Genomic DNA, 54,967 nt, shown 5'->3' with positions numbered 1-54,967 from the left:
CAGTCCAGTCCGTTGTGTTATTTCACTGTAAATAAACCCTTTGTCTTCAACTGAGGAAGTCCTGCGTTTGGGTCCTGCTTTTGCCTACCTGACACTACTATGAGACGACTTGGCTTGAGTTACAGCTACATTTACCAGAGGATCACAGTACCCATGCAATATACACAAGAGAGAATGGTTTGTTTTCAGAGATTTATTAGTTAATGCCATACTATTTTGATATAATTTTAAAATGAAATATTTGTCAGTTAAATGTAGATGCCCATGTAATGACTGTATTAACCTCATGAAACCTGAGGTCGGGTTTAGGATATATTTGTTGCTTCTCCAAGATTTTTCAGATTGGTAATACCTGATAAGTAGAAAAAGTAAGAATTATCTTTGACCATGTTTTTTGTATTTATTTATTTATAAATGCTTGGACTGGCCAAGATGAAAAGGATTAGAAATGAGTACATCAGAGGGACAGACCAGGTTTGAAAGTTAGAGAGGTGAGGCTAAAACAGTTTGTACATGTGCATAGAGGGATGGTAGATATATTGGACAGAGGAGGATGAAGATGGAGCTACCATCACCACCGTGTCTCCATATGAGGACAGTGGGTCTTAAGAGGTTAAGAAAAACAAATGTTGAACGACTTCCTATCTTTCCCCCTTTTTTTGGTGGGTCAGCTGTGCAACTGTAGAGTTGCTTTTTGTGTATATGAAACCAGTGCTTGTACTATCTGAAACTATCGGCTTTGGCCTGCTACACCGGACAATTCTCTTACAGCCTTTTTAGTAGCTCTCCTTGAGCTGTTTCACCATCTCTCGTTAGAGTGCCAGGTCTCTGGTTTTGCAGCTCTTTACGGTGGAAACACTGTCTGACTTTTCTGTCATTTAAAACTGTTTTTTAAAATCAACAATTTCCGACCAGATATCTTAACAATATAAGAAATTAGTATTTCTGTTTTGCAGCTATATCACGGATTGATATAAATGAGTGTTTCTGTTAGAATATCCAAAAGATCATAGTTGTCTTCATTCATTTACAACAATTTTTCTGTTGTAAAGCTTCAAAAGAGCAGGTTAATATCTCAGGAGTTCATCAAGCAATTGAGGACACGAGTGTCATTCCAAAGTGCAACATGATGCAAATCATATAATTTAACAGCTTCTGACACATTTCTGTATATAAACGTTTCAGGCTGAACAGCCCTTATGTGCAATTATTAGCAAGCAGAATGTTGACACTGGATCATATTTTCAATTCAATTCAAATCAATGTTATTTACACAGCGCCAAATCACAACAACAGTCTCCTCAAGGAGCTTTATATTGTAAGGTAGATCCTACAATAATACATACAGAGAAAAACCCAACAATCATATGACCCCCTATGAGCAAGCACTTTGGCGACAGTAGGAAGGAAAAACTCCCTTTTAACAGGAAGAAACCTCCGGCAGAACCAGGCTCAGGGAGGGGCGGGGCCATCTGCTGTGATTGGTTGAGGTGAAAAAAATGGAAGACAGGATAAAGACATGCTGTGGAAGAGAGACAGAGATTAATAACAGATATGATTCGATGCAGAGAGGTCTATTAACACATAGTGAGTGAAGAAGAAACACCCAGTGCATCATGGGAATCCCCCAGCAGCCTACACCTATTGCAGCATAACTAAGGGAGGATTCAGGGTCACCTGGTCCAGCCCTAACTATATGCTTTAGCAAAAAGGAAAGTTTGAAGCCTAAAAGTAGAGATAGTGTCTGTCTCCTGAATCCAAACTATTTTGATTACAAAGATTTCAGGGGAACATTTAATTTTCTTAATCACTTCTTGAATTCTGTTACTTTCACATTTGTGATCAATAAACTCCTCTTGTGCACTGAAGTGCACATGTAAAATTTATATATAAGATTAGATAAAAACAAAATACACAATACTAAATAATTCAAATCAAACAACAAAAGTCTCTTAACGAAAAACATACCCACTCACACCAGAGTGAGTTAATCATCTCTGGAAATCATTGGAATTGTTTCTGGCAAAATACATTTATATTTAACAATTGGTTCAGGATTTAATGAATTGACATTACATTATTCAAACTAAAATTGATTTGAATTGGGAAATCGACTTTTTAAACCCAACCCTACTCCTAAATAACTGAGAATGACATACTACACAAACAAAGCTGCTCCAAGCTGGTCAAGAAGATAAGATAAGATAAGATAAGATAAGATAACCTTAATTAGTCCCACACGTGGGAAATTTGTTTTGTCACAGCAGGAAGTGGACAGTGCAAAAGTTATGAAGCAAAAATTAGAATAAAATAAAATAAGAATAAATACAGTACACAACTGTACAGAATAGAATAAAATAAAATACTATATACAGTAGAATAAAATAGAATAAAATATACAATAAGATAAAAATAGAATACAAATGCTATATACAACTGAGTAAAAAATACAACGATGCCAGAAAAGATTATTGCACATTAGTGTTATTGCACATGTGTGTGTTTGATCAGTTAAAGTCTTTGTTGTGGAGTCTGACAGCAGTGGGGAGGAAAGACCTGCGAAATCTCTCCGTCCCACACCGTGGGTGCCGCAGTCTCCCACTGAAGGAGCTGCTCAGTGCTGTCACAGTCTCATGCATGGGGTGGGAGATGTTGTCCAACAGGGATGACAGCTTAGCCACCATTCTCCTGTCACTCACCACCTCCACTGGGTCCAGAGGGCATCCTAGAACAGAGCTGGCCCTTCGGATCAGCCTGTTCAGTCTCTTCCTGTCCCCAGCAGAGATGCTGCCGCCCAGCAGACCACACCGTAAAAGATGGCTGAGGCCACCACAGAGTCATAGAAGGTCTTCAGGGTGGGCCCTCCACTCCAAACGACCTGAGTCTCCGCAGCAGGTACAGCCTGCTCTGCCCTTTCCTGTAGAGGGCGTCTGAGTTATGAGTCCAGTCCAGTTTGCTGTTCAGATGACCACCAAGGTACCTGTAGCTGTCCACAGCCTCGATGTCCATACCTTGGATGTTCAGTGGTTGCAGTGGAGGATGTTTGTGCCTGCGGAAGTCTACCACCAGCTCCTTGGTTTTACTGGCATTGATCTGGAGGTAGTTCAGCTGGCACCAGTCCACAAAGTCCTGAGTCAGTCCTCTGTACTCCTTGTCGTCCCCATCAGTGATGAGGCCGACTATTGCAGAGTCATCAGAGAACTTCTGCAGGAAGCACTGGGTGGAGTTGTGGGAGAAGTCTGCAGTGTAGATGGTGAAGAGGAACGGAGCCAGAACCGTTCCCCTGTGGGGCCCCTGTACTGCAGGCGACCCTGTCCGACACACAGCCCTGAGTCCTCACATACTGTGGTTGGTCGGTGAGGTAGTCCAGAATCCAGGTAGTGAGGTGATGGTCCACTCCAGAGTTCTCCAGCTTGTCCTTCAGAACCGAGGGAAGAATAGTGTTGAAGGCACTGGAGAAATCAAAGAACATGATTCTCACAGTGCTCCCAGCGGTCTCCAGGTGAGCAAGGGAATGATGTAGGAGGTGAATGATGGCATCATCCGCTCCAATGCCAGGCTGGTAGGCAAACTGAAGTGGGTCCAGTGATGAGCTCACAAGGCGCGAAGCTGAGCCAGGACCAGCCGCCCAGGGTCTTCATCAGGTGGGATGTCAGAGCCACCGGCCTGTAGCTGTTGAGGTCCTTGGGGCGTGAAGTCTTTGGCACTGGAACAACACAGGAGGTTTTCCAGAGCTGTGGGACTCTTCCCAGCCTCAGGCTCAGGTTGAAGAGGTGCTCCATCACCCCACACAGTTGGTCCGCGCAGGACCTGACGACCCTCGAGCTGATGCCATCTGGACCCGCTGCCTTCTTGGCTTTAATCCTCCTCTGTTCCCTCCTAGCCTGGGTGGTTGAGAGAGACAGGCTGGAGCCTTGTGTTGAGTGTGTATTGGATGCTGTTGTTGGGGTGGGAGGGTGAGCAGGGTGAATAGAGGAGGTGTGAAGTGTCAGAGGGTGGAACAGCAGCCGTGGGGTGGGTGAGTCTGCAGCCGATGTTGGAGATTGCCTCATGGCTGAATCAAATCTGTTGAAGAAATGATTCAGTTCATTTGCCCACCTCACATCCCTCCCAGGCAGAGAGTTCTGATGTTTGTGGCCTGAGATGGTTCTGAGGCCTCTCCAGACTTCACCAACGTTGTTTTGCTGAAGCTGGTTCTCCATCTTTTGCCTGTAGCTGTCCTTCCCATTCCTTATCAGTCCCCTCAGCTCTCTCTGCACCCTTTTCAACTCCTCTTTGTCTTTGGATTTGAAGGCCCTCCTCTTCTGCTTGAGGACAGCTTTAATTTCTGGGGTAATCCAGGGTTTGTTGTTGGAGAAACACCGTACAGTCCTGGTAGGTACGGTGTTATCCACACAGAAATTAATATAGTCAGTAATGCATGTAGTAAGGCTGTCGATGTCCTCTCCGTGGTCGTCACAGATCACCTCCCACACAGTGGACTCAAAACAATCCTTAAGAGCCTCCTCGCTCTCCTCCGACCATCTCTGCACTGTGCGGGTGGCTGGTGGCTCCCTGCGCACTAAGGGCTCATACACAGGGACAAGGTGCACCAGGTTATGATCAGATCTGCCCAGGGAGGAGAGGTGATGAACTGTATGCCTCTTCTGCATTGGCATACAGTAAGTCCAGTGTTTTATTGTCTCTGGTTGGGCAGGTCACATACTGGGTGAAGGTGGGCAGTGTGGAGTCCAGTGAGGCATGATTAAAGTCCCCTGATATTATGAGAAGGGCTCTCGATATTATGAGAAGGGCTCTCTCGAAGAAGGCTCACCAGCGCCTCTTTTTCTTGAGGACTCTGACGAAAGACTCTGACGAAGAACCACCTGTCCTCAGACATCCTGGTGAACTTCTATTGCTGCACCATCGAGACCATCCTGGCCAATGGTATAACAGTCTGGTACGGGAGCTGCTCTGCCAGAAGGTGTCGCAGAGGGTCATGGAAACTGCCCAATGCATCGCCGGAACACCACTTCCTGCCATACAAAACATCTACAGGAAGAGGTGTCTGAAAAGGGCTGGGAAAATCATCAAAGACCCCAGTCACCCAGCACACGGACTCTTCACCCTCCTGCCCTCTGGGAGGCGCTACAGGAGCCTCCGGACTAAGACCACCAGGTACCGGAACAGCTTCTTCCCCACAGCTGTCAGACTCCTGAACTCTGCCTCCTGACACCTCACCCACATTAAACTCATGGACTGAACACACACACCCACAACCACCTACACACACACACACACATAATGGACAACTGTACCCTCAAACACACAATAATAACATGGACTGAACCACCACTCACAACCACTAGCACTTTATATAGCCTCTGTAGGAATTATCCACATATCTCACTTATCTTAACTGCACTACTGTAAATGCTGTATAGACAATCATTCTGTACAGTACAATAATTATAGTTTTATAACTGTTTATTAATACTCGCAATTGTATATCTACAATCTGTATAGTTTTCAGATTTTTTAACCATATGTATAACCTGTTCATAGCCTGTACACTCACTACAGCCTGTACATATTTATAGTTATAGTATATTCATAACATACCTTCATACCGTGTACATTGTAACATATCTATAATAGATCCATATTCTGTAATATATCTATATTATTGCCAAAGCACTTTCTGGATGGATGCAAACTGCATTTCGTTGCCTTGTCCTTGTGACGTGTGCAATGACAATAAAGTTGAATTCTATTCTATTCTATTCTAAAAGTTGTTTCTGTGGAGAAGTGATGTGAAATTCACATTATGCCCCCACTCAAAAAACGATTATATACTATATTAGATTATAAATTTAGGTTTACTTAATACTCCTATGTCAACAGTTTCCACCAAACTCAGTTATGTTAGATATACTTTACTTCAAATGAAAAAACTGACTGAATGTGCAACCAACATAACTGTATTAATTCAAACTATATCTAGTCATCTTAGCTTCAACTAAGAAGTCATTGTTCAGCTACCTTTTGGAGGGCCAGGAGTAACAAAATGAATTAATTCAATACGCCATTAAATTATTAATTAAATGGTTCATTAATTAATTAAAATGTGAATTAATTCAATACATATTTAATTTCTTTTATATTGAAAAACATAAACACTCACATTGCCGGTAGGTTAATGCAATGCCAGCTGTTTAATTCACAGCAGCTTCTGCAGTAACCATGGTAACCGCAGACACTAAGCAGCTGGATCGATGGGAAGTATCTGGGAAGTATCTCTCATGTGTCTTTGAAAGTAAAAATCAGTCGTTCATCAGCGTGCAGCTAGTTTTACAGCTTGGTCCTGCTGAAAAACTGCCAAATACATGGCTGCAAACCATCTGACACATTTAATGGTGAATCAGGACACAGGAACTGTAATTGCTGACCTCATATTGAATGTGTACAGAGACTGAGCCCATGTGTGACGTTTGTTTTTATATCTAATCTAATCTAATCTAATCTAATCTAATTATATCTAATCTTTCACATGTGACACCGTTGCTATCTCAGTTACACTGGCTTCTTATTGAATTCAGAGTCCATTTTAAGATCCTGGTTTTGACTTTTAGAGCTTTGCATTGACAAGCACCAGCTTACATCTCTGATCTTCTACAGCCCCATGTCCCAGCAGGTCCCTGAGATCATGTGATCAGGGCCTACTTACTACACAACACACTAAGATGAGAACTAAGGGAGACAGAGCTTTTGCCACTGTGCCCCCCAGACTGTGGAACAGTCAAAACTCACCTTTTTAAAATTGCTTTGGGTTCATTTTTGCCTGTTTTATGTTGTCTGTTTTATCTTTATATATCTTTTATTGTTATCCTATGTTCAGCACTTTGTGATTGTGTCTAGAAAGATGCTATATAAATAAAATTTTACTTACTAATCTTTGTTCTCAAACTTTTAAACAGCAGCGAGTCTGTAGCTGAGAGAATACAAACTCAAACAGTCGGAGCAGGTTTGATCGTTTCTTTTCAAAATCAGCTGGAAGCACCAAGTTTTCGCTCAGTGAAAACGTGGTTTATTTACAGCATGTTTTAAGTGTTTAAAATGGGGGAATGATGGGGAATGTGTTTTAAATGAGCTAAAATCACAGAGCATCGCATTGTCATGGGAACGTGCGTGTATTAATTTGGTGATTTATTAAATGTATAAATGTTATTATAATTTATTCTTATCTGCTGCTGAGTCTCTTACGCTGATGGAAATGCAGATAACACAGAACACAGATCACAAACACCTGTTCAACCAATCACATTCATTCCACTCTGATCTGACAAACTGAAGCATTCATCTCTTTTACAGCAGTGTTGTGTTTGACTGCTGTATTTTTATGTTCTTCATACTGCAGATTTCACATCTCTGGAATAGTTGGCACTAATAAGGATGGTTTCTGTAACAGAACATGGATATGACCTGTGAATTAGATTCATAGATGACTGTTAGATTAGTTTGATGCTGCCAACACTTTTATGTGACCGCACTGGGAAATCCTGGGTGAACTTAGAGAGCTGATAACCGGCTTCATGTGATCGTTTATCCTGGTCCCAGTGGTCAATGAATCCAGATAACAGAAAGATATCCTGGATATGCTGACCTCACTTCGTGGTGTACAGGGCTCTCAGACAGCAGCTGGCCTGCCTGTTTAATCTCATGATTATTATTCACAATAAAAATATTAATCGAACATCCAGAAGTCTGTATGTGTTTCATCGTGTCTAACAAGCCTGGCACAGTTAAACCTAACAATTACTACATGATGGAAACACCAAGCACGAGTGCTTATGAGGTGAGCGGATCAATTACACGCTTTGCCGTGAGACTGGGCTGAACAGACATCTCAGAAATCATCGAAGCACTTTTGCAAAGAGGCTCCATCTTGACAAACTGAACAGATATCTGAAGATTAAATCACGACATTCTTGGCTAAAAAAATATTAAAAGTGTAGTTGGTGACACACAAACAGGGTATTTCAAAGTAAGGTTCAGTTAGTTTCCACATGTCCTTGTTGGCTCTGAGAAACACCCACTAAAACAATGGCCACCAAGTCAAAGCAATGGCTTTAACTCGATCAGCATTAACTCCGCCCACCTTCTGTACATTGGGGTTCCTCCCAGTGGATGAGAAGGCCCGTTTCCTGCACCCATGGGTTGGGTAACAGCACCTAACCGTTGTCTGCACCCATACGGTGAACAATGGTTCAGAGTACCCGTCCCTTTGGAGTTCTTTGGTGGGCGTGCCCGAGTGCCATCCACCTGGGAAACCTGTCGTCCCACTGTGAGACCCCAACGCCCATGTGGGCAATGACAGTGAGACCTGGAGGGTGTGACTGGAAGGAACGGCCCGCCAAATCCTAACCCGATTTGTGGTGCCCTGTCACTGGATCCCTTGCAAACCACAGCCTGCTCTTAACAAACACCATCACTGAAACATAAGGGTGTCATAAGTGCATGTAGCACCAGGACATAGGCCGCAAACCGGCGACTGACCTTGTAATCATATCATCAGATCTTTGGCGATTGGTTCTGGACACTCAGGTGATGAGACAGGCTGAGCTAGTAGGATTTTAAAAGTGAAGCCAATACAGGAGAAATCTATATAACACCGAAATCTATATTTTTTCTTTTTGCTTCTTAATGCATTAGCATGCAAGGGTCTAAACCGTCTGATCCAGAGATATCGTCGCTGACCTTCTGGGTCTTGCCAAATCTGCCGTGTTAGAATGAGAGCTGCTTCTGGTGGCTAATTCTTCTGTGTGGACATGGTATTTGTTTTAATTTTATGTGAGTGCCTCAGGGCTGTGTTTTAAGCCCCCTGCTGTACTCATTGTACACTTATGACTGTGTAGCCACATCAGATTCCACCTCCATTGTCAAGTTTGCTGACGACACTGTTGTTGTGGGCCTGATCTCCGACAAGATCGAGAAGGCCTACCTGGAGGAGATTAGGAACCTGGAGAACTGGTGTCAGGAGAATAATCTCCTCCTAAACGTCAGCAAAACTAAGGAGCTGATTGTGCACTTCAGTACAAAGCAGGCGAGGAATTACGAGCCTCTGATCATCTGTGGCAGTGGAGAGAGTGGACAGCTTCCGGTACCTGGGTGTCCACATCAATCAGGACCTGTCATGGTCCTGCCACATTAACACCCTGGTCAAGAAAGCCCGTCAGCATCTCTTCTTCCTCAGAAGACTTAGAGACTTCCATCTGCGGCTGAGGGTGCTTAAGAACTTTTACTCCTGCACTTGAGAGCATCCTGACGGGAAACATCTGCAACACAATACCGAGCAGGACAGACGAGATCTGTGAATAGTTTTGCATTCGGCTGAATGCATCAGTCGATCAGAGCCTCCTGACCTGCTGTCCGTCTACACTCAGTGGTGCAAGACCAAAGCCAGAAAGATCATGATGGACCTCTCCCATCCTATTGTTGGGATGAGAGAGGTCCATCTTCTCGCTGTTGAGGTCTGGGAAGCGCTTCCGCTCCCTTAAGGCCAAAACAGAGAGAATGAGAAGGAGCTTCTTCCCCCAGGCTATTCGGGCCTTGAACCAGGTGTAGGACTGGACTCTCCCACACACATCACATTATCTCATGCACTGTTTATTTGCACACTTCTTATAATTTATATTTTTTTTTTTCATAATTTCTTTCGTAAATTGTTATTTGCACATTCTTTTTACTGCAGATTCTTTTTAAAATGTGTAAATTTTGTAGTAACCTGTAAATCTGTAAATCGTACTGTCATTTAATGGTCGGGCATTGCACAGCAATTTCACCACATGTCGTACTGTGTATGGTTGTGTGTGAGACAAATAAAATTTTAATTTAATATTGAGAGGACTCTGACATGTGACATATGACAAATTAACTTAAAACTATTTACATCCCCCAAAGCATGTATTGACCTATCCAATTCCCACATGGGCTCTTCTAGGATCACCCCTTGTCACCACTTGTCTGAGGGTCTAAATCCCCTTTCCCTCAATCCCAACAGTTATGCAATCGTTCTTTTTTCTCAGTTTGTTTTAACTTTCCAAAAAAAAAAAAAACCAACAAAATATCCTCAGCTTCATGATGAAAACACAGTTCTGCATTTCTCCTGCTGGGAGAAGGATATACAACATTTGGAGAACTGTTATACTGAACTTTGGATTTGTGTAGGTTCCCATAGCTACTGACTGCAAAAACTACATCATCCTGTCAGCATGTTTTTAGTGGCTGAGGCTATGTGCTGGTAATATTACTGCTGACACACTTCCAACAGAGCAGCTACAATAATAATAAAGAAAAAATAGTTTTTAACAGAAAAGCAGAAAAGCACCATCACGTCATCTTCATCATCCTGGTAGATGGGAGCATATTTTCATCAAGAATGTCCCTGTAAATGTTTCCATTCATCCTTCCTTCAGTTATGTGAGGCATACCAATACTGTATGCTGAAAAACAGCCCACATCATGATGTTCACCACCTCCAAACATCGCTGTTATAATGGTGTTTAGCAGTGATATGCTTTTGACCTTCAAAAGTGTATCACAGCTTCCAAAAGTTCAACTTTGTTGAGATGGAAGGAATTCATCCGACCAGAAAATATTCTCCTTTATTTTAAAGGGTTGTCAAAATGTTGTTCAGCAAACTTTAAGCATGCTTCCACGTGGTTTTTTTCTTGCATGGTAGGCATGCATACCAGTTATGGCGGTTGATTGCATTGAAACAACTGTACCTGCTGATCCCAGGTCTTTCTGTAGCTCTCCACAAGTGGTCCTTGGCTCTTGTACAACTATTCTGATAATTCTTTTCACTGTTCTGCTTGAAATCTTGCGGGGAACACCTGGTTGTGACCCGATTTATGGTAAAATAATGTTCTTTGCACTTCTAGATTATTAGTTTAGAAATTCTTCTATAACCAGTGTCATCGGTACTTTTCGCAGCAATACGGCCACAAGCGTGTTGCAGAAGCTCTTTGGTTTTACCCATGAGATGTTTGTGTGACACCTTGGTAATGAGACATCATTTTACAGGCTTTATCAGTTGGGACTGAACCAGCTGATATGAATTTGCACTATGTGACAGCATTGCTTTCTAGTGACTTATGGATCTGCTTTACCTGCTGTTTAGTGTTTAACAGCAGGTAAAGTAAGTAAACACACACACACACACACACACACACACACTCTTCTATATACTTTAGGTGTAACAACTGAATATTGGAATTAGGCTGTTGCCTTCCTATGAGCTCAACAGTCACCTTTTGAACCATGTTTTAAAGGCACGGAAGTGCTCTAAGCATGTAGCATGTGGCTAATTAGATGCTGTATGCATAACAGTAAGCACACTTACTCCAAGTCCCATGATGCATCTGGGCAGAAAACAGGCGTGGCTCGTTGGTTACGTTCCGTGACACACCCCGCATATCCGTGTTGGTTCTGTTTGATGTGACATCCTGCTTCTTCTGCCGCAGGCTATACAAACTGCTGAGACACAATATTGAACGGCTTCTGTTGGAGACGCGGTGTTGTCCTACCAAACAAAAGAGCACGGTACGTTTCCTTTCTCTGGGAACTCTACAGATACTCTTTATTAGTTTTCGTTATCAGTTTGATAACGTTAGCCTATGTGGAGAGCAAAGGTTGTGATTCAGACTGATACGGTGTGTGCCAACAAGGCTAGAGAACGGGTTCACTGTCAAACAGCCTGAACGGGACTCTCGGTGTTTGGTAAGTTAATGAAAGTTCATTTCAGCTGAAAGCATCAGAGTGAATCAGCATTAAAGTGTTTCATGATATGCTTGCCTTTTGCAAACGGCTGCAACACGGCAGCGTGTTCAAGCTAGTATTAAACTGCCAGTGATGTTTCACAACAAGATAAACTTTTCAGTTTTGATTAAGTTTTTGTCTAAATTCCTAGAACTGGTTACTTTTAGTGAGTCATGCAAAAGTTAATCACCAGAAAATTACTTACCCGGATGTTTGACAGTCAACAACTCAAGTTTTAATTGTCCAAGAAAAGCCTGCAGTCGTTTGAAAAAGCAAAAGGAGTCCTGATTACCTTTGACACCAAACCTGCTTTCTAACCTTTGTCCAACCGGGACAACAGTTTTCAGAGATTTGACATTTTGACCATTCAAAGAGGAAACGGTTGTTGTCTTGCGATTTGGCGCTGTCTGCAAATTCTGTCTCACGTGTAAGGAGGTTTTTGCGGAGGGTGATTTCCGTCCTGTGGCATATTAAAAAAAAAAAAAAAAAGTACACACATATATAGAAAAAGTACACACTTTGAGTTCTCAGGTTTTTCTCATTTAGTCATTATAGAAATATAATGGGGTCCCTGCCAGCTTCTGACGGTATTCTAATACAACCTCTGATGAGCAGCACATGTTGTATTATACAGTGTCATTATTTAACGCTGTCGTTGATTCGATAGCTGTTAGCTATCTTTAGCAGCAACACACTGAAGTAATGATCTTCTGAATGGCTGTCAGTCTGGCATCATTGTGGAGGAATCTCCGTTTTTAAACAGCGTTGCTTTACTTTGAGGTTTGCAGCCAGTTGTTCATGTACAGCTCTTGCTCTGGTCCACTACGACATGACATTTCAGTCGAGGTCTGGACTTTGACTGGGCCATTGCAGCCCATTGACTCCTTTCTTTTTCAACCCTTCTTGTTGCAGGAGTGTTTGGCTCTTTATCGTGTTGCATGGCCCATTTTCAGCCAACCTCTAGCTTTTGAACAGAGCCTTACATTTGACTGTAGGAAAATAAGATAGGAAATGCATTACAATTTTGTATTTGTTTTGTTAAACGTTCCTGTCTGGCAGCTTTAGTAAGCGGGGAATGTTAATGTTCATATTTTAAAAGCTGGTAGTGAGAGCTGCTAGGAGGTGGTGGATAAAAGAGTTGGAGTATAGAGCTGCCAGGCAAGAGGAGGCCACAGAAGATTTGTGGATGCAGTGAAGAACCAATGTTGGACAAGTTACTTTTTTAACTGGTTACTTTTTTTGAAGTAGTAATGGGGTTACAATATTATAAAATAACTAATTACCAGGAAAAGTAACTATTGCATTACTTTAGAAAATGTTTAAATATGTAAAAGAGCTCCTCTTAATGAAACCTACTAAAATATAAATTACTAAACATACTTGAACATACTAAAATATATCTTCTACTCTTTGTTATAAAACTGAGTATATTATTAAAGTGGGTACTTAACAGAAGGAACTAACAGGAAACACTGTATACTAATCCAAAGTATTCAGATGTTACTCTGTGATCATATGAAATAAAACAGCAATCAGATAAAATGTTATAATTGTGGATAGTTATTTTTCTATTTGGAATAAATAATACAGTAAAACACAATAGATGTTTTAGAACTAGCCTTTTATCTCTTCTAAGAGAAAAATCATTTCTGCACTTCCACTTCAGCCGTGAGCAACCTTTGAATTATCTCGACTCTCCATGACTTTGTCTCGTCGCTCTGCATATCTGTTTGTACGTGAACTCCAGCCCATGTCTGCCTCTGGTTGATTTACCATGACTACTTTACTCTTCCTCAGCCAATCAGCAGCACTTGTGCAATGGTTTCACCCTCCCTAGCTCACGGTACGATGAAGACGGCTTCAAGCATCTGTGTGTTGAAAAATAGTAACGCATCAACTGCATTTTCTTGTTAGTAACGGTTATGGCGTTGTAATGATAGAAAAAGTAATTGGTTAGATTACCAGTCGCTGAAAAAAGTTATTTTAATGCCCTTATTCTCATCACTGTGAAGAACATGCAGAGGTTTGGTGTGACAAGGGAATGCTAGAGAGCGCGAGATGGAGGCAGATGGTTTGCTCTGGAAACTCCTGAAGGTAGCATCTGAAAACATACTTTTGTAAAGAGGATGTTGGGGATCTTGGGATGCAGGCAGGGTGCGATGGCTGCCGGTTTGTGGTACCCCAGATACTCCACCTCCCTCCATCACTTGGTTTGGCCGTGAGTCTGGCCTGCCTCAGAGACTCCAGGATCGTGGCCACCTGCTCCACATTCTTGGCACGGATGTCGTTGTGGATGATGTTATCCGGGGAGGTGCAGGAAAGTGTCTGGGACTCCAAACAAGCCAAATGCATTAGTCTGTGTGTGGACAGGGAAGGCCAGTAAACCAAAGAGTACAAAGTACGATGGTGAATCTTCATGATAAAGCAGTGTCCAACATCTGTAAACGAGCTCACGGGAGTGTTCATATAAATTATCTCACCATAATCAATTTGAGAACGTGGCAGTTAAACTGCAAAAAGTGTCGGTCCTAATACAGATCCTTGAGGTGCACCTTTTGTGACACTTGGATAACAAGAACAATCGTGGACTACATCATGGACATTATGATCAGAAAGATAATTTGAAAACCAGTCAGTAGCTTGGTCTGGAGAGCCAATATCAAAAAGTCTGTGACATAACAGGTTATGATGTATAAAGCAGCAAACTATTTCTCCAGGCTAAATGATGATCCTCTAAATTTGTGACACGCCATTTCCTCTCCAGCTTACGAGTTATCTGCTTTGGGCTACGTGTTTGAGAATTATACCACGGAGTCAGGTACTTCTGATTTGAGGCCTTAGTTTTCACAGGAGCTACAGTATCCAGAGTCGTACGTAGTGAGGAGGAAAAATTATCAACAAGATGATCGACCTCTGTTGGAGTAGCGTTCAGATAGCTGCTCTGCTCTATGTTGGTACAGGGCATTGAAGATGATAACAGTGGGTGGATTATATTCTTAAACTTAGTTACAGCACTTTCAGAAAGACATCTACTGTGATAAAGTCTACTCTCCACTGCTGTGTAATCAATTATTGTAAATGTAAATGTTATCAGGAAATGATCAGACAGCAGAGGGTTTTCAGGAAACACTGTTAAATGTTCAGTTTCTATGCCATATGTTAAAACAAGATCTAGAGTGTGGTTAAAGTGGTGGGTGGGTTCTTTTACATTTTGAGAGAAGCCAATTGAGTCTAATAACAGATTAAATGCCATGTTGAGGCTGTCATTTTTAGCATCTACATGGATGTTAAAATCAGCCACAATAACTGAGCATTAAATCAGATTGAAAAGAAAGAATTCTGATAAAGTCTGAGTAAGGCCCAGTTGGATGACGGGTTGCAACAAAAAAACAGGTATCATTACTTATTACATCATTATTACATCATTATTTATGGCTGTGCTGATAATATGGTATGGTATTACTTTTTATGTGATTGAAGTGTCGTATCACAGTGTCATTGTTATAGCAATGCTATGCGTTCACATTTCCAGCACAGACACATAGGCATGTCTGAGAGGGAGAGCTGTTCAATCTTCAACAAAGTAGAATAGTGTGTAAAATAAACTTGTTTCACCATTTAAGGCAAAAAAACTTTTGTCTTACTATATATACACTATAATGCAGCTCCTGGCACTTCATTTCAGATTTGCACTGCAAATGGAGTAGTGTATCATAAATGAAAGGATCTTGCTGATTGTACTCATTATTTATTTACACTTATAAATGGTCCTGCCTGCAAGTTGCTAGTATCAATACTGATATACAGTGCATTCAGAAAACATTAACATCACATCCCTTGTTCCACGTTTTGTCACGGTACAGCCTTTTTCCTAAATTATTATTAAAATGATTATTCCTAAGTTTATTTTTCACCTCAAAATTCTATAATGTCCAAAAACGACTTGCTTTGCAATTCTTGTAAATTCATTAAAGACAAAAATAAAAAGAGTCATAGGAATAACACAAAGGTTTCTGTAATCTGACTGCACCTACTTGTAGTAAAAATCGGAGGAAAATCATTTCATCAAGATTTCCAATCTTATTCATAATACTAGGAAACATTTGTTTTGTTTTTAATTGATGTCTCTCTTCTTTCTTCAGATCCATTATGAATTTCTTCTTGGAAACCATCAAAGTACTCCTTTTGTCCATCTGGTACAATGTGGAGTCTTTCATCTACCTCTTTGTGCCAATGAAAAAGAAGAACATCGCTGGTGAGGTGGTGCTCATTACAGGAGCCGGTAGTGGAATCGGCCGTCTCATGGCTCAGGAATTTGCAGCTCATAGCACCGTGCTGGTGTTGTGGGATATCAACCAGGAAGGGATGAAGGAAACGGCCAGACTGGCTAAAAGTAATGGAGCCAGTCGAGTCCACTACTATATCTGTGACTGCAGTGACAAGAATGAAGTTTACAGAGTGGCTGACCAGGTAAAGTTTAACATTAGACTGGCGTGCCTGTAGTGCAACTGGCACTTAACATTAACATCGATGTGTACGTGCAACAGGTTAACCACCTCAATTTATTACAACTTCCAAACTTTCAGTGGCTTGAAAGTAAAAATACATTATATTAGTCTAAGTAGTTTTATACCTTTTAACTTTTGTATTCAAATGATTTTAAGTCTTCAGTTCTGGACAAATCTGTGGTTTCCCTCATTATCTAATTCAGGGTCATCGGGGGGGTGGAGCCTATTCCAGGGGGTGAAAGATGGTGTGCACCTTAGACAGGTTTCCACTTTGTTGCAGGGCTAACAGAGATAAATGACCATTAAGAGTCATAGTAACAATTTAGAATCAGCAGTTAATCTAACCATATATTTGTGATGGATGAAGCTGGAGTACCTGGACTGCTACACTGAAAAGTCTCAGGAAGGTGGTGCATTTAACTGTAGGACTCGCTTGCTGTGCAGCAACAGTGCTAACCATTGGATCAACATGCTACTTACTTACTTTGAGATCAGCAACTCGTAACATTAGCATGAAGCGAAGCAATAAGCTATGTGATGCCTTCTACACCAACAGCATTCAGGTCGAGGGCTGTGACGATGATGCTTTGGTTGCACAATCATAAGAAACCATATGAAAAATTTATAACATACAAGTTGTTCATAATTTCTGCAGGAGCTAGCAGAGCTGCTTAAATGTTTGCTCATTAAGATCACGTTAAATGCTAATGATGTGTTAATTCTCTCCTACTTAACAGCACATTGAGTTTTTGCACTTATGAGTAACTCACTCTCTCACACTCAGCCACACACACATAGTGATACACTAAAATTAAAATTAGCTGCAGACAGCTTGAGTAATGCCGTCCTTTGCATTGTTGACTTTTCATTTATTTGAAATGCTGGTGCAAAGTGGCAATGACAGCAGTAGTGTTAATCACAGTGGCTCTCCTACAGAGGCTTTTTCCTCATCATTAGAATGAAGCTCTGCATATTTTGGGTATAATTCTTTAGAGCAAAAAAACCCAAAACAATAATAATAATCTATGTTGCAGAATCAGAGTGCTGTCTGAGTTGCCTACCTGTATTGCATCTAAAATGTGCCTTTCTCTGACTCTGCAATTAATTAGTTCACGTTTTATATTTAGACTTCTCTTTTTGTACACATCTGTAAAAATTAGCAGTACGGTTAAATAATTGATTTGTCCTTTCATGTTCAGAAACATCAGTCAGCAATAACCATCGAGTACAAGCATCACTTTCTGCTTTCTGTCTTGCTTGTTTTTTTGGGTCTAGATCAGCGTTTCACAGAAACACTAAGAAAATGTAAACAGTATGAATATACAGTGTAGCAGGCTGTAAATGAATGGACATTCACACTACTCCCTCAGTAGTGTTTCTTAGCGGCATTACTACTCGTGGTGTCGTTGTCCACGTCACAGGCGTAGGATCGCTTTACCTTAGCCACGGCCGCTCCGGCTGAGGAGCCACCACGGGCCATCATAAGTGTAACTGTAACTACTGTAACCATCCAAACATGCTTTCTCTCTTTGCATACTCTCTCTTGATTCAGTATGTTTCTCAGAGGTTTTCTCTAAGATGGAACCTGACAGGATGTTTGTTTTATCAATTTATTGGGAAGCTTTTATATTGTGCACCATAATGAAATGTTTTCTAGTCAGTGTACTGTAATGTAGTGTGTGTTTGATCACCAACTGAATTGGTGCTATATAAATAAAATGTAATTGAAAAGTGAATCAAAATTTGATGCAGACTAAACCTGCAGCGGTGTGAAAAAGTGTGTGCTCCGTCCTTTTTTGTATGTTTGTCACACTAACATGTTTGAGCTCATCAAAGAAAACCCAAACCTACATGGCCCCTTGTGAAAAACTGATATACCCTGATCTGATTTATCTGATTTAAACTGATATACTGGTATACACCCCCCCGTCGTTATAACAAATTAATTGAGGTGTATCACATCATTGGAACGATGAGTTCAATTTCACACAGTGAGAGCCATTATCCACAAATGGCAAAAACATGAAACTGTAGTGAGCCTTCGCTGTGCTCTTAGGGTAATTTTGGTCGGCCGGCTTTCACACCACTGTATGTTTGAGTTAAATATTTGTTGCTCTCAGACTCGTATGCATCACTGAGGCAGCTGAAAGAACAACAACAGTTCTTCGTCTAAATCACAGATCAATTTCAAGACAACACAGATCGTTTGGGAAATCATAGAATCTGTCTTTTCCTCATGCATATCCTACAGCTGTTGTACGTTGTACTTTGGAGGATCTTTTTTACAAAATGATATTTATTCATACGTGATGGTTATTCTTCATTCCTTCATGTAGGTGAAGCGAGAGGTGGGTGATGTCAGCATTCTAGTGAACAACGCCGGCATTGTGACAGGAAAGAAGTTCATGGATGCTCCTGATTCACTGATTGAGAAGACCATGGATGTCAACATCATGGCTCACTTTTGGGTCAGTCAGTAAAGGACATGGACAAGTCTCCACATGATTTTACAAGCAGATTACATGACAATGTGATATTTAATTTGGCATTAAAGTCTTTAATGCCTTTAGTAGAATTTCAGAATCAATTTCTGTAAGAATAAAAACTTTTCTGTTACAGCAGGTGAATTGGTCTTTCCCCCCCTTTTCTTTCTCCCCTCAGACCTACAAGGCCTTCCTTCCTGCTATGATTGCCAACAATCACGGGCACCTTGTCAGCATTGCCAGCTCTGCTGGACTCATAGGAGTCAATGGATTGGCAGGTGTGTGTTTTCTTCCCTAAACATATGGTGCATGTCAGTAATTCTAAAGTTGAATGTGTTGGATGAATCCCCTCTTTGACACCTGCAGCTCAAGAACATGATGTAATCCTTTGCCCATATGACCAGCAGTCATTACCACCACACTACCACTGGTTTAACCAAACCTGTCAGTGTGACATTGTTTTCATGTCATTCTTTAATCTATTTATTGTTTTTATTAAGGACTGAATTATTTATTAAACCATCAGTGTAAAAGTGCATACTCCCATTTCTGCATGATCATTTTAACTAAACAAATATATTTTTTAGTAATGGTGACGTAACCTTATTTAAGGAACACCTCTTTGTGATGCTTTGTCTTATACCTTCATTCTGCAGACTACTGTGCCAGTAAATTTGCTGCAGTAGGGTTTGCAGAGTCTGTGGGTCTTGAGCTGCTAGCAACTGGGAAAGATGGTGTCAAAACTACAATTGTATGCCCGTACTTCATCAACACCGGGATGTTCGATGGATGTCAAACTAAGTAAGTCATGCTACATGGTTTCCATTTTTTATGGTTTCAAATGTCACAGGTATATTCATGGAGCCAACTGTTTGTTTGCTGTTTTCAGCAAGCCGTAAGTTTTGGATTTACCTTCAGCTTCACCCGTAGGCCATGCTGCACACTTCTCAGCTCTTGTTTTCCACAGACCTGAAGACTATCTTGAGGGAATGGAATTTCAAGAGTCCAAAGCTGAGCTGTGAGCTACTATTGGAGAAAGTTGGAACCAGGGAACTAGTAAAAAGGAGTCTAGAGGAGCCTTCAGACCAAGCTTATTTCTGCTGCTTGTATCTGCACTCTGGTTCTTTCTATAGGTGAGGGTAGAGATCGACCGGTGAATCGAGAGCTTCACTTTTACATTTGGTGCTTTTTACCACGACTGACTGGTCCAGCGCCGCATCACTGCAGCCACAGAACAAATCCGTCTGTTGATCTCGCACTCCCCTCACTCATGAACAAGACCCTGAGATACTTAAACTCCTCAGTAACTGGTCCCTGACCCGGAGTGGACCCTGCAACCTTCTGTAGCTGAGGACGATGGCCTCAGACTTGGAGGTGCTAATTCTCATTCCCTTCGCTTCATACTTGGCTGCTAACCACTCCGAGCTGGAGTTCACCACCTGATACCAACAGAAGCACATCATCTACAAAAAAGCAGAGATAAAAGTCGAAATTTTGAGATTTAAGTCAAATGTATTTTGAGAAAAGTCAAAATGTGGAGATTACAGTTGTTTCAAGACAAACTAAGAAAGTTGCTGTACCCTGTAAGTTAATAAAGTCATAGTTCAGAATCGGATTTAGTAACAAGGAACAAACTTATTTCTCTTTTAGGTCAAGTATAAGGACATTGAAAAGATGGTGCAGAAAGTTGTGTATGGCTACACAAACTTGGAAGAATGGATTTATACAACATGAACTGGTTGTTCATGGACAGATTCATGGCTACCAACAGTTGCATCACAAGTATGCTGATCAATTAGTTTCACTAACTCATCTACACAAGGCATTTTGTAGCTGTGGTAGTTTGTCTCGAAATAACCATAATCTGAATATTTCAACTTTTTTTTCGTTTGGGATTTTTTTTCTTAATAATATTTTGACTTTTTTTCTCGAAATAGTATTACAATATTTTTTTCTTAATGTCACACCAATACTCCTCCATGCCACAAAAGGAGATAAATGCCACTGTTGTCAAGGTGCATACTGCTCATAAAGCTGGAGGTCTCCACCTGAAATCCAGCACGCTGTGACTCTATGAGCAACAGGAGGGGGAGGATTAGGATTAGTGAGTGTCAGAGCCATCATCAGAGATGCATCAGCCCACCCACCACCACCACCTCACCAGATGTAGATGGCCTCAGCCAGCTGCTCAAGAATGCCTTAAGCAGCTGAAGATGCATAAAAATGTCAGATTACCAAGACCTTGCATGAGATATAGCATCGAGGGAGGAAGTGCTGACATCAAGAAGTGCTACCAGTGGCTAGAAAAGGCCAATGTAGACAGGCTCTGATTATTCTACGTTAAGAACAGGCCAAAGCACCAGGTCCATAGAGACAGGAACCTATCCCAGCTGACATGACCTAAGTTGCAGATTCTGCAAAGGCGTCCCAAGACACCATCTAGCACATAGTAGCCAACCACCTTTCTGGGGTAGTGACGCATATGAGGACTAGAAGTCCTGTTAGACTTCCAGTTTCACACCAAAACAGCAGCTGCTGACCAGCTAACCAAACATATTGGTTATTAACAAGGAACAGAAGACCACAGGTTATGTGCGCATCTCATGTAATGGAAGTGGACTGGCACCACTGAAAGTGCTAAGCCACATGTATTTTAACAGACACGACTGAAGATGAGGGTCAGTGTTTTTTTGGACACACACTTACAGCCACTTTATTAGGTACACTGTTCAATTGCTTCTCAACACAAACATGTGCTCAGCCTACCATACAGTGCATTTGGGCATGTAGACTTGGTCAGTACGACTGCCTGAAGTTTAAACTGAGCATCTGAATGGCAACGAACTGAGACTTCAGTGACTTTGAATGTAGCATGTAGCATGGTGTCAGATCATGCTTCTGAATGTTTCAGAAACTGCTGATGTGCTGGGGTTTATCCCACCCAGGCATCTCTAGGATGGCAGAGACTGGTCCAAAAACGAATAACCAATGAGTGGCAGTTGTCTGGGTGACGAGTTGATAGGCAACATTAACAAGGTTACTGTAACTTACAGTAAAATTTCCCCCCTTACTGTAATGTTTGGATGGCAATGTCAGAATGTCAGTTCATTCTTGTGGAGATGTGGGATAATTTTTGTGTTTAGGTAGGCTGTCCTGTTTAAATAGTGTTCAGTTGGTACTGAGTATTGTTGCCACAGTGTCAATCCCTGTATCACCACTGTGCATTGAGCCAGATAAGGCATCATGTCACAAAGCTCAATCAGCTCAATATTATTTCTTCAACATGGCAATGAGTTCACTGTAGTGGCCTTCAGCTGCCACATCTCAATTCAATAAAGCACCTTTGGGATGTGGTAGGTTCACATTAGAGCAGGGCGATATGACCAAAAATATTTATCACGATATACATTTGAAAATTTGCGATAACGATATAACTGACGATATAATTGACACTAGACAAAATACTTTACAGCTCCACAACTTTATTAGTGCAAAAAAACACCATCGATGTATTTTCACTTAAACAAGCAGCTGTTTTTTATGTGCATTAAAGTTATATAAAAATGTAACAGTGCAAATTCCTCACTGACAGTTTAACCAAAAGGCATTTCCAGTGGAAACTGGCCGACATATCCTCAGCATAACCATGTATAATATCCACAAAACTTAAAAAGAGCTTATACACACACAATACGGTAATATTATGTTGAAGCACAGTACGTATCACTCCGCGAGGCGCCCGCCTACGATAGCCGTAATGCTCCGACAATCCATCAAGCGGTGCGGCTTCGTAGTTTAGCAAAGTCGAACTAAAACGTTTGACAGATTTTCGTGTACCACATAAAATCGTTTCGAGGTCAGTAAACACAACCAGAATTCATACATAAGGCACACGGGATTATAAGGGACACTGTCGATTTTCAGAAAAATCAAAGGATTGATTTTAAGTGTGCCGTATTTTCCAAACAACACGGTAATAACGACGGCCCGCTAGCATGCTCTACCAAAAATAGTGCTTTGTTGTGTATCTGACGGACTAAAAGCTAAACCAGTTCCACACCACTGAAGTTGCAGCATTTTACAAACCAGTTCTGGTTCATCCGTTTCATTTAACGATCCACTTTCGCTCTTCTCATTCTGCGTCGCCGCCATGTGCGTATGTAAACAAAGGCACTGCGCATGCGCGTTTTACCCATATTCTATCGCAATATTTCATTTTCCTATCGTTGCCCAAAATTACACCAGTATTACCGTGAACGGTATGATATGGCCCAGCCCTAGTTCACATGCACATGCAGCTGACAGTTAGGCAGCAGCTGAGGCCATGATGTCAATGTGCACCAAAATGTGAGGATTGTTTTCAGCACCTTGTTTAATCTATGTATAAACATTAAGGCATTACTGAAGGCAAAACAGGGGCAAGCCTGGTGCTAGTAAGGTGTAACTATTAATAGAGTTGCCATTTGTAGCATTATTGATGGTAAAATCCTTTTAGGGGGCCTGTTTGTGCAGATTACAATAGTCTGTGTTTAAATTTAGAATTACATGTTGTATATTTGGTGTGATGAATGTTATAAATTCCACATCATGTAAGCAGATACATAACACATGTAGTACATTAATTAGATGAATTGTATAAAGTGTAATAATTTTCCAAATCATTTAAAATTCTACCCTCAGGAACCTTCAACCCCATATCTGTTTGATTACCCACCCAGATTGTCGCAGGAGAACTTCAAATGGAGAACCTGACAGATGCTAAGTTCAGTGCTTTTTTGTCTCTTTTGTGTTCATCAGGTGGCCAAGACTGCTACCAATCCTGAATCCAGATTATGTGGCCAAGAAGATCATCCATGCTGTGCTCACAGACCAGGTCTACTTGCTTTTGCCTCGGACCATGTACCTCATAACTGCTCTGAAGAAGTTAGTGACTACCTTTCTTTGTTTCTTTCACTTGCACACAGTTCTGATCTAAAGTAATTAAAACTGCTGTTGTTTTAAACTCTTTAAGCCACACTCACTAATGTAGGGATATCTGAAAATTTATCCACGTCCCTTGTCCCATATTTTGTCATGCCTTATCACAAAATGGATGAAATAAATTTTCACCTTAAAATTCACATAATTTATTTATCCCCATGGGGAAATTGAGAGTGCAGTGGTATAGTTAAATAGAACAAGTGCTGGGCTGGAATAGACCGACTGACCTACCTCAAGACACAGAAGGCCTTGATTCGTCCTTCCATAGATCAAGGCACCTATCTGGGAAAGGGTAGAGAATATCTACAGCATTGAAGATCACAATGAACACAGTGGCCTCCATGTGTAAATGGAAGAAGCTTGGAACCACCCCCTTTTTGGAGCTAGCTGCCTGGATGATCTGAGGGATCAGGTAGAAGGGCCTTAGTTAGTAATTGTAAACAGATGGTTGCACTCAAAAAAAGTTGAGCATTGCTCTGTGGAGAGAGAACGGTCCAGAAGGAATGGCAGTTTTGCAGCACCAATCATTTATACAGCAGAGAGACCAGACAGAAGTCACTTCTTAGTACAAGGCACATGGTGGCCTGCCTGAAGTTTGCCAAAAGGAACCTGAGGGGACTCTCAGATCACGGAAATAAAATTCTCCAGTCTGATGAAACAAACATTAAACTCCTTTGCCTGAATGGCAAGCGTCATGTCTGGAGGAAACCAGGTACTGCTTATCACCTGACCAAAATGGTCCCTACAGTGAAGCAGGGTGGTGGCAGCATCATGCTGTGGGGATGTTTTTCAGCAACAACAAGTTTGGCTGCACTCCACTTTCTGGTGAAACAACCGATGCAGAATGCAGCAATGTACAGAAATTATGAATGACTAACTTTTTATTAATATTGTAGGCTATTTCTGGGTGCACGGGGGCACCAGTCACCATTCTGTGTATTTCTGGTTGTACTCTGGTGATTCAGGTGGCCTTGATGGGAGTGGGAGTGGCCTAACAACACTGCCTGTTGTTCTCTGGCCTTTGCTTGACTTGGTTAACTTCTAGTTTTCATTGTGATGCACTTTACCATCTTTGAAGGTCGATTTTTGCTGGAGGAGGGATTGTGAGGAGGATCATGCACACATGTTCACATGGTGGGGGGGGAAAGGCTATCACAAGAATACAAGCAGATGGATGTCTCTACCTGTAGCTGGTGACGTTTCACCTACAGGAATGAGACAACATGTCAATATTTACCTGAAGTCCAACCTCAAAAAAAAAGGCCTGGCCCAAAAAAACGTGACTTTAGATCCTTTCACAGTGAATGCGGTGGGTTTAAAAAATCGTTTTTAATTTAAATAATGCAATGCCGATTCAATAAATCCTGTATCCATTTTTGCATATAAATATATTTTGCCAGACACGCAAAAATCTCCGCTTAAAGCTCATAAAACTATTTCAACAACCTCCAAACAGTTAAAAGAGCAAACGATTAAAACGGAGTCCACATAAAGTCGTGATGTTCTTAAATGAGAAAAGGAAGAAATCCAGATTCTAGGTTGCATCCATTTCTCAGCAGGGAGAATTTCATGGTTTGATCCAGCAGTTGAAGCTGTGTCACGGCTTAAATACATGTCAAACGATGTCAGTGGGCCAGTTTGAACTGTTGTTATCAGAGTTGGAAACAGATCTGAGGAGGTGGAGAAATCATTTCAGAGAGCCCAGTGAGCCAGACCAGTGTTTATCTGTGTGTCTGTGGTAAAAATGGTTACATTTTACTCTTTCTGTATCATTGTATATGGAGCTATGAGCGCGCTTGTTGCCAAATACAGTGATTTGATTGGTCAGATCAGTTTATTCGGATCCAAAACATCTGAAAAATCGAGCTTGGTTTGAAAAAAATTAATTCAGCAAATTCGTCCAGTAAAAATACGCGATTGGTGTGAACGGCTGCATTAGGCATAGTGTCCAAAAAATATTTTTAACGCACAAAATGTTCACACGGATTTCATATGTCTGGTGCAAAAAGGCACCAAACACAAACTGATTCTGAGAATTTCTTTTTAAATTATTTCTTGTTGCCGTCTTACTACCCTTTCTACAATGACTCAGGACCTAAATAATGTCTTTGGCACACACTGAACTCAAGAAGAATTAACATGCACACTAACTAACACTCTAAAATATTAAACAGCTCACTAACCACTGAAACCCACAGGGTAATTTTCTTGTTTTTAAAAAAGCTCTGCCTCAACCTCCAAAGCTGGAAAACATGGTATCTCAACTTTAAAGTAGATTACAATGTACACTACTTACTTACACACATACATTCATTTGTATTTACAATATAATCCCCAGAATACACAGAAATGAAATGCCATGACAACTAATTAAAAAAAAAAAAAAAAAAAGTTCCTTAAATTCATCTTACTCTGGTCTAAGGAGTTTAACAAATTATATCCAATTTTCCTAGAGCATCCTTAGGTTTAGACAGGCCGTCACGTCTATGGTAGGTACTTTTTTTTTTTTTTTTTTTTTTTTTTTTTATCCGTCATTGTGTAAAAACCTTTAAACTTGCTGCTATCAAAATGCCCCCAATATTTGATGATGCCACTTGTTTGTGGTAGAGTTTACAATGGCCAATACATGTGTTTTATTAATTCCCCATGTTTGTGTTTTGTTTTGATTCATTACTACTTATATTTCAAAGTCTTAACTTGGCGTACAGAGTAGACAAAATGCTTACAGGTGAGTCGGTTATTCCAAAGAGTTTACACAATTCACAGCTTTCATAGTTTTGTCACAATCAGAAAAAAAAAACATGTCAGTGTTGATGAACTTAAAGCCATAAATAATCCAGTTGGATGATTTTTGTGTCAGTTCTCAGTCCTATGCATGTTGTTTATGTAATGGTCAGTAAGTGTTTTTGGTACAGTAGTTGTTTCAAGCCTGTCCTCGTCTTTGGAATCTTTTTGTGTGTGGATGTTTGTTTGTTTTTTGATGGATACATTCCAGCAATAACATGAGGTTAAACTTGACTTTGACAGCCATCACTGGCAGATTATTCGATTGGCATAATGGTTACAGATGTTATGTATTTAATTAAAATGACCTTGGTGCTGATGGGGTTACACTTTTGTTGTTGCCTTGTCCTCATCTTGTTCTTTTTTTTTTTTTTTTTTTTTTTCCCCCATTATCATCAGTGTTTTACAGTGGAAACTGCGCTACCTCCTTGGCCGTTACATGGAACTGGCCGTTGAAATGGACTGTCACAAAAACCTTAGTGTACACTGAAATGTACATTAACAGACATTCAGTGTTACATGTGTTTGGATGTTGTGCTCAGCTGTAACCTCTAACCATGTACAGGGCACATGTTCCATTTTGATTATTGTAGCTAGGACTGTTGTAATGTGTAACGAAACATTCTGCAACCTCAGTTTGTTTAAAATCGTCTGTGCTAAATGTTGAAGTTTACTAGCAGGGATGAAATGCTTTATTGACCATGAAACCAAGCACATTGCATTTTTACATGTGATGGTGTATTTACATGTAATGAAGCCATCATAATGAATGCTTTGTAATATCTAATTAAAGACGTTTCCCCTGACAACATTCAAACCCTCTTGTTTCAGATACTCTGTCTTGCTCTCCTACCACTTATTTAACTTTCATTAAATTGGTGTTTCCCTAATGTTATACTCGCCAATGTCAATATAGTGAAACAAGATGTGGGGTCAAATTTTCCTAGACCTGGCTTGTGCCACAAAGCTGGATTGCTTTCATCCAGGTAACTAACCCAGTGGTTTAAGTAATACAAAGGTGGATCATTTCTTATCGGGAAAAATTACCATGGCAACTAATGCCTAACTGGTTTCAGAGCATGTTAAAATCCAGAATAGAGATCAGCAGGTATCGGATCAGAAGCCTACTGACCAAGATCCCTAAGATCTCGGATCTTTCAGATCCTTAGGATTCCTGGGACCTCTTTCCATGGATAGGATTGTTTTTGGTTTTTTAAGAGCATCTAATGTCTCTGTGTTTCCTCAAACACAAAGTGAAATACTTCAATTCATCTAATCCCCAATTTAATGATAGCATTGTCATATTGATAAATCTGGTAACTTACTGAATTTTATTAATGTGAACTATGGCAGACACGAGTCACTGATCAGTCTGGTCTGTTGAACAGACAGCTGCATTCAGTTCAGTTAAATTTCATTTATATAGTGCCAGAGTTACAAAGAGTTTGTTCTGAGCTGCTAATAAAGCTGTGATGTCATCACTGTCTCTGTCCTTTGATGTTGACGAGTCAATGACTGTAAACGAGCTTGTGTTAAGTCCAAAAGAGCTGCCAGTGGCACCCCTCAGCCTCCGAGTAGATGCATGTTTGGTATCAATTTGAAAATCTTAAGCGACTTCCTACCTGATTTATTGCATTCACAAGATTTCCAGAAAACTTGACCCGTGACCTTGACCTTAAATCCAAGGTCACTGAGATTCTAACTCGTGTAACATTCGTATGAATTTTAAAATGCTACATCACCTTGTTCTTGAGTTATCGCATTCACAAACTTGGGAACCCACGCTACCTGTTATGATACAAATCTATAAAGACACAATGTACACTGCAAAAGCAAACAAAAGTTTCTAAAGGCAAAGAATTTTGATTTTGTATCGACTAGTCTGTCACTTTGTGCTCTGTTGGGGGAAAAAGACAAAACTGGATTTACAAATAATCAATGGCTAAAGGACGCTACAGTACAGGGCTGGCAGATCCTCTCAACGAAAGAAATGTTTAACTTGTGTTAAACCTCTTGAATTACAGCCTACTGTATCCACTTCAATCACATCTTGTTTGTTTTAAACCCGTCTGTAGTGGTGCAAAAAAATGTAAAATAAAAATGATTTTCAGCAACCTGCTGGGTCTGCTCATAGGATACAAAGTACACTTCACGCACCTAGTAAACACACTTGAGATTAAGAACTTTAAGTAAAAAGGCAAGGTAGGGCCAAAGTCACACAATTAGCAAGTTTTTCCTTCATCATGTATTCCTACAGAGAATACAAAGGTCTTGGAAGGATCTAGCTGAGCAGAGCTAAATTAAAAGATCTGAAACATACAGTGGCCACATCACTTCGCCATGACAGGTGTATTCCTTGCTACTGCACCATCTTAGCCTTTTGGTGATGCATTTAAAACTATCTAATTCTGTTAATGGGCTACGTACCAGCAGCCTTTAAGGTGGCAGTAATTATACTGTTACTTAAGAAGCCATCATTTTACCAGCTGTCTTAGCTAATTATAGGCCAATCTCCAACCTTCCTTTCATTCCTTTCTGTCTTTTGAGTAGCTTCAGTCAGAATATAATGATCATCATAGTACAGAAAGTGCAAAAGTGAAGGTTACAAATGGTCTTTTGGCCTTTGACAGTAGATCCTAATGGTAGTTACTCTGGATGGTATTACCTTTAATAATATGTGTGTGTGAATAAGGCTCGAGTATAAAGTGCTCTGAGTGTTCAAGCAGAGTAGAAAAGCACTAGGGGAGACCGGGTATGATTGTAACATGGGGAGACTCGCAAAACCACAAATTCCACCAATGAGGAAGGCGCTAGTCTCATGATTTTAGTGTTTACCTACATGACACAATCCCTGATTTTGCATGGTGCTTGTCATGGCTGGAAACAGCTGCATGCAGGTTTTATTGGGGGGAAAAACTGATTTTGAGGTAAGAAAGTTGATCTTTTGAGCAGCACTAAACTTTGTTTAGTACTTAAACTGCAAAAAAAAGATGTAACTTACAGTAGATTAAATTGTAGTTTCTTAGGCAAACTGTGATTGCCTAACTGCATTTCCCCCTGATCATTTCAAACCACTATGCTAATACCGTTAACAGATAATGGTAGGGCGGATTGTAACATATATTTTAAGTGTTACAACCATCCCCTTCCCCAAAGAAGAGTTTATTAATTTTTATACTTTTCCAGATGCCTAGGCAGTGGTGACTTTGCTGTGGCTTGGGTTGCATTCCTTCCTATTGGATGTTTAGGGTCACATGAGTAGGGTAATACAGGAAGCCAATTTAGTATTGGGAATTCCACAATGAGGGATTTATATATTAATGCCTAAATTTGTTCGCCATGTGTAGCGAACACATATTTCTTCCAGGCCAGATGGTCTGGCCTCCACAGTCACCTGACCTAAACCCAATCTGCAGTCCAACAAGTGCTCAGCATCTCTGGGAACTCCTTCAAGACTATTGAAAAATCATTTCAGGTGACGACCTCATGGAGAGAATGCCAAGAGTGTGCAAAGGAGTAATCTAAGCAAAGGGTGGCTGTGTGGAAGAACCTAAAATATAAAACATGTTTTGAGTTTTTACACACTTTTTGGTTTATTAAAGAATTCCATATGTGTTAATTTATAGGTTTGATGCTTTCAGTGCGAATCTACAATGTAAATAGTCATGAAAATAAAGAAAAAACATTAAAGGTGTGTGGTAGTGTATATCAGTGAAAGCTATCCACTTCTGCAAAGAGGGGAATCATGGCGCTTACCTTCCCTCCCCTCTGCAGCCATAAACCTCAGCCACTGGATCGCAGTGTCTGTGGCCCATTTAAGAAAACGGTGAATAGTGCAACTGTTGCCTGGATGAAGATGAATTCTGCCAAGACATGTATTATATTCCAGGTATTGTCAAGGCTGCTCTGCCTCCAGCTGCAACACCCAAAAACATTCCATCTGGTTTACAGTCCGCAGATATTTCGCCTTTCAATTCTGACATTTTTGAGGAGTGTAGCTATGCACCGTCACAAGTCACAGGCCGCCCAGAACCAGGTCCATCACAGACATCTGCAACTGCCGTTTGTTCTAGTGAACTAATTTACACACCGACACCACACGAGTGTGTTTGAGTTATGGCCAGTCACAGAGAGGGAGGAAGGCACTGTTCTTTTTTTGCCAATAAACCACTTTTTTGAAGGATGTTCTCTGGTGTAATTTTAATGTTAAGACATGAGAGCTGTGGTATTCTTGCAGGGTTTTGAACAGGTGTCATTTATAGTAAATCAAGTCCTTTGGAGGAAATGAGAGAGAGAAAATAAAGGTTCCCAACTAAAAGCACCCAGCCTGTTTGCCTTGTTGTCTTTGTATACATTTAGTAAAATATCTTCCTATTCAAGGAAAAGAGCCAAGACATGAAAAATACAGATGGGTGGATACTTTTGGAAAATATATATCTGAGGAAACAAATCTAAGGCAACTTGAAGGGTTAGAATGGCAGCGTGGCAGTATATCCAATTTACAGGATGTGTTTGGTAGCAGTGTGTGATATTTTGAAAATGTAATCTTGCATTGATGTAAAACGTGACTGGTCTAAGTGGTGGTAAAGTTAGGAGCTGCGGCCATTATTTGTGTAATGGATTTACATATGTTAATGATATTCCTGGTTCTTCTTGTTATAGTGATGAAAGAGAATGCAGGCCATAGTCCTTTTTTAGTGGTTTTTTTTTTCCATCTGGTTCACTACAGTTTTTTATATAGCACCAAATAATAGGACCAAATCAAAAAACAGTTGCCTCAAAGTACTTTTATTGTAGAACAAAGACCTTACAATAATTGAGAGAAAACACCAACAATCAGACAATGTCCTATGAGCAAGCACCTGGCAACAATGGGGAAGAAAAAAACTCCCTTTTAAAATTGTACTAGCTGAGAATTATGGGAAAGAAGAGAGCACAGATAGACAGGACAAAAGAGACACTAATGGGGGCAGAGAGAGCCGAATTGTAATAATTACTAATGATTAAATGTGATTTTGGTGCGTAAACGTGGGAAGAGAGAGTTAAAAAGAGTGAAGAAACTGATTTTGAGGCAATCAGTTTCTTCTGAAACGCAGCTGCTTACAGTGGATGCCTGCTCCCTCCCTGAGCCTGGTTCTGCTGGAGGTTTCTTCCTGTTAAAAGGGAATTTTTGCTCTCCACTGTCGATACATGCTTCCTCATGGGGGATTGTCAGATTGTTCAAATTTTCTTTCTAATATTGTAGGGTCTTTATTCAACAGTATTTATTTAAATAGAATAAATTCTAACATTAATATATAGAGGATTATTACAGTTTATGCCAAAAACATAAAGATGTATCATATCTTCAGTTGCCAATTAACAGTCTATTACACTGTGAGTGTTTATCCTTTTTCGATGTGTCAAAAATTTTATTCTCAGCTAATTAAACCTTGCACCTATATGCAAACTCAAACTTAATTAAACTTAATCTTTCTATCAGTTTTCTGTAGCTCAGCTACAGAAATGGGATAGTAGAATATCATATAGAAATTCTGAATGTGACATTTACTGTGTCAGTAATTCTGTTGAATTCAACAAAGAGGAGACATCTTAATCTGTGTAGAATGTAACTTGCCTTTTGAATGCATCGATGGAACTTTAAAACATTGCAGGTTTTCTGTACAGTTTGTATGTGGGCTAAAGGTGAGCAAATTTCCACCAGCTCTTATGTCAGTCAACGCCGTACTTTACTCTCATTGGTAGATGCTTCACATGCTGCCCTGGAAGTTCAGACAAGTTTATTTTGGGTTGTGCCACTTCCCTTCGAGCACGGTTGTTTCACTCGTAGTTGCTCAAAGTCATGGAATGTCTTTCACTTTCAGCAGCTTCTGATCGTCACATCAACATGAGTTGCTTGACACCTGAGTCTGAAGCCCCTAGAATAATGAGGGTTATAAGGGTAGCAGAAGTGAGCAAAAATGTCAGCGTGTATGTATTATGTATATGTATACCTCAATACATAATACTGCATTAACCTGTTAAGCCCCCAGAGGTTTTCTCATCTCCACGATCTCCTCCCTTTTGCACCCATCTTTGGGTGGGTGGGTGCTTAAGAGGTTAACAGAAGTTGCAATGATTTCTCACTGGGGCTGTAAGGTCACATTGTATTTGACTGTTCAACAATCTCAGCTTGCCAACATAAATTAACAGTCCCATTGTATGAGCACTGTGTAAACTGATGATACTTCACATCACTTTACCCAAATGAGTGAAATCTGTAATACCTTAGCAATAACATTGATAATAGAAATAATAATGCACCATTTGGAAGAACCAGGTCTTAGCAGAAGCCCCCTGTACTGCTGCTGAATTGTTTTGTTCTTTAATTGTATTTCATGAGTGAGTGTTTAAGAAGAAAAGATGTCTACCATTCTTTTCTTTTTCCTCTAGTCCATTTATCTGAGGACAGGGCTATTATTCTCTATTAGAAAGATTTTTGTCTCTGGAAAACAGCTCACACAAATACAGCTCACAGATAGTGCCTCGCCTGTCACCTCTGATCATTTTAGATAAAAGCCATTGTATCCGGGCTTTTAATAATGTGTTGTATTATCCTGCCTTGTCTCTGCTCCCTCTTTGAAGACAGTCATTGTTGGAGTTGTTAGTCATCCAGATTTCGCTACCAGTGAGAAAAGCAAGCAACATTATTCTGGCTCTATGAAATTATTAGACATGGCCTATTTAAATTAGAACAAATATTTTGTTCCATTAGGAGCTGTTTGTTAGATTCATTGTTATGCTTAAGGCTAATAAGGGCATCAGTCCTTGGAATGTTTGTTTATTTTTAAAGGATTGCACTCTTCTAAAGTTGCTGGAGGTACAGTTTCATTGTTTTAAAACTTTTCACGTGATCATAAACTTTCTAAGAACTACCTGGCTAGCTTTACTCTGCTGCCTTGCTCATTTTCGCAGTGAGTCTCATCCCGTCGAGGTGGCTCTTCTATGTTGTGTCATGTGTTTATGGACTAGCTGTTTGGTTTCTTCAGTGTAGAGGTCTAAGCACTCCTCACATAACATACACTATGTTGCTTAGTTTGTTTTTAGGAGTTTTGTCCTTAGGATGAAAGAGTTTTGTCTGAGAGTGTGGCTGGGTCTGAAGTACACTAGGATGTTATGCTTGAAGAAAATTCTCCTGAGTTTCTCTGACAAACCTGTTACATAAAGAATGACTATGTTGTTACGTATGTCATTCTGTTTCTCCTTAGTTGTTGTCTGATCATCTTCCTATACATCTTCGCATTATTTCTTTGAAGGCCGAGTTTGTATAACCGCAAGTTCTTAGAACTTTCTTTACATGTATGTGTTCCTTTTCTTTCCTTTTCTGCCTTAGAGGGATGTTTTGGGGTTTTTTTTGCCCAGTATTGCAGGGTCCTGATTACTCCAAGTTTGTGTTTAAAAGGGTGATGGGAGTCAAACAGGGGGTACTGGTCTGTGTGCGTGAGCTTCCAGTAAACTTAAATGTTGAGGCTTCCAGATTCCTCAATGCGCTCAGCGCAGTCCATAAACGGCAAACTATGATCCTTTGTGTCTTCCCTGGTGAACTTTATGTTTCTATCCACTGAGTTGATGTGAACGATGAAGGCTTCTACTTCTTGGGTTTTGACTGATTTTGATTTTAACCCCGGTGGCATCCACATATCTTTACGTGGCTAGGCTCTGTCTGTTTGAAAGAGCCAAGAGCTTTACTTTTACTTTGTAAAGGTTGGCCGCAATGGGTGACACTGGGGAGCCAATGGCACATCCATGTTTTTGTCTGTAGAAACCCTTGTTGTATTTAAAATATGTGGTTGTAAGGCAGAGGTCTAACAGCATGTAAATCTAATGCAACTTGTTCTTTATAGTGAGCCTTTCTCTTATTTTTAGATATATTCCTCTTGACTCAGAATCAGTTTTATTGCCAAATGTTGAGCAGGTTTACAACATTAGGAAATTGCTGCTGTACTTAGTGCAAAACATACTGTCAGACAATGCTTAAATAAATATAAAAATTGAAATTAAAAGTGCTAAGCAGGTAGATATATACATGAATGCAGGTGGTGATCAGTGCAAAAATGGAATGATGCAGTGAACACAGTATAGGGTCATGTGTTTGTGGTGGGAACAGTCATATGGTTATTGTTCATGAGTCCAACAGCAGAGGGGAAGAAACTGTTCTTATGGCAAGAGGTTCTGGTACGAATGGACCGGAGCCTCCTGCCTGTACTAGGGCTGCCACGATTAGTCGACTAGTCACGATTAAGTCGAATATCAAAATCGTCGATGGCTAATTTAATAGTCGACGCGTCGTTTGAAGCTTTGTAAGATCCCAAAAAACGCAGGAATAAGTAGTACATAGGTGTCAAACTCTGGCCCGTGGGCCAAATTTGGCCCGCAGCCTAATTACATTTGGCCCGCGAAGCCATACCAAATTATTATTAGAGCTGGCCTACTGCTATTATACAGCTAATATATATATTGTTTAGTATTAAGCTTTGCTTGTTCCATATTCAGTTTTTCAGCAAAACTTGTTTGAGTCCATAAGAAGAGATTCATTCTTAAATCTGGAGGAAGAATTTTTTTTCAATAAATATTAATGTTAGCCCGCGACCTTGTTCCAGTTTTGAATTTTGGCCCACTGTGTATTTGAGTTTGACACCCCTGAAGTAGTAGGATTTAAGAGTGTAATAACGGACTGAAACAGAAGATGGCAGCACTGCATGTACAAGGATGCCAGCTGCCGTTAAACCCCCGAAGAACAAGAAGCAGTGTCCGGTATCATAGGAACCGCATCCTCCTGTGCCCGCATTTGTAGGTCGATTACGTTACAGCGACACGACGAAGACTGTCCAAATACAAAGACTCCGACAAATGCACCCTTCATTTCCCCAGATTTGAAGGATGGGTCGGGTGTATACTTCGTGGCCCAACCTATCCCAGAATTCATAGCGCGGCCCTGCTCAGTTTCCAACAATGGCGGCAGCTAGTTGTGTGGATGCCTCAAGGCATTATTGAGTTCCTGTTTCTCTTTATTGTGTGGATGCCTCATGGCATCCACACTATTGTTTTCCTGTTTCTCTTTATTCTTTATCTTTATTATTCCTCTAGTTGCTCCGTTCTTTGCCGATTAACTACTCCCTCAGTTTTCAGCCGATTTTCACCGTTCAAACTCTAAACTGTTCTGCTATTTCTGCTTTCGACTGCTATGACTTTTGGTGTTTATTACTATTATACTTTTTAAAATATTACACTTTTTTCCTTTAATTTGTCCCATTGAAATGAATGGAAAACTTCCACAATTCTGCTAAAACTTGCTTGTTTTTGAAACGTAACTACTTCCTCATGCTTTCACCCAGAAACTCCATTGAAACTTTAAAATGTTCTCAGATTATTGGGCTATTCCTGTGTGATTCAGCTTTTTCAGATCTTCTACCGTTTTAATTTTATACCTCTTTAAGTTTTCAGTTGCAAAATTGTGATTTTTCAGAAAATACATGCGTTGCTATGGTTGCTATGCAATTAACTCAGAGTGAGTGCTGGTCCGTTCTGAATTTTCTCTTCATGTCTAAACAACTTCTTGCTACTCGCTCAATTTCCACTCAACCCCCACAAATTATACATCAAAACGTAGGTATTTTTGCTGGCTTTCAGAAAACGTCACTATAACTGTTGTGGAAGTTACAGATTTTTATCAAATCGCCTCAGACCAACACAAGGTCTGAAAACGCTCCATTGAAAGTCAATGGAGAGTTTGTTCAAAATCACAGCTGGATTTCTCTAATGAGAGGCATTTTCAAATCGTCATATCTCTTTAACAAAGCAAACTTAAGACAAGAGGCTTGTGCCAATTCATCTTCAGACACTGCTGACACTCACAGTGGAAGCAGTTTTTACAATTATCTTACCGTTGAGCCATAAATTACGTTTGTTTGAGGGGTGGAAATCTGTCCTCTCAGTTTTCAAACTCCGAAAATGAAGCTGTTTCGTCTCTCGTCATATCTCCGCGACGGAGGTACAAAGAGCAATGAAAATCGCAGTCAAAGTACATCAAAGTCCGCTGATTCACCCAGTACAAGAATTATGCTGCTAGCCCTCCTAGTTTTTGAGTTACACGACGTTTTGTAACTCCAAAAAACGGCGTTTTTCGCCTCTCACCGCGATCTAATTGTGACTGGTCATCAATCTGTTTTTCAGACGCCCACCCCTTGTCCAGGTGGCGCAATCGGTAATGACACGGCTCTGCAGCTCAAAGGTCGTGGGTTCAATCCCACCTTGGTCCACATGTTTTTTTTTCACTACAAATTTAGACACTATCACAGACCTGTAATTTATATTGCTAATTTATTACAATTCTGCAAAGTTTTATGATTTTAGCAGCTTTTCTAATATGGACCTCAGATTCTTGTTAACGCTCCATGGCAGAAATACATACAAGTACACAGCCTGATGAAGCAGACAGAGGCAGTACCTCTGATTGGTGAATTTGAGCAGAACCAGGTTGTTCTGCCTCTTTTCAGCAGAAATTCTGCTGATTCACCTGTTGGGTCTGTTCCCACAAACCCCGCTAATTCTAGAGACTTATTCATCATGAATGAAAACAAGACAGTCAGTGATCGATCGATTACCTGCGCAAGGGAGGCCTCATCTATGTCCAGCATGGAAATGACCCCAAATCCGGCCTCCTCTCGCTGCCTTTTATTGAGAGACAGTTCACACAAAACACAGCAAAGTAACGCCCACACGGTTCTAAGGCATTGTATGTATATGTGTGTGAACCTTTATATGTAAGTAGGAATGTGTGTGTGTGTGTGTGTGTGTGTGTGTGTGTGTGTGTGTGAGACCTCCTGCTGACCAAAGGGTCGTAAAAGCAGGAAGCTTACAACACAAGAAACAGATCTTTCAGATAGGATGTATCTCCAATAAAACCTCCCCCAACACAGAGTGGTTAGAGGTGCTCAGGATCAAAGGAATGGCTTTGATAATACTGCTTGAACTAAAACTGTACAAATTTAAGAAACACAATGGCAACATTCAACAATTAGACGTAACATCACCTCTTTTCAGCGCAACGTTCTGCTTCTTTGTCTCTTTTTTGCAGAAATTCTGCTGATTCACCTCTTTTCAGCGCAACGTTCTGCTTCTTTGTCTCTTTTTTGCAGAAATTCTGCTGATTCATCTCTTATCAGCAAAATTTTCAGCCTTTTCACCTCTTATCAGCACACTTCTCAGCAGCTTCTGCTAATTTCAGCAGAATTGTCAGTCTGTCCAGCTCTTCTTTGTGAGAATGAGTTTGGGTCAGTGAGAAGAGTTACTGCCTTGAGCCCAGGAGGGCCAGGTTCGAATTTTGCTCAGGGCGACATTTTTTTTTCACCACCATACAACTTTTTGCAACTTTTCAGCTTTTTCAGCTTTTCAGCAGACAGCTTCAGCGTTAAGGCATCCACACAGCATTTTCGCAGGAAATGCAAATTTTTCTAGTTAGTTTTAATATTAATATTAATATTACTCTTATTATTCTTTCTGCATCACAAAATAAACGTTTAACATATTTTCAGGCGAGAATGTAACTGTGTAAACTTCAAATATCTGCTCAGTTTATCAAAACACCACATTAGGGCTGCCACAAACGATTATTTTGATAGTCGACTAGTCACCGATTATTTTTGCGATTAGTCTACTAATGAGATCATGCATCCATTGGACGTAAAACGTACAGCTTATTGCACCAGCATGCATCTGCTCTTAAATAACTAGCATTAGCTTACAGCTTTAAGTGTTTAAGGTATGTGCTAACTAAAAATAAAGACAAGATGATAGTTTATTAAATTTTAATGAAATTTACAGGGCTTTTTTCAGTATTTCATTTGTTCCTGGGTGAATCGGTTTGGCTGAGATTAAAGTTATAGTTTTTACACAGCTGAATAAACATCAAGCAGACGACTGATTATCAGAAGTGTGAGATGCTCGAGAATATACTCCGGTGTCCTGTTATATTTTAGACAGCAAGGAGCAGACGGCTGAGTTTAGCCGTTTAAACAATCTGCAAATTTCATTAAAATTTAATTATCTATCATCTTGTCTTTATTTTTAGTTAGCACATACCTTAAACACTTAAAGCTGTAAGCTAATGATAGTTATATAAGAGCAGATGCATGCTGGTGAAATAAGCTGTACGTTTTACGTCCAATGGATGCATGATCTGATTAGTCGACTAATCGCAAAAATAATCGGTGACTAGTCAACTATCAAATAATCGTTTGTGGCAGCCCTAGACTGTACATATTTCTCCTTTTTGCCATTTATTCCTGCTGTCGACTATTCATATTTTTATTACAACACAGTTAGTGTGGAGCACCCACAATTTCATTGTACATGTACAATGACAATAAAGGACTTTTCTATTCTATTCAGGAGTAAAGTTCTGTTTTGTAAGCAGCTGGCTTGCTGTTGTCTTGTTCTGACAGTCTCCACTGCCTTGGTTAAAGATATGCCAGTGAAAATGTAGGCCTCATCAAAGGACACTATGGTTTCATCTGGATCTAGTGCAAGTTTTAGGTCAGTAGAGTTTTTAATGGGGTGTGTTTTCCACCAGGGGAGCTGGGATGGTGGTGAGATGTTTGGAAAGGTTGTAGGTGGCTGAGTGTACTGCTAACAATGGGTATGATTGTGCCTCCTTCTGTGTGGATCTTTGGAAGTCTATATACACAGGGATCAATGGCATTCTTTTTGTAGTTGCTTGTGTGGTCTTGCCTTAAGGCTTCAAGTAAGTATATTTGTCATTGAGCAGTGTAGTAATTTTGCTGTGATAAGAGTTTAAAACAACAGTGCACCACCCCTTGTCAACTAAGAAGGGTCCAAGTAGGGCCCACCCAGTGAGGGTGCACTGGGAACGCCTAGCAGGGGCCCCGGTCTCCGAGATCTTCAACTCTTACACCGGCAGAACTTAGACAGCTTTCTGAGGGGGACTGAGGACATTCAATCCGAATGGACCATGTTCAGTAACCCCCTGCTCAGGCTGCTGAATTGATCTGTGTCTGCAGCAATGGTAGTTGGTGCCTGTCGAGGTGGCAACCCCTGAACCAGCTGGTGGAAACCAGAGATGCAGGGAGACATCCGGCTGTTGAGTTTGGACTAGCCTGTGGGACTCCAGAAGCAGTCAATGGATAACAGCAAGCTTAGCAGAACGTGGCTTGGGCTGTGGCTGAAGCAAAAACTCAGGTGTGGGAGGAGTTCAGTGAGGCTCAGCAAACCTCTCAACTTACCAGGCGAGCTACACGTCACCTATAGTCGTGAGCTCTCGGTAGTGACAAAAAGAACAAGATCACAGAAATTAACTTTCTCTGAAGGGTGGCTGGCCTCTCCCTCAGAGATAGCGTGAGGAGGCCAGCCATTTAGGAGAGCTCAGAGTAGAGCCGCTACTCCCCCATATCGAGAGCCAGTTGAGGTAGTTTGGGCATCTGACAAGGATGCCTCCTCGGTACATGGAAAGATAATATCTCTCGGCTGGCCTGGGAATCCCTTGGTGATTCCTCAGATAAGTTAGAGGAGGTCTCTGAGGAGAGGGAGGTCTGGGCTTTTTTGCTTAGGCTGCTGCCCCTGCGACTTGGCCCCGGACACTTGAAAGAAAATGGATGGATATAGAACCTTGGGGTAAATTTTGAAATACATCACTGAATACAAAGTTTTATATAGCAGTTGCACTTCTTGTGCTACGTACTGGCAACCACGTGAAACTAAAACCCTCTTTCTAACAGTAGGTTTGTGAATGGCTGTAGAATTAAAGCACTGGAATTAATGAATTAATTTATAATTGGCTGACTCTTTTTGATACGCCCTGTTTATATACATGTATTTCAAAAAAGTGCATAAAAACATGTATGGTTTGTATTGATTGCACAAATCAGATATTGCAGGGTTATTGAAAGGAGGCCGTCTCTTCGGTGTTCATTTATTGTGTTTGAATATTATTGGAGGGCTGAGTGCTGGGGAGAGGTGGGGCCCTACTACTTCCTCAGCAACTTTCTGTGGGCAGTCACTGAGGAAGTCCTTAATCCAGAGGCAGATGGAGTGTAGGAGGCTGAAGTTGATTAATTTTGTTACCAGTCTGTTAGGGATGAAAAATGATGTGGGTTTTGTAGATAATTCAGAAGCTTTCTGGGGAAAACCTAACCTCTTGTTAGGAAAGATGGCATCCATTCCACTTTGGATGGAGCCACTTAAATTTCTGGAAATCTGGCCAAATTTCTTAAACCACCTGAAAATATGACTAGCCAGTGTTGGGGCCAGGAAGCAGAGTTGCAGTCTTACACGCCTTTCTGCAGCTTCTCTTGTCCTGCTATCCCACCAAAATCCATCCCCATAGAGACTGTGTCAGCTCAAAGAGCACCGAAAAAAGGAATGAGCAAAAAACACACTGAAAAAAAGGCAAAAATATAGCATCCTCAGGTATACCAAAGAGTAAAATAGTTAAATGTACATTATTAAACATGAAAAATAGGATGTGTCCCTTTTAGTTTATGATTTAATATTTGATAAACAAATTGATTTATTCTGTGGACTGGTCAGAGCAGGATGATTGTTAGTTTAGATGAGTCAACATCACCGAGTTATACTAACCGTCAGAATCGTCAAAGCACAGGCTGATGACGGGGAGTGGCAGAAATCTTTCACTCCCTCTTATTAACCAACCATAGACCCAGAAAGACTTTTAATTCATTTGAGAGCCTAACTGTTAGCGTTATCCATCCTAAAAGATTTCCAAAGATTTCAATTTTCTTTGTTATACATCATCCATCTGAATCTAAGGAGCTTGGGAAGAAAAGCGTCTAGACGCCCAGACGCTTTTCTTCCCAAGTTCCTTAGACTACAATGATCTGGATGACTAAGAGCCTTCACAGACATCATCCATCTGAATATTGCTCAGTATCTCTCTGATTTCTCAAGCTTAGTACTCAGTTCAGATAAAATAATTATTGTGGGTGATTTTAAAATCCACGTAGATGCTGAATTGACAAATATGGCATTTAACATTTTATTAGACTCATTTGAATGAAAATTCATATGGAAAAAAACTCCTTTTTAACTGGAAGAAACCTTCAGCAGAACCAGGCGGCTATCTGCCGTGACTCGTTTGGGGTGAGGAGAGAGATAGGACAAAGAAACACTGTGAAAGAGAGTCAGAGATAAATAATAACTAATGATTAGAATGAAAAAGAAATAGAATGGTGTATAAACACATAGTGAATGAAAAAGGTGGGTGAAGAAGAAACGCTCAATGCACCAATGAAATGACATCTCAGTAACTTAGAAGATGTTCATTTAGCTTGGAAAAACAAGAGTTTGTTGCTGTATTTTAAAAAATCCCTCCGTAAAACTTCTTGATATTCATCACTTTTCATTGTAGGATCTTTACCCTACAATGTAAAGTGCCTTGAGGCAACTATTGTTGTGATTTGGTACTGTATTAATAAAATTTGAATTTAATTGAATCACTGATGGAAGAAAAAAAGAACAGTCCCACGTTGCTCCTCTGCACTGAAGCAAGGCTGACAAAGTTCTGTTGAATCAACCATTCCTTTAACCTTAACTAGTAATGACTTCATGAGTTTCTTCACAAATAAAATATGAAACATTAGAGTAAAAATGATTCATAGTCTTACAGACATATCAAAGTCATACGGCTATTTTCAGTGCTGTTAATATTTATTTAGACTTTTTCTCTCCGATTGACCTTTGAGTTTACTGTAAGCCTCCAAGCCGTAAACATGTCTGTTACATCACATTCCTGCAAGAATGCTCAAAAAGTCCTTTCATTAGTGATCCAATCTTAAATATGATCAGTCTATCTCTATTAATGGGCTACATACCTCAAGCCTTCAAGATGGCAGTAATTAAACCGTTGACCCAGCTGTCTTAGCTAATTATAGGCCAATCTCCAACCTTCCTTTCATATCAAACATCCTTGAAAGAGTAGTTGTCAAACAGCTAACAGATCATCTGCAGAGGAATGGCTTATTTGAAGATTTTTAGTCCGACTAGAACTCATCACAGTACAGACACAGTGTTAGTTTTCTCTCTAATGTTCACACACTAATTTACTAGTGATTCCACACAGAGAACCTTGGGGCTCAATGTCTTGCCCAAGGACACTTTGGCATGCTGGATTAGTCAGGGTTCGAACAAGCAACCTTCCCTGATGACCTCTCCTAGGCTATAGCCACTCCAAGAAACTAACATAAATGTCAAAGACTTTTTTGTATGTATTTTGTATGTTTATTTCTATGTTGTTTCTCTCTTCAAAGTGTACTGAACATGAAGCAGGCCATTGTTCTGGGCCAGTACCTGGGAGCCTTCAACCTCATGGACACGTTCAGGGGGCGCTCCAGGAAGCAGGACTGACAGAGAGGAGAATCACATATGAAGGATACCGAAGATGGAAGGATGGATACATTAAAATTAACATCAACAACAATTTAATTGTTAACCCTCAGATGAATTGTTTTTTGGTGTAGTATCAGGGAGCAGCACATCTCAGTATAACAAGCTGTGTTTGTTAAATCTCAACTTCCCAAATGAATGAATGTATTTTTAAACGTGTTTTTAAATCGCATCATTATTATTACTGAATCAATGTCATTATTAATTACAGTCTGTGATGTAATATGTCTATTAACAGGTAATACAAAGACCAGTAATGGTGGTCCTTTATATGTTGTTTTGTTAATGCATGCTAGTCCTCATAATTTATTCTTAAACTCTGCATCAAATGTGACGTTGTTGTGAATGTTTCCTGACATTTCTGAAATTGCCTTTGTGTAGATTGTTTAACACTGACAGTTTCCATCGTAATTGTCAATTAAAAATGCTTATATGATGTTGCTACCAAATTTAGTGCATTAATAAAGAACATCCATTTACTAAGAGGCCTCTTCAGTGAATGTGCTATATTTGGAAACCTTTAAAAATGGCATCGGTTGAGTTTTTAAACAGACGCACCATGGACCTGAAAATGGGAGCCCCAGGAAAAAAGAGGCTGACGCATATATTTAGTTGTTAATGCTGTTTAGTGTTTACCAGCTGAAATACTTTCTCATCAAACACCAAGTGGCAGAGCTAAGGACTCAGGAACAATCAACTTTAATAAAGGAATTTCTTAGACATGTAATTTCTCACCCTACTAAGTTTAATAGCTGTTGGTTCAGATCACTTAAAACTGCAGTTTGTTCAGGCTTGAAGAATCACTTTCTTTTCAAGTACGTCTTTATTCGTAAGTAACTTTACAAAATGTTGAGGCATTAAATTTCGTGTGTTAAAGCAAAAACTTGAGACAGCTTGTGCAGATGCACCAATTCCATTGAAATAAATGTGGCTTTTGTGTAGGCATGAAGCAACTCTGTATAACTTTAATCTGTAATATAACATAGTCTTAGCAGGAGAGATCAGCACATGCAGCTGTACTTAAATCTTTTCTTTGATGTAACACATGCATACACATACATATATATATATGTATATATATATATGTATGTATGTGTATTGTCCGCACGCACACACACATATATTTATCATATATGTGTGTGTGCGTGCGCACAATACTACCGACCTAGTGTGTCAGATCTTGTAATTATGTCTTCATCCCACATATTTTACATACAAGGGCCATGGGTAAACACATGGATAGGTTCTCTCCCTGTGCTGCCCTCACATCTTGTAAACTGTGTAGAAGAACTCACAAATCTGCAGGTAAAATCTAATTTCAGATTTTTATTTAAAAGTTCTGAAATTCTCTGGTCCTCGCCTGCGTACAGTTGCCTTTTTATGAATTTGCTTTGGCATTTGAGGACATTCTGTGCTCAGTTTACCCAAAGCTATTCCATTGGCTAGTTACTCATTTAGTGCTTTTTAATGATTACTTTAAATATTCAATTCAATTCAATTTTATTTATATAGCGCCAAATCACAACAAAAGTCGCCTCAAGGCGCTTTATATTGTACAGTAGATAGCACAATAATAAATACAGAAAAACCCAACAATCATATGACCCCCTATGAGCAAGCACTTTGGCGACAGTGGGAAGGAAAACTCCCTTTAACAGGAAGAAACCTCCGGCAGAACCAGGCTCAGGGGGGCGGCCATCTGCTGCGACCGGTTGGGGTGAAAGAAGGAAAACAGGATGAAAGACATGCTGTGGAAGAGAGACAGAGATTAATAACAGATATGATTCGATGCAGAGAGGTCTATTAACACATAGTGAGTGAGAAAGGTGACTGGAAGGAAAAACTCAATGCATCATGGGAATCCCGGCAACCCACGTCTATTGCAGCATAACTAAGGGAGGATTCAGGGTCACCTGGTCCAGCCCTAACTATATGCTTTAGCAAAAGGAAAGTTTTAAGCCTAATCTTGAAAGTAGAGATAGTGTCTGTCTCCGAATCCAAACTGGAAGTTGGTTCCACAGAAGAGGGGCCTGAAAACTGAAGGCTCTGCCTCCCATTCTACTTTTAAATACTCTAGGAACAACAAGTAGGCCTGCAGTGCAAGAGCGAAGTGCTCTAATAGGGTGATATGGTACTACAAGGTCATTAAGATAAGATGGGGCCTGATTATTTAAGACCTTGTATGTGAGGAGCAGGATTTTGAATTCAATTCTGGATTTAACAGGAAGCCAATGAAGGAAGCCAAAACAGGAGAAATATGCTCTCTTTCTAGTCCCTGTCAGTACCCTTGCTGCAGCATTTTGGATTAGCTGAAGGCTTTTTCAGCGAGTTTTAGGACATCCTGATAATAAAGAATTACAGTAGTCCAGCCTGGAAGTAATAAATGCATGAACTAGTTTTTCAGCATCACTCTGAGACAGGATATTTCTAATTTTAGAGATGTTGCGCAAATGGAAGAAAGCAGTCTTACATATTTGTTTAATATGTGCATTGAAGGACATGTCCTGGTCAAAAATGACTCCAAGGTTCCTCACAGCATTACTGGAGGCCAAGGTAATGCCATCCAGAGTAAGAATCTGCTTAGATACCATATTTCTAAGATTTTCAGGGCCGAGTACAATAACCTCAGTTTTATCTGAATTAAGAAGCAGAAAGTTAGCGGCCATCCAGGTCTTTATGTCTTTAAGACATTCCTGCAGTTTAACTAATTGGTCTGTGATACCTGGCTTCATGGATAGATAGAGCTGCGTGTCATCTGCATAGCAGTGAAAATTTATGCTATGTCTTCTAATGATGCTGCCTAAGGGAAGCATGTATAATGTAAATAGAATTGGTCCTAGCACTGAACCCTGTGGAACTCCATAATTGACCTTAGTGTGTGAAGAGGACTCTCCATTTACATGTACAAATTGGAGTCTATTAGATAGATATGATACAAACCACTGCAGTGCAGTACCTGTAATACCTACAGCATGTTCTAATCGCTCTAATAGGATATTATGGTCAACAGTATCAAACGCAGCACTGAGGTCTAGCAGGACAAGCACAGAGATGAGTCCACTGTCAGAGGCCATAAGAAGATCATTTGTAACCTTCACTAAAGCTGTTCCTGTGCTGTGATGAGCTCTGAAACCTGACTGAAACTCTTCAAATAAGCCATTCCTCTGCAGATGATCAGTTAGCTGTTTGACAACTACTCTTTCAAGGATTTTTGATATGAAAGGAAGGTTGGAGATAATTAGCTAAGACAGCTGGGTCTAGAGATGGCTTTTTAAGTAAAGGTTTAACTACAGCCACCTTGAAGGCCTGTGGTACATAGCCGATTATTAGAGATAGGTTGATCATATTTAAGATTGAAGCATTAATTAATGGCAGGACTTCTTTGAGCAGTTTTGTAGGAATGGGGTCTAAAAGACACGTTGATGGTTTGGAGGAATTAATTATTGAAGTTAACTCAGAAAGATCAATTGGAGAAAAGAGTCTAACTTAACATTGATGGTACTAAAAGTAGCTGTAGATAATGTTACATCTGTGGGATGATTATTGGTAATTTTTTCTCTAATGATAAAAATTTTATTTGTGAAGAAGTTCATGAAGTCATTACTAGTTAACGTTAAAGGGATTGTTGGCTCAGTAGAGCTCTGACTTTTGTCAGCCTGGCTACAGTGCTGAAGAGAAACCTGGGGTTGTTCTTATTTTCTTCAATCAGTGACGAATAGTAAGATGTTCTGGCTTTGCGGAGGGCTTTCTTATAAAGCAGCAAACTATTTCTCCAGGCTAAATGATGATCCTCTAAATTTGTGACACGCCATTTCCTCTCCAGCTACGAGTTATCTGCTTTAGGCTACGTGTTTGAGAATTATACCACGGAGTCAGGGACTTTGGATTTGAGGCCTTAGTTTTCACAGGAGCTACAGTATCCAGAGTCGCACGTAGTGAGGAGGTAAAATTATTAACAAGATAATCGACCTCTGTTGGAGTAGCGTTCAGATAGCTGCTCTGCTCTATGTTGGTACAGGGCATTGAAGATGATAACAGTGGGTGGATTATATTCTTAAACTTAGTTACAGCACTTTCAGAAAGACATCTACTTTGATAAAGTCTACTCTCCACTGCTGTGTAATCAATTATTGTAAATGTAAATGTTATCAGGAAATGATCAGACAGCAGAGGGTTTTCAGGAAACACTGTTAAATGTTCAGTTTCTATGCCATATGTTAAAACAAGATCTAGAGTGTGATTAAAGTGGTGGGTGGGTTCTTTTACATTTTGAGAGAAGCCAATTGAGTCTAATAACAGATTAAATGCCATGTTGAGGCTGTCATTTTAGCATCTACATGGATGTTAAAATCACCCACAATAATTATTTTATCTGAGCTGAGCACTAAATCAGATAAAAAGTCTGAGAAATCAGAGAGAAACTCTGTGTAAGGCCCAGGTGGACGATAGATGATAACAAGTAAGACTGGTTTCTGAGTTTTACAGCTGGGGTGGACGAGGCTAAGCATCAGGCTTTCAAATGAATTAAAAGTCTGTCTGGGTCTTTGGTTGATTATTAGGCTGGTGTGAAAAATTGCTGCCACACCGCCCCTCGGCCTGTGCTTCGAGATTTCTGGTAGTTAGAATGACTCGGGGTGTTGATTCATTTAAACTAACATACTCATCCTGCTGCAACCAGGTTTCTGTAAGGCAGAGTAAATCGATTTGTTGATCAATTATTAAGTCATGTACTAACAGAGACTTGGAGGAGAGAGACCTAATATTTAATAATCCACATTTCACTGTTTTACTCTTTGGTTCAGATGTGGATACTGTATTGTTCTTTCTTTGTGATTTTTATATTTAAGTTGTTTATTGCTGGTTTTGGTTTTTTTTTGTCTTTTGGGAGCTGACACAGTCTCAATGGAGATGGGTTTTTGGGGGTAGCAGGAGGAGAGAAGCTGCAGAGAGGCGTGTAAGACTGCAACTCTGCTTCCTGGTCCCAACTCTGGATAGTCATATTTTGGGGGTTTAATAAATTTGTCCATATTTCTAGAAATGAGAGCTGCTCCATCCAAAGTGGGATGGATGCCGTCTCCTAACAAGACCAGGTTTCCTCCAGAAGGTTTGCCAATTATCTATGAAGCCCACATCGTTTCTGGGACACCACTCAGACAGCCAGCAATTTAAGGAGAACATGCGGCTAAACATGTCACTCCTGGTCTGATTGGGAGGGACCAGAGAAAACTACAGAGTCCGGCGTTGTTTTGGCAAAGTTACACACCGATTCAATATTGATTTTAGTGACCTCCGATTGGCGTAACCGGGTGTCATTACTGCCGACGTGAATTATGATCTTACTGTATTTACGTTTACCCTTAGCCAGCAGTTTTAAATTTCCTTCAATGTCGCCTGCTCTGGCCCCTGGAAGACAATTGACTATGGTTGCCGGTGTCTCTAGCTTCACATGTCTGAGAACAGAATCACCAATTACCAGAGTTTGACCCCCGGCGGTGTGTGCCGAGTGGGGGAAAACGGTTAGACACATGAACAGGTTGGTGGTGTACCTGGGGCTTCAGTTTAAGACTATGCTTCCTCCTCACCGTCACCCAGCCGCCCTCTTTCCCCAGCTGCTTGGGGTCTGCCAGGGAACAGCTAGCGGGGCCTATGCTATCTTCGGCTGCACCAGCTACAGGGGCCTGGCTAGCTACGGGTGAATGAAGGGTGCGAAGCCGAGTCTCCAATTCAGTAATCCTGGCCTCCAGAGCTGCAAATATACTACATTTGTTACAGGTATCATTACTGCTAAAGGAGGCCGAGGAGTAACTAAACATCTGACACAATGAGCAGGAAAGTGCAGGAGGGACAGGTGAAGTAGCCATGGTGCTAACGAGTCGGCTACGAGCTAAGCTAAGCTAGCGAAACAGTAAAGAGACAGTGAGTGAATACTTTGGCTATAAATTAGGTAGTGAGTACACAGAAAGGGTGATTCAGATGAAGCACGTTAAGATTATACTATGAAAAAGGGATGTATCAAAAGATTTAAATTAAATTGCTAAGCAGAAAAGCTACTCAGAAACACCACTATGTTTGAGCAGGAACAGGAAGTGATACTCTACCACAAAGCGAGCGAACACCAAGTGACAGCGAATACAATGAATCACGAAACACGAAAAATATGACTGGAATATTTTGTGTCACAAACTATTTCTACATTCTCAGTCCAATCATTCTGTCAGCTGCCCAGATCCAACCCACTCTGCTCGATCGCTCTGTTCAGCAGGTTCATGTTGATCTAGAGAAACATCTGCAGCAACTGTAGTGAAAATAATTGCATTTACCCTTCTGCTCCTTCCTCCATTTACACCAAACAGCGCTTGCATCAAGTCATTTAAAGGTGAGTTGTGTCTCAACCTTGTATGCAGAAAGTGATAATTAATTCCTCCCTTCAATAGATCATATTATCTCTACCAGCAACCAACTTAAAAGGGGAAAAATTAGTTCAAGTCACATTGCTCACCCCAAAAATGATAAGGAAAACTCATAGTCATGCATCAAGAAGCTCTGGGCTGCCACACACCTGATTGGAGGGAGCCAACCCTGAGCATGACCCAAAGGAGAGAGCCTGTTTATAAGTGGATCGTTGTTTGAGTTTGTTTGTTTGTTTTGTGACTCAAAGGTGGTTGAGGCCTTTCACATAGAGCTAGCTCGAAAATAAATGGATGGATGTGAAATGGGAGAGGAGATGGGGCGGAAAAAGCAAGATATATAGATAACAGACAGTATTGTGTGTTAGTGTAACTGTTTCATTGTCATCAATAAACTATCTGAAACCTGGCTCACAAAAACAATTACTGACAAAGACATCGCAATAACGGGCTACAATCTCTTTTGTTGCGACGCCCCAGAAAGGGTGGCGGTGTTGCAATTTGTGTAAAAAAACAAAACAAATTCCATGTTACTGTCCAATCATCGGTATCTGTTTGTAAACACTTTGAACTTCTTGCCCTCAAGCTCCAACTTTTCAAGGGCTATTTTATCCCCGTTGTGGGCTGTTGTAGACGCCACTCAGCCAGTAGTGAGGCTTTAATTTCACTTAGTGAAAAACTGTCACGGCTGCCGGGGCGGGCCGTGTGGTGTTGGAGGAAAAGGACCCAAAATGCAGGCAATGACTGATGATATGAGTGAGAGTTTATTTACAAGTGGCAGAGTGACAAAAACAGGAATTGAGGAGAGAGAAGCTACTGAACAAACCTAAACTGGGGAAACTAAATAGCAAACCTGAGATCATACGAAACGGGGTGAGGGGCAGAGAGACGCAGACTAAGGAACAGAACACCATGAAACGCAGACGAGCCAACAACGAGCACAGACCGACACCCACAATATATACACGCACGAGGAGACCAGGTAATGACACACAGGTGGGAAGCACAGCTGATCCTAATACACAAGATGACCGGAGGATACAAGCTGAACACAGTGACAACAGACAGACCTTCAAAATAAAACAGGAAATCCACAACACGAACTCAGGGACACGGACAGGGCACAAGGGGAGCACACAGAACCAGACAAGACGCTGAACCAGGGGTGCCCAATCCCAGTCCTCGAGAGCTACTGTCCTGCAGCTTTTAGATGCATCCCTACTCCAACACAGCTGAATCAAATAGTTGGATTACCAATTCGGCATGCCATCAAGTCTGGCAAAGGCCTGATAACGAGCCATTCATTTGATTCAGGTGTGCTGGAACAAGGACACATCTAAAAGCTGCAGGGCAGTAGCTCTCGAGGACTGGGATTGGGCACCCCTGCGCTGAACTAAACAGACAGATTCACAAGCAGATAGTGTAACACCATAGACAGACAGAGGAAACACAGAGAAGTGGGAGCAGGCAGGCATAGAACAAAAACCCTAACAAATGGCAAACCTTAACAAACGATATAACAGAATAAACAAGCACATAGAATAATACAAAGAAACACAAAACACTGAGTCGACAGACTCAGGACCATGACAAAAACGATCTACTTTAGATTTTAATGAAATTATCCTGACCAGAGATTTCAGCTGGGACTGGTCGTCTTCTGCCTCAGTTTTAAATCTTTGTGTGATTCATATAATCTCACACAACTAATTTACAGCACAACTCCAAATCTTAAATACCTAGGAAAATCGTCACTTACTGATTTATTTTTAACTAACATGCCACATAAATGTTCTCACACTGGGGTTTTTGCAAATGAGATCAGTGACCACTGTGTGGTAGCTGTAGTCCGAAGCTCCTAAAATCAAGACCACAAATAGTTTTTGAACGAGATTTTAAGCATTTCTTTGAGCAAGCTTCTCTTTTTTTAACCCTAGAACACTATCACTATAAATAGTAACACAATCACTAATGCCGGGTGATTTTTATCCGAAATAATATAACCAATAAAAAGTAATCAAATATATCAAAATATGACAACACATGACAAATTAGAGTGGTCGTCTTTTACTTTCAACTGTGCCATGTCTAACAAAATGAAAAAAAAACCCTCCTAAAACAAAATGACTCTGGAAAGCTGGTCTTTGGTCCACCCATTCCTGGGAAATTTGAGACTTCCCTGGTGAAGGCACAGGCTCCTCGACACGCAAACAGCTGCAGGAGAGAGAAATCATGTAAATGTATTTTCCCGGGTGTAAATCACCCGGCGATAGTGTTCTAGGGTTAATCAAACTTATAAATAAACATGCCCAAATGCCCAAATTTTGAGTAAAATCTAGAAACAACCCTTGGTTTTCTCCTCAGCTCTCCAGTCTCCTCAAAAAAAGGGATGCTGCCTGGGCCAGAAAAACTCAATCTGAAGTGGAATGGCTGATTTTTAGACAGCTCAGTGACTGGATGAAGGAGAGAAGTAACGTCGGCTACCCACTCACTTTTCACCCGGAGAGCTGCTGCAGTTCTGATACCAGTGTGTTCGGCTTTGACGGTCAGGTTTTTGGAGAGGAGAGGGAAGGCCGAGGACCAGGACGAGATTCTGGTCTTGACTGATGGCGAGCCAAGCGTGTAGAGGACAAATCACTACCACGAAGAAGATAAACACAAACACACTTATGCATACATACATTCACATTACACTTACAGGACCTTTGAAGTCAGCTGTTGCCAACATAACTCTAAATTCTTTAAAGGGCCCCAATGAATACTTTCTTTTTTGTTTAAGTGTGCACACTGTTCATTTTATTTCTGATAATTAGGGTCAATTTTTTATTTTATACTTTTTCTGTACAAATTGGACAATACCTCTTATGACTTGTAACAATACAAGAGTGGCTACTCCACTGTTAAAGTTTTGTCTGAGTCATTATTGCCGCTCAGTACTTGACTCCTCACGAATTTGGTCTCTTTTGATTCTGGCCAGGGTCTTAATCCACTTTTATATCTTTAAAGTTGGTTACAATAGACCAATTTGGTGGTTAACACACTACAGTGGTAATATTATTGAAAGTTTACTTTTACCACATTTATCATTATGCCCATTTTGTAGCACATAAAAATACTTAGTTAATATTTGCAGACAGACAAATTTTCCTTGTGACTATGTCCACTCTAACATTTGTGTCATTGAGCAGGTCATTTCTAGTATGTGGGATATTTTTGTGACCCTGTTGAGCTAATGTGATTAAATCATGACTATGTCTTGATTGTGCAGCTGATAACAAAAATTTCTCTGTATATCAAGCAGTTTGAACCATGCCAGTTGACCCCAGACTCTCCAGAGAAACCTCAGTTTAATCTCACTGATTATTCTTTGTTTTCTGCAGATTTCTCCATTCACCATGCAGTGACTGACACTCGCAGACAGGCTGTAATCCTTGGACAAAGGATTACAAGCCAGGTGAATATAAATTCAAGACTTAGCAAAAAAAACCCCAAAAACCTATGAGCAGAAGATCAAGGGAACCGGGCCTGAGTCCATGGGGCCCGGCTGAGCACAGCCTGAAAAAGGGACATGGGCTCACCCTCCAGTAAAAAGTACATGCTAGGGTGCTGGAAATGAGAGTCTGTCCATCAGTCGAACCTCAGATACAGGAGGAACAATGCGGTTTTCGATCTGGTCATGGAACACTAGACCAGCTTTTTACCCTCTCGAGGATACTTGAGGGTGCATGGGAAGTTGCCCAATCAGTCTACATGTCTTTTGTGGACTTGGAGAAGGCATTCGACCTCATCATGAATCTCTTATCTGTTTTTTGGAGATGAAGTGGTTTTGTGTGCTTCATCAGGTGATGGCCTCCAGCTCGCACTGGAACGGTTCACAGCCGAGTATGAAGCAGTGGGAATGGTCCTCAGCCAGAAAAGGATGGAGTGCCCAATCTGGGTCAAAGACGAGTTCCTGCCCCAAGTGGAGGAGTTTAAGTATCTCAGGGTCTTGTTCATGAGTGTGGAGAGAAGGTGGCGAGAGATCAACAGACGGATTGGTGCAGGGGCTCTACCGTGATTTGGACGCTGTACTGGTCCATCGTGGTGAAGAGAGAGCTGAGCGTAAAAGGGAAGCTCTCAATTTACCGGTTGGTCTTGTCATGGAGGTGGAACGGACTCAGGCGCAGACCAGCTGAACTAGAGTTAAAGTCACAAGTTTATTTATGAACACACCACGTGAAACTATATACAATGTACAGGGGCTCGGATTTCCAGGGGTCCAGGGGAGAAAGGGAAGAGGGTCCAAACGCAGCCCTCCTCCTCTCGCTCCTCTCGCATTTGTCTTCACCACTCACACCCACTCCACTCCACTCCACTCCACGCTAAACTAAGAAATCACGCAAGAAACAGAGATTATCAGAGCTGTACTGACGAGTGTAACTCAACGATCCAGCGAAGACGCCTTTTGAGTCCTCAGCTTAAATAGCAGCCCAGGAGTCAAGGTAATCAGGCAGATTCACAGCAGGTGTTGGACCAAGGGCGGGAGCCCAGCTGAGCTCCGCCCAGGCAGACAGGTGAGAGACAGGAGAGAGAGAGAGGGAGAGAGAGAGAGAAACTCAAAACAACATGTGGCCTGGAAACTAGGTCAACCAGGGAGACAAGGAAACCACGACTGGTCTATGCTCCTACACTCACTTTGGTCAGAAGCTTTGGGTAGTGACTGAAAGAACAAGATCGTGGATACAAACGGCGGGAATGAGTTTTCTCAGAAAGGGTGGCGGGCCTCTCCCTTTCAGGTAGGGTGAGGAGTTCAGCCCTCCGGGAGGGGCTCAGAGTGGAGCCGCTGCTCCTCCACATAGAAGGGAGCTGGAGGTGAGGTGGTTCGGGCATGTGATAAGCCCTGGATAAGCGGAAGAAAATGGATGGATGGATGGATGGATGGATGGATGGATGGATGGATGGATGGATGGGCAAAAGAAAATGCATCAAAAAGGTAAGTAGTTTCTAAGACAGAAACATTTGAACTGAGGGCAACTCCAGAAAGTGTTCTGACAAAACTGATTGTTCTTGCAGTTAAAACAATATTTGTAAGCCTCACATAGTCATCTACTAAGAGCACTAGAAAGTCCCCATTGGTTTTCTCTGAATAGTAGCTTGATGAAAATAACCCGAAAATCCAAAACATGAAATTCATTATCTGATTATAATTAAACTCAATACTGCTTACAATGCAGGAACACAAGACAGGACGGGGACACGAGCTTCAGCTTCAATGGCTGTCTCTTTGTGCCATTTCTGTCAGGCAAACTATCCTGGAAATATCACCCTCTCAGTTGGGTTTTGGCTCCACCCCCATGAGAGGATGGATGCATATAACTAATAGGTGGCCACAATACTATTTTAGCTCAACAGTGTGTTATTGCTAATAAGTTACACCACATATAAATTGACAGAGGTCCAAAATTAAAGATTTGTTTCAACCCAGTATAAGCAAAGACAATGAAAGTTTTAAAACAGTTAGAAATAATCTAAATAATCTGTAATCGTTAGCTTCTGTGTATCGAAAAAAAAG

At 40.8% G+C, this 54,967-nt stretch overlaps 1 protein-coding gene across 3 annotated transcripts; it reads left to right on the top strand.

Moving 5' to 3' along the window:
- The first annotated feature begins 11,431 nt into the window (after positions 1 to 11,431).
- On the top strand, positions 11,432 to 43,494 carry LOC116334141 (epidermal retinol dehydrogenase 2). Of its 3 annotated transcripts, none has more exons than XM_031757479.2 (7): positions 11,432 to 11,583; positions 15,942 to 16,269; positions 18,644 to 18,775; positions 18,969 to 19,068; positions 19,447 to 19,591; positions 23,588 to 23,713; positions 42,874 to 43,494. In XM_031757479.2, exons 2-7 carry the CDS (start codon positions 15,949 to 15,951, stop codon positions 42,968 to 42,970), a joined length of 921 nt encoding a protein of 306 aa, XP_031613339.1. In that variant the 5' UTR covers positions 11,432 to 11,583; positions 15,942 to 15,948; the 3' UTR covers positions 42,971 to 43,494. The 3 variants fall into 3 exon arrangements, with proteins under 3 accessions (XP_031613339.1, XP_031613353.1, XP_031613349.1); XM_031757493.2 differs by lacking the exon at positions 42,874 to 43,494 and adding an exon at positions 26,954 to 27,378; XM_031757489.2 differs by lacking the exon at positions 11,432 to 11,583 and adding an exon at positions 11,608 to 11,760.
- The last annotated feature ends 11,473 nt before the right edge of the window (positions 43,495 to 54,967 follow it).

Source organism: Oreochromis aureus, linkage group 18 (assembly GCF_013358895.1).
Source record: "Oreochromis aureus strain Israel breed Guangdong linkage group 18, ZZ_aureus, whole genome shotgun sequence".
In the NCBI taxonomy this organism is placed as follows: Eukaryota; Metazoa; Chordata; class Actinopteri; order Cichliformes; family Cichlidae; genus Oreochromis; species Oreochromis aureus.
This window is presented reverse-complemented; position numbering and strand designations above follow the sequence as displayed.

Coding starts and splice junctions, on each gene's coding strand:
- LOC116334141 (XM_031757479.2), top strand. CDS start 15,949: ATGAATTTCTTCTTGGAAACCATCAAAGTACTCCTTTTGTCCATCTGG. Junction 18,776..18,968: donor ACATCATGGCTCACTTTTGG/GTCAGTCAGTAA, acceptor TTCTCCCCTCAG/ACCTACAAGGCCTTCCTTCC. Junction 19,592..23,587: donor TTCGATGGATGTCAAACTAA/GTAAGTCATGCT, acceptor TGTGTTCATCAG/GTGGCCAAGACTGCTACCAA.